Source organism: Triticum urartu, chromosome 1 (assembly GCF_003073215.2).
Source record: "Triticum urartu cultivar G1812 chromosome 1, Tu2.1, whole genome shotgun sequence".
NCBI lineage: Eukaryota > Viridiplantae > Streptophyta > Magnoliopsida > Poales > Poaceae > Triticum > Triticum urartu.
In genome coordinates, this window is record NC_053022.1 from 67140861 (window position 1) to 67212949 (window position 72089).

Below are 72089 nucleotides of genomic sequence, written 5' to 3' on the forward strand. Positions count from 1 at the left end.
TTAATCACATGGTAAATGTGAACTAGATTATTGACTCTAGTAAACTCTCTAGGTGTTAGTCACATGGGGATGTGACCTTGAGTGTTAATCACATATCGATGTGAACTAGATTATTGACTCTAGTGCAAGTGGGAGACTGTTGGAAATATGCCCTAGAGGCAATAATAAATTGATTATTATTATATTTCCTTGTTCATGATAATCGTTTATTATCCATGCTAGAATTGTATTGATAGGAAACTCAGATACATGTGTGGATACATACACAACACCATGTCCCTAGTAAGCCTCTAGTTGACTAGCTCGTTGATCAATAGATGGTTACGGTTTCCTGACCATGGACATTGGATGTCGTTGATAACGGGATCACATCATTAGGAGAATGATGTGATGGACAAGACCCAATCCTAAGCCTAGCACAAGATCGTGTAGTTCGTTTGCTAAAGCTTTTCTAATGTCAAGTATCATTTCCTTAGACCATGAGATTGTGCAACTCCCGGATACCGTAGGAGTGCTTTGGGTGTGCCAAACGTCACAACGTAACTGGGTGGCTATAAAGGTACACTACGGGTATCTCCGAAAGTGTCTGCTGGGTTGGCACGAATCGAGACTGGGATTTGTCACTCCGTGTGACGGAGAGGTATCTCTGGGCCCACTCGGTAGGACATCATCATAATGTGCACAATGTGATCAAGGAGTTGATCACGGGATGATGTGTTACGGAACGAGTAAAGAGACTTGCCGGAAACGAGATTGAACAAGGTATCGGGATACCGACGATCGAATCTCGGACAAGTGTCGTACCGATAGATAAAGGGAATTGTATACGGGATTGATTAAGTCCTTGACATCGTGGTTCATCCGATGAGATCATCGTGGAACATGTGGGAGCTAACATGGGTATCCAGATCCCGCTGTTGGTTATTGACCGGAGAACGTCTCGGTCATGTCTGCATGTCTCCCGAACCCGTAGGGTCTACACACTTAAGGTTCGGTGATGCTAGGGTTATAGAGATATTAGTATGCGTTAACCCGAAAGTTGTTTGGAGTCCCGGATGAGATCCCGGACGTCACGAGGAGTTCCGGAATGGTCCGGAGGTAAAGAATTATATATAGGAAGTGCTATTTCGGCCATCGGGACAAGTTTCGGGGTCATCGGTATTGTACTGGGACCACCGGAAGGGTCCCGGGGGTCCACCGGGTGGGGCCACCTGCCCCGAGGGCCACATGGGCTGTAGGGGGTGCGCTTGGCCTATATGGGCCAAGCGCACCAGCCCCAAGAGGCCCATGCGCCAAGAGAAGAGGGAAAGGAAGAGTCCTAAAGGGGGAATGCACCTCCGAGGTGCCTTGGGGAGGAGGGACTCCTCCCCTGGCCGCACCCTTCCTTGGAGGAAGGGCCAAGGCTGCGCCTCCCCCCTCTCCCTTGGCCCTATATATAGTGGGGGGAAGGGAGGGCAACCATACCTAAGCCCTGGCGCCTCCCTCTCCCTCCCATGACACATCTCCCTCCTCCCACAGCGCTTGGCGAAGCCCTGTTGGAATCCCGCTAGTTCCACCACCACGCCGTCGTGCTGTTGGATCTCCATCAACCTCTCCTCCCCCCTTGCTGGATCAAGAAGGAGGAGACGTCGCTGCTCCGTATGTGTGTTGAACGCGGAGGTGCCGTCCGTTCGGCGCTAGGATCATCGGTGATTTGGATCACGACGAGTACGACTCCATCAACCCCGTTCTCTTGAACGCTTCCGTGCGCGATCTACAAGGGTATGTAGATCCACTCCTCCCTCGTTGCTAGATGACTCCATAGATAGATCTTGGTGATGCGTAGGAAAATTTTGAATTTATGCTACGTTCCCCAACATCTTATACCATGGACTTAGAGGATTTCACTTCTGCTTGCAAACTTCCATCATGGGGTAGTGATAGGGATCCCCCTAAATCTGAATTTAGAAACTTTCTTGCTAGTATAACTATGGGGGAATCTAGAGATATAACGCAGGCTACCATAGGGAGCATTCACTTTCCTGCTATACATTATTTTGCTCTCTTCATCGGTAGATGCATAAATGCTAAGGATGAAGCATGTCACATGTGTGACCCTGATCTTAGCATTCTTAGGAGTGCTGTGTTAGGAGACCAATCTTATCATATGGGAGCCATTGTAGCTCGTAGGTTGCATCATAATAGACATAATGGAGATTTCTTTGGAGGAATTTATGCAACCCGCTTAGCTCATTTTCTTGATATAGACATTCGTGAGGGTGATACGGAGTTGCCTCCTGCATATTTAGATTATAACTCTATGGCTTCGCACCAGTTTGTCGAGAGGCCTGAATCACCTCTCTTATATCGTTTAATTTTTGATAGACGACGTGTTTTCCGTATTACTCTCCCTGCTCCTGCCTTCTTTGATTCACAGACAAAAGGTAGATATGTTATTACCAGAGAGGAGGCAGAAGAGTACGAGAGGAGAGCGGAGGCAGCTCGACTCCACGCTGCAGCTCAGCAGGCGATAACCGCTGCACATCAGTATGATCCTAACTATTCTTCGTCGCAGTACGACCCCAGCTACACCTACGGGTACCCGCCAGGCTATCCCTGGCAATAGACCAACTTAGGCCAAAAGCCTAAGCTTGGGGGAGTACGTATTTCTCACCGACATTACATTTATGCTCACACACACTCATTACTAGATGTCGGTGCTCATACTCTTTCACTGTAAAGTCCATGCTAGTTTATTTTCTTTTTCCTGCTTTCTCCTTGTGTGTTTGTTAAAAGTTAAGGAAAAAAATAGTAGTGGTTTACTTTTCTGCTGTAGTAGTAGTAATTAAAAAGAAAACCCAAAATATTTCCCGTTCTTCTTTTGCTTGTTGGGAGCTTTCCCGTGTAAATAGTTTTATTTTTTTTCTTTTCTTTGGGGGTCAGTAGGAGAAGACCATAATTAAATTGTTGAAGTGGCTCTTATATGCATTATTGTTGATTTAACCAAGAGCCCATATTGCCTTGTCTTCTCCTTTTTATTGAATGCTTGCAGATTCCAGCTTAGTCCAATGCACGTACACTCTTATTATTATTCACATTGTTCGGTCGTGCAAGTGAAAGGCAATTATGATGATGTATGATGGGCTGACTGAGATGAGAAAAGCTGGTATGAACTCGACCTCTTTTGTTTCTGTAAATATGATGAGTCCCTCATTCTTGATTCAGCTTATTATGAATAAACATGTTTGCAATGAAAATTTGAGATCATAGTTGCTTGTGCCATGCTTGATTAGCTATGAGTTATAATGATTTACCTTGTGTGCCAACATGCTATTGAGATGGTTATGATGTGGTATGATGGGGTGGTATCCTCCTTTGGATGATTTAAGTGAATTGACTTGGCACATGTTCACGCATGTAGTTGAAACAAAATCAACATATCCTTCACGATATTTATGTTCATGGTGGATTATATCCTACTCATGCTTGCATCCAATGTTTATTAATTTTAATGCATGCACATGGTTGTTGCCGCTCTCTAGTTGGTTGCTTCCCAGTCTTTTGCTAGCCTTCACCTGTACTAAGCGGGAATACTGATTGTGCATCCAATCCCTTAAACCCCAAAGTTATTCCAGATGAGTCCACTATACCTTCCTATATGCGGTATCTTCCTGCCGTTCCAAGTAAATTTGTATGTGCCAAACTCTAAACCTTCAAATAAACATTCTGTTTCGTATGCTCGAATAGCTCATGTATCAACCAAGGCTGTCCTTATCTTCCGTGTTAGGCGGGTTATTCTCAAGAGGAGTGGACTCCGCTCCTCACTCGAGAAAATGGCTGGTCACCGAGATGCCCAGTCCCATGCTTTATGCAAACTAAATCAAAATTAAATGCAAACAAAACTCCCCCTGGGACCTGATGTATGTTGGAGGCACTCGTTGTTTCGAGCAAGCCATGGATTGATGCTTGTTGGTGGAGGGGGAGTATAAACTTTACCATTCTGTTTGGGAACCACCTATAATGTGTTTAGCATGGAAGATATCGCCAACTCTTAGTTGGTACGTTGACAATGAAAGTGTACTGCTCAAAATACAATTTATCTCTATTTCAAAACCAAGCTCTGGCACCTCTACAAATCCCTGCTTCCCTCTGTGAAGGGCCTATCCATTTACTTTTATGTTGAGTCATCACCCTCTTATTAAAAAGCACTAGCTGGAGAGCACAGCTGTCATTTGCATTCATCACTATTAATCTATGTTGGGTGTGACTATGATTGGATCTCTTTTACCATGAATTACAATGTCTAATCAGTCCTTGATCTTTAAAGGTGCTCTGCATTTATGTTTTGCGGTCTCAGAAAGGGCTAGCGAGATACCATCTTGTTATATCATATTATGATTGTTTTGAGAAAGTGTTGTCATTCGAGATTAATTATTATGGCTTGCTAGTTGATTATGCTATCGATTTGAGTAATTATGAGACCTGAGAATTATTGCAAATGTGGTTAGTTATGATCTATGCTGAAAACTTGAATGCTGGCTTGACATAGTTACAACAACAAGAGCAAATAGAGTTTGTAAAAGTTTTTCTTTCTTTCTTTCAGTTTGTCAACTGAATTGCTTGAGGACAAGCAAGGGTTTAAGCTTGGGGGAGTTGATACGTCTCCGTCGTATCTACTTTTCCAAACACTTTTGCCCTTGTTTTGGACTCTAACTTGTATGATTTGAATGGAACTAACCCGGACTCACGCTGTTTTCCGCAGAATTGCCATGGTGTTGGTTTATGTGCAGAAAACAAATATTCTCGGAATGACTTGAAACTCCACGGAATATCTTAGAAAAAATAAAAAAAATCATCGCCAAAGATGAAGACCAAGGGCCCACACCCTGTTCACGAGGGTGCCCCCCCCCGAGGGCACGCCCCCTACCTCGTGAGCCCCCTGGATGCCCTCCGACGCCAACTCCAACTCTATATACTTGCTTTCAGAGAGAGAAAAATTAAAGAGAATAAATCATCGTGTTTTACAATACGGAGCTGCCGCCAAGCCTTAAAACCTCTCGGGAGGGCTAATCTGGAGTCCGTTCGGGGCTCCGGAGAGGGGGATTCATCGCCGTCGTCATCATCAACCATCCTCCATCACCAATTTCATGATGCTCACCGTCGTGCGTGAGTAATTCCATCATAGGCTTGCTGGACGGTGATGGGTTGGATGAGATTTATCATGGAATCAAGTTAGTTTTGTTAGGGTTTGATCCCTAGTATCCATTATGTTCTGAGATTGATGTTGCTATGACTTTGCTATGCTTAATGCTTGTCACTAGGGCCCGAGTGCCATGATTTCAGATCTGAACCTATTATGTTTTCATGAATATATGTGAGTTCTTGATCCTATCTTGCAAGTCTATAGTCACCTACTATGTGTTATGATCTGGCAACCCCGAAGTGACAATAATCGGGACCACTCCCGGTGATGACCATAGTTTGAGGAGTTCATGTATTCACTATGTGCTAATGTTTTGTTCCGGTTCTTTATTAAAAGGAGGCCTTAATATCTCTTGTTTCCAATAGGACCCCGCTGCCATGGGAGGGTAGGACAAAAGATGTCATGCAAGTTCTTTTCCATAAGCACGTATGACTATATACGGAATACATGCCTACATTACATTGATGAATTGGAGCTAGTTCTGTGTCACCCTATGTTATGACTGTTACATGATAAACCTCATTCGGCATAATTATCCATCACTGATCCGGTGCCTATGAGTTTTCCATATACTGGTTTACGCTTATTTACTTTCCCGCTGCTACTGTTACAATCACTACAAAATACCAGAAACATTACTTTTACTGTCTTTACTTTTGTTGCCGCTACCACCACTATCATATTACTTTGCTACTAAACACTTTGCTGCAGATACTAAGTTTCCATGTATGCTTGAATTGACAACTTAGCTGCTAATACTTGAGAATATTCTTTGGCTCCCCTTGTGTCGACTCAATAAATTTGGGTTGAATACTCTACCCTCGAAAGCTGTTGCGATCCCCTATACTTGTGGGTTATCAGCACTCGGGCCCTAGTGGCAAGCATTAAGCATAGCAAAGTCATAGCAGCATCAATCTCAGAACATAGTGGATACTAGGGATGAAACCCTAACAAAACTAACTCGATTACATGATAGATCCCATCCAACCCATCACTATCCAGCAAGCCTACGATGGAATTACTCACGCACGGCGGTGAGCAACATGAAATTGGTGATGGAGGATTGTTGATGATGACGATGGCGACGGATTCCCCTCTCCGGAGCCCCGAACGGACTCCAGATCAGCCATCCCGGGAGGTTTTAGGGCTTGGCGGCGGCTCCATATCGTAAAACGCGATGGTTTCTTCTCTCTGATTTTTTTCTCCCCGAAACTCAATATATGGAGTTGGAGTCGGAGAGGCAACAGGGGGCCACGAGGTAGGGGTGCGCCCTCGGGGGGCAGGCGTGCCCCCAACCCTCGTGGGCAGGTGGTGGGGCCCCTGGCCTTCATCTTTTGCCGGTATTTTTCATATTTTCTGAAAAGTTGCTCCGTGAAGTTGCAGGTCATTCCGAGAACGTTTGCTCTTGCACATAAATAACACCATGGTATTTCTGCTGAAAACAACGTCAGTCCGGGTTAGTTCCATTCAAACCATGCAAGTTAGAGTCCAAAACAAGGGCAAAAGTGTTTGGAAAAGTAGATACGTTGGAGACGTATCAGTAGGTTCCCATTCATCATGCAATTTTCTAGGAATTGAAATCTCTAATTCCAACTTTTCTTCTAAAGCTTTCATCATAACATAAACAATATGTTTAGTAAAATCTTTATTTTGTTCATAAGCATGGGGTAAATTTATCAAGGATTGCAACAAAGAAATACAATAAATCAAAGAGCAACTATCGTAATTAAAGTATTTGTAATCCAAAAGAGTGGGCACATCACTAGTTAAAGTTTTGATCTCTTCAAACCACTTTTATCAATTTTCTCAACAAGATTTTCACCCTCCGAATTATCGGGATGCCTTCTAGCTAAAGTTGACTCTTCTTCAGTCCCTTTATTATCAATCTTAATTTCACTAAACAAAGAATCAATAGAAAACACCAATCATTTTAAGATCTTCATCACTTTTATGAAAACAATCACTAGAAAATGCTTTTTCTAAAAATTCACTTCTAGCTCTAAGCATAGCGGTTCTTTTCTTGCTTTCATCCATAGAAACATAAAGAGCCTTAATTGATTCCTCAACCTTAGGCACACAAAATGTCATCTTGAGATTTTCTACATCATGAGAAATTCTATCAATACTTCTAGACATATCATCAATCGTATTCACCTTTTCTTCTATTGTAGCATTGAAAACTGTTTGAGTATTGATAGATTCTTTAATATTATTCTCAAGATCAGAGGTGTTCCTATTATTATTATAAGAAGGATTACGATAGGAATTACCATAACTATTAGAGAAATTACTAGAAAAAGGCCTAGGATTAAAATTACCTCTATAAGCATTGTTATTGAAATTGTTTCGCGAGATAAAATTCACATATATGGCATCACTATTTTGCTCAAACAAAGTAGACAAAGGCACATCATTAAAATCAATAGTAGCACTTTTATTAGCAACCAATTTCATAAGAGCATTAACTTTTTCACTCAAAGAAGAAATTTCTTTAACTGAATTAACTTTTTTACTAGTAGGAGCTCTTTCGGTATGCCATTGTTAATAATTTGCCATAATATTATCAAGCAATTTGGTGGCTTCACCCAAAGTAATTTCCATATAAGTACCACCCACGACGGAGTACAAAAGATTACGAGAAACAAAATTCAACCCCGCATAAATTTTTTGTATGATCATCCAAAGATTTAACCCATGAGTTGGGCAATTCCTTAGCATTAATTTCATCCTTTCCCAAGATTGTGCAACATGCTCATGTTCTAGTTGCTTGAAATTCATGATTTGCATCCTAAGGGAAATAATTTTCGCAGGCGGAAAATATTTAGTATAAAAGTATCTTTGCACTTATCCCAAACTATTGCGAGGCAAAGAAGAAAACAATTTTTTTGCAGATCTCGCAAGGAAAATGGAAATAATTTCAACTTCACACTATCATTGTCCATATCTTTTTTCTTTTGCATATCACGTAATTCCACGAATCTGTTAAGATGGGACGCGGTATCCTCATTAGGAGTACCGGAAAATTGATCTTTCATAACAAGATTCAACAAAGCGGCATTAATATCAAAAGACTCTGCACTAGTGCCGGGAGGAGCAATCGGAGTGCTATTAAAATCATTGTTGTTGGTATTAGAGATATCACACAACTTGGTGTTCTCTTGAGTTATCATGACAACACAACAAGATTGCACTCAAAAATAGATCTGACGAGAAAACGGTGAACGAAAAAGGGGGAAATAAAACGACAAATTTTTGCGAAGTGGGGGAGAGGAAAACGAGAGGCAAATAGAAAATAATGTAAATTGCAAGGAGATGAGATTTGTGATTAGGAACCTGGTATATGTTGATGATGTCTCCCCGGAAATGGCGCCAGAAATTCCTTTTGATGCGGATTGAACTACGACTGTATTTCCCCAAAGAGGAAGGGATGATGCATCACAACTACGGTAGGTATTTCCCTCAGTGATGATACCAAGGTTATCGAATCAGTAGGAGAACCACGCAACACCACATAAACACCTCCTGCACACAAAGAACAAATACTTGCAACCCGACGTAAGAGAGGGGTTGTCAATCCCTCATGGGTAAAAAGATAGGTAAAATTGTAGTAGATTGGATAAATAGATCTCGCGGGAACGCGAGATAAAATAAATAAATAAACATTGCAGCAAGGTATTTTTGTATTTTTGGATTAATAGATCTGAAAATAAAAGCAAATAAAAATAGATTGCGAAGGCAAATATAATAAAGAAGAGACCCAGGGACTGTAGATTTCACTAGTGGCTTCTCTCGAGAAAAATAACATACGGTGGGTAAACAAATTACCGATGGGCAATTGATAGAACTTCAAATAATCATGATGATATCCAGGCAATGATCATTATATAGGCATCATTTCCAAGATTAGTAGACCGACTCCAGCCTGCATTTACTACAATTACTCCACACATCAACCGCTATCCAGCATGCATCTAGTGTATTAAGTTCATGGGAAAATGGAGTAATGCAATAAGAACGATGACATGATGTAGACAAGATACGTTTATCTATATGGCGGTAGATATAGATCTCATCTTGTTATCCTTAATAGCAATGATACATACGTGTCGTTTCCCCTTCTGTCACTACGATCAAGCACCGTAAGATCGAACCCATCACAAAGCACCTCTTCCCATGGCAAGAAAAATCGATCTAGTTGGCCTAACTAAACGAAAGATTCAAAGAAGAAATACGAGGCTATAAGTAATCATGCATATAAGAGATCAGAAGACTCAAATAACTTTCATGGATAAAAACATAGATCTGATCATAAACTCAAAGTTCATCAGATCCCAACAAACACATCGCAAAAAGAGTTACATCAAATAGATCTCCAAGAGACCATTGTATTGAGAATCAAAAGAGAGAGAGAGGAAGCCATCTAGCTACTAACCAAAGACCCGTAGGTCTACAATGAACTACTCACGCATCATCGGAGAGACGCCAATGAGGATGATGAACTGCTCTGTCATGGTGTCTAGATTGGATCTGTGGTTTCTGGAACTTGTGGCGGCTGGAATTGATTTTCGTCGACTCCCCTAGGGTTTCTGGAATATTGGGGTATTTATAGAGCAAAGAGGTGACGCGGGAGGTCACCGAGGTGGGTACAACCCACCTGGGCGCGCCTGGGGCCCAGGCACGCCCTGGTGGGTTGTGCCCCCCTCGGGACACCCCCAGGTGCTTCTCTGGCCCATCTGGTGTCTTCTGGTCCAAAAAATTCACAAAAAATTTCGCTGCATTTGGACTCCGTTTGATATTGATTTCCCGTGATGTAAAAAACAAGCAGAAAACGGGAACTGGCACTTGGCACTATGTCAATAGGTTAGTCCCAAAAAATGATATAAAATGATTGTAAAACATCCAAGAATGATAATATAACAGCATGGAACAATCAAAAATTATAGATATGTTGGAGATAAATCACTTGCCACCGTCCATAGTGCCCACTCATGTTGGGTGCCTAACACCCGCTGATGGAGTCCTGGACTAGGGAGTACTCACCACATCATCTCCCAACCAGGTGGGTCGGGTAGAGGAACCCATGTTGGTTCACTAATGGGCCACTTTGGGCATCCCATGACATATACAAGGAGGTTTCTAGAAGACTTGACGCACAAGATGAGGACTCAAGGTTTCCTAGGCCTCCGGTACATTATATAAACCGAGGCCATGCCTAGTTAATAAATCATTACACAAATTAGATCAAAAATCTCGTGGTAGATACTTGTACTCTGTACTATACCCCACATCAATACAATCAAAAGCAAGACGTAGTGTATTATCTCTTCGAGAGAGCTCGAGCCTGTGTAAAATCCTGTAGCCATGTTACCATCGCTCTAAGATGCCTAACTTAAGACCCCTACCTTGAGATATGCTGGATTTAGCACCGACACCCGAGGTAGCTCAACATCGTCTTGCCTCCGATGCTGATCGCTCGCTCCCTCGATCATTGAGGGCGCCCCTATCATGGGCTAACCGAGCCGAGCTATGACGAGCCACGACGAGCCATTTACAAGAATTAAAAAACCAAGTTTCTCAATATTTCCAGCTGAGCCATGATGCCCAGATGTTTGAATTTCATTCCCATTTCTTGCATGGGACCTAGAAATTCACCCCAAGGACACACACATGATTTTTCAACCAACTTTGGTGTGCTGGAGCATGTGCTTGTAGTTCAAATTTGAAATATGCACATTAAATGACCAGAAACTCAATTAATGTATAAAAGTCCAAACGAACCCGGAATAATTCCGAAATGTAACATGGCACTCATATAATTCTATGTTGCCTCTTTAAAAAATCAAGGGGGGGAGGCAGCGTATATCGTTTCGCACACAAAGGTGACACGTTCCCTCTCGGAACCACGAGTCTTGTTGAGAGAAGCTCCTTTTTGCAAGAAGCTTATACCAAATCTTGTCCCAATTTGGCCAATTTTTTTACCACAACATGTTGGTGCCATGAAATGACACCATGCCAAGTTTCATGATTTTCAGGCAAGTTTTGAATTTACAGGAATTTAAAAAACCAAGTTTCTCAATATTACCAGCCAAGCCACGACGCCTAGATGTTTGAATTTCATTCCCATTTCTTGCACGGGACCTAGAAATTCACCCAACGACACACATGTGATTTTTCAACCAACCTTTGGTGCACTGGAGCATGTGCTTGTAGTTTAAATTTGAATTATTCACATTAAATGCCTAGAAACTCAATTAATGAATAAAAAGGGCCAAACAAACCCGGAATAATTCCAAATTTTAACACGACACTCATATAGTTCTATGCTTGCTCTGTAAAAAAATTAAGAGGGGTGGGGCAGCGTATGTCCTTTCGCACACAAGGCTGACACGTTCCCTCTCGAAAACACACGCCTTCTTGAGAGAAGCTCCAATTTGCAAGAAGCTTATACCAATAATTGTCCCAATTCGGCCAATTTTTTTACCACAATATGTTGGTACCATGAAATGACACCATGCCAAGTTTCATGATTTTCAGGAAAGTTTGGGAATTACATGAATTTTAAAACCAAGTTTCTCAATGTTTCCGGCGAGCCACCACGCCCAGATGTTTGAATTTCATTCCCATTCTTGCATGGGACCTATAAATTCACCCAAAGACATACATGTGATTTTTCAACAAACTTTGGTGCACTTGAGCATGCGCTTGTAGTTCAAATTTGAATTATGCACATTAAATGCCTAAAGACTCAATTAATGCATAAAAAGGCTAAACGAACCCAGAATAATTCCGAATTTTAACACGACACTCATATAGTTCCATTTTCACTATACATAAATGTTCTAGCAATTCAAACACCATCCTTTCCATCGGTAATGCCACTTTGTCTTTCAAAACAGAATGAAAAAAATCAGGTATACCACAAACAGATTACTAGCAAGAATCGTGTGGGATGCGATATAAAACATCTAGGTGCACCGTCTTGTCTGACTTACGCAGGAAGCTTCACTATCTACAGTCCACCGCCCGTGCTTGAACCACACTCGTGCGCTAGTTTCTCGCCACACTAAGCGAAATTTTCTACCACCGCGGAAATATCTATCTCCCCACCCCCTTCCACCAAAAGCCACATTTTCACTGTCCCTCCTTTCTTTCCAAGTTCAAACCTTCATTGCTGCTTACTAGCAGGTCAGCCTCCTCGCTGGCGACCCTTCTTCTTGCAGCGTCGCCTCCTCCCCAGTGACCCTTCTTCTTGCTGGCGGCCTCCTCGCCGGTGACCCTTCTTCTTGCTCTGCGGCCTCTTTGATATGGTCAGGTAATCCACACCCCACCCACACCATCCTCCTCCTTCCTCATCGCACATGCCCTGAACAATGCCGCGACACCTTCTACCGAAATCACTGGCCCCGTCCTCCAATTAAGCGCCACCCACAGCCATTTCGCACGCAGTATAATGTGGAGCTCAGTAGCAACTGGCAGCGGAGAAGCAAATCACAGCCGCACACACGGATGAGGTCGCTATGGCTGCCATGCGTGTTGACCGCCAGATCTTGGAACAGCACCTCGTCTTCGAGGCCACCGTCGACAATACCACATGGTTGTCTACTTTAAAATACTGTTCGTGTTGTTTTCTCGAGGCCACCGCCAGTGCCTTCTAGTGATTTGTCCTCTGTAATATCAATATGCAATCTGATATTCTGAAATGTAATGTTCAGTTAATAGTTTGGTGCAACAATTGCTACATTTCGTAGTACTGTTCTCAAGCATTCTTGGTTTCGTTAACCGTTTTATCTTCTAGTACATGTTCTATTCAGCAATGTCGTGCTCAGTTAACCGTTTTGGTTCATTTGGTCTGCTATCCATTTAACTGTTTGGTTCAATTCTGCAATTGGATTTTCATTTGTTGTGGGTACAATTTTGTATTGTTATGCATCTGAGAAATAAATCGAATTTGGATATACTCAATACATATTCTAATAATAGTATGGCAACTCTCAGTTAAACTAATCAAGATATTCCTTATATGTGTTGCAGGGAAACAATGGGAGACACTGCGGTTTACCATCAAGGTTTGCTCATGCATGGTCCTTTCGCTAATAGCACAATATTGTGCAGTTACAGGAATTATTCTAATATTTAGGTTTCTTACAGTTTGGTCTTGCACATGTAGGTCCTGTTGTCATAGGCTTAGACCCACTGTTCGACCCATTTTGCATATGGGGAAATGAGATGTCCATGAATATCAGTCAAGTCAACAAACTCAGAAAGATTGTTAGGATAAGGAAACTTAAAATGAATAACATCAAGATCTTTGTTTGCACAATGAAGAAGACATCATTCAATTATAGGATGGTACTAACTCTTTTGTCTTTGTTTTACCCTTGCGCCATTTCAAAATTTATAACAACGATTTATGCATATCTTTGTTTTTAGTACTTTCCAAAGCAGTTCGCCGATGATTACCTCTCAAACCACCTGCATGGTCAAGAGGCGAGGAAGGTATTCATTCAACACCCATGGTACAATATTGAAGTCTTCCTGAAGAGGAGGAAGGTTGGGCGGCCAATTATCCATAGCCACTGCCTAAAGTTGCAAGGACATTCAACATCACTGAAGGCTCAATATTCGCCTTCTGCTTCTGCAGTTTCCCAGATGAGATTCATCTGTCTATTTACCATGTATGATGCTAATTTTCCAAAGGTTTTTGATGTTGCATGTGAAACTTGGTGCTGTTGTGTAATGGCATAGCTAGCTATATCCCTCTTTGGTGTAATTGAGTGCTGAAGCTATCTGATGTAATTCGATTGTGAAATCCTGGTTGCTATTATATATAAGGATATGAAATATCTAGTGTGTTTTATAAGAATGGTCAATTTGATTAATACATGGATTATCAATAATATGCTAATTACCCTGCTTATTGGGGTTTTCTGTTATAGACGGTTACTCAGACAACACTGTGGGCGATGAACTCAAACAACCCACGCAGTTTCTAGAAAGTAGGCATGTTGGATCAACTAACAATCACACACGGCTTCCGAGAGACAACTTTTTGCGTTAGGCCACCTTGCACAAACGTTTCCACACAAAAAACTGTGTGTGATATACATACGAACAGAAACGTTTTTCTGGGATTCACTGTGTGGGATGTACATACGAACGGAAATGATTAGGTTTCGATGCCTCACTCGATCACACACGAGCTCATTTTGCTCCCGCCCGTGTGGCCGGAGGGCCTATCCCCAACGGTTTCTGGGTCGTGTGGGAAGGACCCCCCTATCGCACACACTCACTTGGGGATGATTCAAAATGCCGTTGTGGAAAGGGGTTAAAAATGTTTGTATAGTACGTCTCTGTACCAGTGAGAGTCGGTATTTGTAGGGTTAGATAAATATTTGCCTTTGGCATTAAAACATGGTGGTGTTGAGAGATCTGAGGAGGAGTTAAAAGTGTTGGGAAATATTGCATGGAAAACAAAAAAAATCTACGCACACCCAAGATCTATTAAGGAGATGCATAGCAACGAGAGGGGAGAGTGTGTCTATGTACCCTTGTAGACCGTAAGCGGAAGCGTTAGTTAAGGCGGTTGATGTAGTCGAACTTCTTCGTGCTCCAACCGACCAAGTACCGAACATACGACACCTCCGCGTTCAGCACACGTTCAACTCGATGACCTCCACGCCTTCTTGATCCAGCAAGACGGTGACGTAGTGGATGAGTTCCGGCAGCACGACGACGTGGTGACGGTGATGGTGATGCTATCTCCGCAGGACTTCGCCTAAGCACTACAAAAATATGAATGGGGGTGTAAACGGTGGAGGGAGGTGCCGCACACAGATAAGCAATTGTCGTGGTTATGTGGCACCCCTCCCACATATATATAGGTGGGAGGAGGGGGAATAGGCCAAGGGATGCCCCAAGTAGGGTCGAATCCTACTTGGGGTCTTTCCCAAGTGGCGCCCCCCTTACCATATTTGCCGGAGGGTGGAAGGAAAGGGGAAGAGGAAAGGAAGGGGGAAGCCGACTCCCCCCTTTCCTTCTCTCCCCAAGGGCTGCGTCCTAGGAGGGGTGTGCCAGCCCCTTGTGGGCTTGTTCTCTCCCCCCTTTGGCCCATATAGCCCATTAACCTCCCGGGGGTGCCCGGAACCCCTTCCGGTGACCTGATTTCTACCCGGTACATCCCGAAACCCTTCAGGTGTCCAAATATCATCGTCCTATATATCAAACTTTAGCTCCGGACCATTACGGAGATCCTCGTCATGTCGTGATCTCATCCGGTACTCCGAACAACATTCGGTCACCAAATCATATAACTCATATAACACTATATCATCAACGAACGTTAGGCGTGCGGACCCTACGAGTTCGAGAACTATGTAGACATGACCGAGACACCTTTCCGGTCAATTAACAATAGTGGAACCTGGATGCCCATATAGGCTCCTACATATTCTACGAAGATCTTTATCGATCGAACCTTATGACAACATACGTAATTCCCTTTGTCCATCGGTATGTTACTTGCCTGAGATTCGATCGTCGGTATCTTCATACCTAGTTCAATCTCGTTACTGGCAAGTCTTTTTACTCATTCCATAATACATCATCTTGCAACTAACTCGGTAGTCACTTTGCTTGCAAGGCTTCTTATGATGTGTATTACCGAGAGGGCCTAGAGATACCTCTTTGATACTCGGAGTGACAAATCCTAATCTCAATATATGCCAACTCAACAAACACCTTTGGAGATACCTATAGAGCATCTTTATGATCACCCAGTTACGTTGTGATGTTTGAAAGCACACAAGGTATTCCTGCGGTATCCGGGAGTTGCATAATCTCATACTCGAAGGAATATGTATTTGACATTAAGAAAGCAACAACAATAGACTAAACGATCAATATGCTAAGCTAACGGATGGGTCTTGTACATCACATCATTCTCCTAATGATGTGATCCCGTTATCAAATGACAACACATGCCTATGGTTAGGAAACCTTAACCATCTTTGATCAACGAGCTAGTCTAGTATAGGCTTACTAGGGACACAGTATTTGTTTATGTATTCACACATGTATTTAAGTTTCCGATCAATACAATTCTAGCATGAATAATAAACCTTCATCATGAATAAGGAAATATAAAATAACAACTTTATTATTGCCTCTAGGGCATATTTCCTTCAAAAAGTGGCATCTATACTTTCTGAGCCTGAAGAGGGATTGGAGGTGGCATCTGAAGTGCAGTCCCGAATCTCAATTTCCTCATCAACTGTGGTGCTATGATCATCCTCTCTTCCTATAGCATTCAGATATTCAGATGGTGTTGCAATTTGAATGATAGGATACACTCCCTTAGCTAGATTTATTTTAAAGAGATATCCTTCTTCCTCATCATTTTCCTCTTCTAAAAAATGAGCATCTATCAGCAAGGGAAATTGATGATGAGCTTGGTTGCTGAAAATAATATTTGGTGAAGGTGCCAGTGGCAAATCCTGGTTGAGATTAATTCCTGTCAAGTTCACTTGCTGAGCTGGAGGCAGAAGGTTGAAGAAGCCAATTGGCTTAGCATGAGCAGGTGGTGCAAGTAAGTCCTGATTGAGCTCCTGCTGGTGGGCTTGGATGGGCCCCAAAGCCAAGTTGAGGGCAAGTATGGCCTCCTGGACCTGGCCCATGATGCTTAAAATGCCATTTCCCTCCTCCACCTGGTTTGCATCATCCACTTCAATTCCTACCTCAACTCCATTTGACCCCCCCCCACACACACACACACACAGAGATAGATTTCACTGTGTGGGTCCATCTCAGGGAGATTAACCTGCATATGTTGCTCCTCCAAGGGTTGGAGAAGGTCAGCTAATTCCATGAACTCCCCATCTTCTAGCTCTTGGACAATGAATTCATCTTCTTCTGCTGGCATTGCCCAGTGCCCCCATCCTGGTCGATCTTCATCATCATCTGGCTCTGCTTCTTCCTCAGCTTGCTGCATAGTTTGTTGGTGAAATTTTTATTGATTTCCATCCATGAGATCTTGAGCTTGATGCTATTGAACAGGCCAATGAAATGATTTAACTAGTTGGGGTGGTGAAAGTTGTTTGCTGGTTGTGGGTTGGGATTTCCATCTACAAGCACTGGATCCTCATTTGGTGGCCCACCTCCCAGAAGTTCTTGCTGAAAAATTACCACTAGCATTGTCCAGGATTCAGAATTAGGATCATCAGACTCCCCAACCATAATGCTAATAGGTAGATCTCTCATTTCTTCTACTCTGATTTTGACCATAAGGGCAGCCTGTGTGCTCCTAGCTCTGTCCCACAGTAACATCTTTCCAAAGCTTCTGACTGCATTTCTAAGCTCATGAATTTCTCTCTTATCAAAAGGAAATCCAATCAACAGTGCCCAAATATCTCTATTAAGTGCAAGGTTTCTCCAGTTTAAACCTTGGTTGTGCCTTTGGAAAATGATGTGAACATATCCAAACGAATGGGGGCTTTGAAGGATAAGAGAATCTCTATCAAAAGGTGATCTTAATCTGACATAAGCTTGACCGAAGGGGCATGGATAGATTTCTTGAAAACTTAGGTGCTTGACTTGCGTGAGAAACTCTCCAATGATCTGCCTCACATTTGGGAAATGTACCTGTTGATTTAGCATGGGCACTATGGTGACAATTGCCCAATCTTCATACCGCGACGTGGCTGGATCGGTGGTGACCCGCACCCTGGTTTTAGGGCATGTCTCTATCTAAGTAGTTTTGGTGATTGATGGCAATGCTTTTGCGGACTAATAGTGTGCGTTGAGTATTCTAGAGATTCATTCATTAGCACAAGACGATTCTTTCCCCTTTAAGCTTTAAGTGAAGACGGTGTAGTCTCTTTTGTTTAGGTTTTGGTGGACTTGAGTCGTAGGAGACAACGTACTATCAAGAGGGGGTCCGCAATGGAAAGGCTAGGGTGGAATCAACACGTACACGTCATTTTTGCACCCCCAGCTCGTTTCCTTTCCTCTCCTTGGAGTTTTTTGTTTCAACGGAAGTGGAGACTGTGAGGAGATAGCGGTAGTACCACAGCTAGCGCGGTAGTACCGCCCATGGTCCTCAAGCGGAAGTACCGCTTGGGTGCATCGGCGGCAGTACCGTCCTTGTTCAACACCGATACCGCCTTGATTCGAGGAGGTCTTTTCTCGTGTCGGGTTGTGCGACAGTAATAGCGGCAGTACCGCCCGTGAGCGGTAGGACCACGGCTACTACCGCTACTAATGCCTCCCATACCCTCTTTCTCTCTCCCATTCTCCCTCTGTTTCTTCCGCTCTCAGTCTCTACGGGAGTACCGCTGGTGGTCGCGGTAGTACCGCTGCTACTAGCAGTAGTACCGCTCTACTGAGCGGTAGTACCGCTCAATGTGGGCTGAAGAGGGGGTAATGGTTGGATTGGTTCCCCCACTATAAAAGGAGGTCTTCTCCAAGTTGACCTACCTCTTTTCCCGCAAGCTCCATTGTTTCTCCAAAGCTCATTTTCGCCTGATCTCTCTCCCTAGCCTATCAAACTTGTTGATTTTCTAGGGATTGGTTGAGAAGGCCCAGATATACACTTCCACCAAGAGAAATTTGATTCCCCCCACTAATCCCTTGTGGATCTTGTTACTCTTGGCTGTTTGAGCACACTAGACGGTTGAGGTCACCTCAGAGCCACATTCCATTGTGGTGAAGCTCCGCGGTATCGTTGGTGAAAGGATCGATATGGTTGACTAGAGGGTGGGTGAATAGGCAACTACCAATTTTTAACTTTTCTTTATCAAATTAAACTTTGCATCAAAGTAGGTTGTCTAGATGTGCAACTAGGTGAGCAACCTATATGATGCAATACCAGCAAGCAAACAAGCAAGCAAGAGAAGTAACGCTAAAGAGCTTGCACAAGTAAAGGTAAGAGATAACCAAGAGTGGATCCGGTGAAGACGAGGATGTGTTACAGAAGTTCCTTCCCTTTGAGGGGAAGTACGTCTCTGTTGGAGCAGTGTGGAGGCACGATGCTCCCCAAGAAGCCACTAGGGACACCGTATTCTCCTCACGCCCTCACACAATGCGAGATGCCGTGATTCCACTATTGGTGCTCTTGAAGGCGGCGACCGAACCTTTACAAACAAGGTTGGGGCAATCTCCACAACTTAATCGGAGGCTCCCAACAAAACCACGAAGCTTCACCACAATGGACTATGGCTCTGTGGTGACCTCAACCGTCTAGGGTGCTCAAACACCCAAGAGTAACAAGATCCGCTAGGGATGAGTGGGGGAATCGAAAATCCCTTGGTGGAAGTGTAGATCGGGGCCTTCTCAACCACTCCCGAGCAAATCAACAAGTTTGATTGACTAGAGAGATAGATTGGGCGAAAATGGAGCTTGGAGCATTTAATGGAGCTTGAGCAATAAATGGAGCTTGGAGGAGGAAGAGGTAGGTCAAAGAGAAGAAGGGGACTCCCTTTTATAGTGGGGGCAACAATCCAACCGTTGCCCCCCACCAACCAGCCCCGCACAGGGCGGTACTACCACTAAGAGGGGGCGGTACTACCGCTAGGTAAGCGGTACTGCCGCACCAGCCAGCGGCACTGCCCCGCAGAGGAGACTAGTAGGGAATAGGACCCAACGCGGTACTACCGCGGTGGTAGGGGTGGTACTACCGCTCCTGAAACGGTACTACCGCCTCTACAACCGCAACTAGTGTCGCAAAACCCGACACGAGAAAAAGACCCCTCGAGTCGAGGTGGTAGGAGCCAGACAGCCCAGCGGTACTACCGCTATGGAGCGGTACTGCCGCTTGTGACCCTTCGGCCGTACTACCGCTGGTAGTGCGGTACTACCGCTGGGACACTGAAGAGAGAGAGAGAGAGAGAGAGAATCTCTCCAATGAGGCTGAGGACGAGGCGGTGGTGCCAGGCACCCCAGCGGTACTACTGCTGTGGAGACAAGGGCGGTACTACCGCTGTGGAGCGGTACTGCCGCTTGTGTCTCCTCAGCGGTACTACGGCTGGGTTGCGCGGTACTACCATTGGGACCCAGACAGGACAAGGAAAAGTGGAGAGACCTCTTCAAAGGAATGGACAAGCTCGGAGGGTGAGAAGCTGATGTGTACGTGTTGATTCCACCCATGCAAAACCCCAGCGGACCCCCTCTTGATAGTACAGTGCCCTCTACACAACTAGTCCACCGAGAGAGAAACCAAAGAGCTACACCGTCTTGAAGGACACTCCGAAGGGAAGGAAACGTCTCGTGCCAGGGGTGAATCTGTGAACTATTCAAAGCACATGATTAGTCCGCAAACATGTTGTCATCAATCACCAAAACTACCTTGAGAGAGATATGCCGTAACAATCTCCCCCGTTTTGGTGGATTGATGACAACTAGGGATTTGCGCAAGGAAAAGAAATAAATGAAAGAAAACTAAGAACTACTCCCTCCGTCACGGTTTAGAAGGCGCGCTTGAAAATTCTCTGGGACCTAGGTGGTTATCTATTGGTTGTGGGATGTGCTAAAAAATAGCATTCACACTACACATGCATATAGAAATAGTATATTAGAGTACTAATTAGCTACTAGAAATAAATGCAATGCGCCATAAACCTTGTCTATTATGGAAACGCACGCAAATTTAACTGTGCCTTCTAAACTGTGACGGAGGGAGTACAAAATATAGACGGGCTCCCCCGGAATGTGTGCACCTGGTTAGAGGAGCATTTGGAAAGCAAGACACACACATCCGGATCAACACTCCCCCTATATTTTATAGTCTAACAATTCTAAGCACAATTCTAAGCACAAGATATATGAGAGAAGAGAATATAACAGGACAAGCATGCAACTCATAATAAACTACAATACTGAATAGACATAAGTAATAAGGTAGCGATAGGGAGCATATGTCTCACACCATATGTCTAGAACTTAGGTCTCACGGGCACCAAACCAAACCAAACAAAGACACCGAGAGAACACACAAGAAAACACTAGACGACAAACACAAAGCACGACACAAATCCCTACACTCTGTCCCCCTTTGGCAGCGAGACACCAAAAAGGGAAAAGAGCGACGCTACAACCCCAGGTGATGGCAAGATGAGGATCTCGAAACATCAAATCTCAGCGTGATCGTCTGCATCTCCGTCGTTGGTTGAAAACTACTCGGCGTCGGAGTCGGTCCAAGGGCAGTGCTGATGAATCCACTCCTCTTCTTCAGTGGTCTTACCCTCAGAACCACTGGCAACTGTCGCTCCCAACTAACGCATGAGCTCCTTGTGGCGCATCCTGGCATGCTTCTCCGCCACATGAGTCATGTACTGACCATGAGACTCCATGCAGAAAAGCTACTTCAACTTGTTTTTAAGCTTCTTCGTCCATGAGGGTTCAGCATTAGAGGGGCCAATATCCTCCTCGTGATCATCAGTGGCTGCCCCACCCTCGGTCTCCATGGCAGCAGTAGCAGCAGCAGACGGACCCCCTGTTTGAGGCGCTGGGGTGACCCAATTGTCCTTCTTCCTCAGACGCTTGACCTCATGAGAAACCAAGTCTCCAGTCTCTAGCAACCCTCTGGGATAGGTCTGTGCCCAGGCCCTCTCAATGAGCCTCATGATGAATGGACCATATATCGGGCACTTGCGCTCAGACGGCAGAGAGAAGTTCAGATCACATGACATGAGAAATATCCAGGCTCTCTCCAGTGCTTGCTTCCTTCTCATGCTGACAGAAAAGGAGCATGTCCACGAGGTAAGAGTAGATCATATCCAGATTCCCTATCCGAGGGAAGAGAGTCTCACGGAAGATGCGATGAAGAATGTCCAGATACGGAGACAGCTCATAGGTCTTCTTCTCAGTTACTGGGTGAACTTTCACAGTGCAGTAGGGCCAAAGGGCTTGCTTGTGGGTGGACGTAGCATTGCGGTGAGGGCGGAAACCGATAGGAGTCTCAAGCCCGTGATCCACCACATCAAGTAACTCCATGAAAGCCTTCCACTTGACGGAAAGCAGCTTGCCATGGGTCATCCATGTCAGAGTCCTGTCGACATCCGTCCCAAGATGGACGGTGGCATAGAATTGAGCCACCAAATCCGCATCGAAATCCTTGTTGAATTGCATGATCCTGAGAATGTTCAGCTGAGTGCACATATGAAGCGCTTCGCCAAAGTACTCCGGGTCCTTCTCCATAGCATCAGTGTCAATGGAGCGAACATCAACAAAGAGATTCTTCTTGGCCTTGATCACATCAAAGTAGATGACAAACTGAAAACGGTTCCAGAATAGGCGGTTGACCAAAGTGGGTTCTTGGTCCACCGCATAGGGGTTGCGGCGACGCTTCTCCCAAAACTCCTTGTTGGTCATCTCAGTCACAGTCTTCCCTTTTGGCTTGTTGGCGGATCTCTTCGATTGCTGAGGAGGTGGAGGAACACTTGCGGATGCACTTGCTGGAGGCGGTTGGGTGCTCGAGGAGCCACCGGCTGGCTCAGAGGTGCGGTAGCATTTTGATGTTGCACGCCCGGGGTTGATACGGCGAGCTTGATGCTCAGAATGGTCATCACCTGGAGCCAAACACAAGAACACGCAAAACAACCAGAAAGAACGAGCATAAGCCAACAAACACAAAAAAAAGAATCAAGGTAAGGCAGGAATATGATGGAATTTGGCATGCAGCGGTAGTACCGTGACATGTCCGCGGTAGTACCGCCCCAAGGAGGGCGGTAGTACCGCTCGAGATTAAGCGGTAGTACCGCTCCAACGAGAGCGGTAGTACCGCTCCAACGAGAGCGGTAGTACTGCTCGAGGCGGAGAAACAGCAGTTTCCTATAGCCCGAGGCGAAGAAACAGCGGTTTCCTACTACTGTGGTCAGATCCGGCACTACCGTCCTGCCAAATTCAAAAATATTCCTACCAAACTCTAATCGAGATAGTCTAGTTGCCTTCTCCAACCAACTCAAGCCTAGATTTAGCCAAAAATCTAGAGATGCTACCACCATTGCCCCTAAGAAACAAGATCTGAAAACGAGACAAAAGGAGACAAGGAACGGGGGCAATACCGGCATCCATGGCAAGAGAACGGGGTGGGGATCGACTCCACCAAAGGAAATGGAGAGGGACGCCCCAGAGACGAAGATCCGCCGGAGCCCTCCCGCGGCAAGTTGAGGCTGGAGAGAGGAAGAGGAAAGAGGGGGCGAAGCGAATGGGTATGGCGGAGAAGAAACCTCCCCCTGCCCCGATATAACCCCCTGGTCCCGTCCCTCAGCGGTAGTACCGTGCTGGGGGCGGTAGTACCGCTTATGAGCGGTAGTACCGCGCACCACCAGCTGTAGTACCGCCCAGCACGCTGCGGCAACCAAACAACATGGCTTTTGCTCGAAGGAAAGACAAGAACGGCAAGAAAAGAGAGCACACCAGCAAACGACCAAGACACACCTCTTCAAAAGAGGGCGGTGGCCGAGGCCACCTATGTATGAGTCAAGAGGTATGACGCCGCGAAGATTTTAACCTTGGGCCCATGACCAAAACTCGTCTTTGAAACACAAGTACCATCAACAATGGATAAAGCGAAAGACTTGATCAATTTATGCATAATGGGGGGAGGGAGAGTTCATTGAGAGAACAACACTCCCCCTATGTCCATGCCTACACCTAAACTAGACAGCAAATTGAGCATGGTGGGGTGTGCAAGGGTTCAAGCCACATTGCTCGAATCAATGATATTTAGCTCATGCCTTAACTCGCAAAATCTTGCTTCATCCAAGGGCTTCGTGAAAATATCTGCAAGGTTGTCATGAGTGTTGCATAGTTGAGCTCGATCTCTCCTCGCCTAATGTGATCCCGGATGAAGTGATACCGAATCTCAATATGCTTCGTCTTGAAGTGTTGCACCGGGTTGAGAGAGATCTTGATGGCACTTTCATTGTCACACCAAAGAGGCACTTTTTCACAAGTGACACCATAATCCTTTAAAGTTTGCCTCATCCATAGGAGTTGTGCAAAATAACTACCGGCGGCAACATACTCCGCCTCAGTGGACGAGAGAGACACACAACTTTGCTTTTTGGAAGACCAACTCACCAAAGAGCAACCAAGGAATTGGCACCCTCCGGAAGTGGACTTCCTATCCACTTTGTCTCCCGCCCAATCGGAGTCCGAGTACCCTACAAGCTTGAAGTTTGATCCTCTTGGGTACCATAAGCCAAAGTTTGGGGTATGAGCCAAATATCGAAAGATTCGTTTGACCGCCACATAGTGACTTTCCTTCGGTGCGTCTTGAAACCATGCACAAATTCCCACACTCAACATGATGTCCAGTCTAGATGCACAAAGGTAAAGCAAGGATCCAATCATGGAGCGATATACCTTTTGATCCACTACTTTACCATTGGGATCTAAGTCAAGTTGGCACTTGGTGGGCATTGGAGTGGAAGCCGGCTTGACGTCACTTAGCTTGAATCTCTTGAGCATGTCTTGAGTGTATTTGGATTGATTGATGAAGGTTCCTTCTCTTCTTTGCTTCACTTCGAACCCTAGAAAGAACTTCAACTCTCCCATGGAGGACATCTCGAACTTTGAGGTCATGAGAGCGGCAAATTCCTCATTGAAAGCTTTGTTAGGAGAACCAAAGATAATATCATCAACATATAATTGGCACACAAACAACTCCCCTTTGACCTTCTTAGTAAAAAGAGTGGGGTCGATTAGCCCAACTTCAAAACCACGGTCTTGTAACAACTCGGTAAGGTGGTCATACCACGCACGTGGGGCTTGTTTAAGGCCATAGAGTGCCTTATCGAGTTGATACACATGATCGGGAAAGTAGGGATCCTCGAACCCGAGGGGTTGCTTGACGTAAACCAATTCATTAATAGGACCATTAAGAAAAGCACTCTTCACATCCATTTGTTGTAACTTAAAGTTATGATGAGAAGCATATGCAATCAACATGCGAATGGATTCAAGACGAGCAACGGGAGCAAAGGTTTCACCGTAGTCGATACCCTCGACTTGGGAGTAGCCTTGTGCTACCAAACGAGCCTTGTTGCGAATGATAATCCCATGGGCATCTTGCTTGTTCTTAAATATCCACTTTGTTCCTATGACATTGTGATTCCCGGTTGGTCTTGGCACCAATCTCCACACTTTGTTGCGCTCGAAGTTGTTGAGTTCTTCATGCATGGCATTGAGCCAATCCGGATCTTCTAGCGCTTCATAGACCTTGTGGGGTTCCACACAAGAGACAAATGCGTGATGCTCACAATAATTTGCTAATTGTCTACGAGTGCTTACCCCCTTTCTTAAGCTTCCAAGCACATTCGTCATGATATGATCCTTGGTGGAGAGCTTGGAAGCAACCTTGGCGGCACGACGCTCTAATTCCTCCTCGGGGCTGAGACGAGGAGTGGTCACTTGATCATCTTGAGCGTCGTCTTGGGCTTGTTCTTGTTCTTGAACTTGCTCGGAGGAGAGAACTTGACCTTGGGCATCACTTGATGTGTCAACACCGTCTTGAGCGTGATCTTGCCCTTGGTCATGTTCTTGAAGATGAGGGCCTTCATGTTGAACTTCGGAAGCGTGTGGTCCTTGGGTTGGTGATGTCTCCACTTGAGTGGAGCTTTGTCCTTCTCCTTCGGCCAAAAGGGGTTCCTCAATGGGTAGGATAAAGCCAACACCCATTCTTCTTATAGCTTGGGGAGGAATTTCATCACCTACATTACAAGTGCCACTTTTCTCCACTTGGGAGCCGTAATTCTCATCAAACATCACATTACACGTCTCCTCAATAAGTCTCGTGGATTTATTGAGGACACGGTAAGCATGAGAGTTTGTAGCATAGCCAACAAGTATGCCCTCATAAGCTCTAGCCTCAAATTTAGACAACCGAACACCTTTCTTGAGAATGAAACACTTACACCCGAATACCCGGAAGTACTTGAGGTTGGGCTTGTTACCGGTGAGTATCTCGTATGGAGTCTTGTTCAAGCCCTTGCGGAGGTAGAGCCGGTTGGATGCATGACACGCGGTGTTGATGGCTTCGGCCCAAAAGTTGTACGGAGACTTGAACTCCGCCATCATGGTCCTTGCCGCATCCATCAACGTCCGGTTCTTCCTCTCTGCAACACCGTTTTGTTGAGGGGTGTAGGGTGCGGAATATTGATGCTTGATTCCCTCATCACTAAGAAACTCATCCAAGGTGTAGTTCTTGAACTCGGTGTCGTTGTCACTTCTTATTGTCAAGATCTTTGCATTGTGTTGACGTTGTGTTTCATTTGCAAAGTCAATGACGGTTTCTTGGGTCTCGCTCTTCCTCTTGAAGAAATACACCCACGTGTACCTTGAGTAGTCATCCACAATCACCAAGCAATACTTCCTACCTCCAAGACTATTGAAGGATGGAGGCCCAAAGAGATCCATGTGAAGGAGCTCCAAAGGCCTCTTTGAATAAATGATAGTCATGGGAGGGTGAGCCTTCTCATGTAGCTTTCCTTCGATACAGGCACTGCAAGCACGATCTTCAGCAAAACTAACATTCGTTAGTCCACAGACATGGTCCCCCTTGAGGAGACTTTGCAAAGATCTCATATTGACATGGGCTAAACGGCCATGCCAAAGCCATCCCACATCAAATTTAGCCATTAGGCATGTCGCGGTCTTAGTGGGTCGCTCCGAAAAGTTAATCACATATAGACCGTTCTCGACATGCCCAAGAAAAGCTACTTTAAGAGTCTTGCTCCACAAGAGGGCCACGGTATCGATATCAAAGAAAGTGGCAAAGCCCATGATTGCAAGTTGACGAACAGAAAGTAAATTGTATGCAAGGGACTCAACAAGCATGACCTTCTTGATCGTGAGATCATGAGAGATGACCACCTTGACAAGTCCCAATACCTTAGAAGATGAGGCGTCACCCCACTCGACATTGGTGGGCATAGATGGAACCTTGTGCACGTCCACCACCAAGTCCTTGCTTCCGGTCATATGATTTGTAGCTCCGCTATCGAGCAACCATGATCCCCCACCGGAAGCAAACACCTACAAGAGATCAATGCTTGGTTTTAGGTACCCATTTTGTAATGGGTCCTTTGATGTTAGTAACAAGGGTTTTTGGAACCCAAATAGACCATTCAATGTATTCATGAGGAGAACCAACAAATTTGGCATAAACATGCCCATCACTAGCACGACATAACACATAAGAAGGATTAAAATCGCCGGCTTTGTTGGGAGGGGTGACATTGCCCTTCTTGACATTGTTCTTCTTCTTCTCCTCGGAGGCACTCTCTCCCTCCTTCACAAAGGTTTGCATGAGAGGAGGAGGTCGTTTGGTCTTGTCATTCTTCTTCTTGTTCTTGAAGTCGGGCACGTACCCAACCCCTTCCTTGGCCACAACTCCCTTTTGGTTGATCAAGAGATCGTTGAGGTTCTTCTTGCCTTGTATGCAAGTCGCAAGACCTCTCTCAAGTTGACCCTTTAGCTTAGCATTCTCCTCAACGAGATGCACATGCTCACAACACGGGTTAGTAGCATTTGCATTATCAATTAACATCATACGAGGGAAAGTGGCTTTTTCCTTGGTTAGCTTTACTTGAAGTTGATCATGAGACTCTTTGAGGCTAGCATGAGCACCCTTCAAGACCTTGTGAGCCTTGTCAAGTAGATCAAACTCCTCTTTGAGTCTAGCAAGATCAACCTCAAGTTCGGCCTTCTCGGAGTTTAGCACATGAGAAACTATGAGGACATGATCATAATCTTTCTTTAACTTAGCATGATCAACGTTGTGTGACTCCTCAAGAGCCAAACGAAGACCACGCTCTTCCTCAAGAGCATTGGAAAGATCCAAAATCTCATCGGCATAGTCACGACTATGCCCTTCCATCTTAGTGATGGTGTCTTCGTGAGCCTCGATCATGTCATTGGCTTCACCAAGTTGTTCCAAGAGAGCAACAAAGTGCTTCTTGGATTTTCCCTTGAGTTTGCCCATAAAGGCCTCAAACTCGTTAGCCTCCACATTAGCTCCCTCAAGTTCATTAATGCTATCCTTCGGAGAAGGATGATTAATGATGGTAGTTTTGATATTGGGGGTTACCTTGTTTGTGGCTTTAGCCATGAGGCACTTGGCGGTGATGCTCTCATTGGGTGAGTCAAAGAGAGACACCCATGAAGTCGTCGCAATGGCAACAGAGGCCATGGCAACCGACTCATCATCTTCATCATCATCATCCTCATTGTACTCTTCTTGTACAACCAATGCCTTAGGAGGAGTCTTCTTGGTGAACTTGTTCTTGTTAGGGAATGACTTGGCCTTATCCTTTCGGATGAGCTTGCCACCATTCTCTTCCCTCTTCTCATACGGGCATTCCGCAACAAAATGACTCATGTTGCCGCAATTGTAGCAAGTCCTTACACGTTGCTTGCCCCTCGTGCCACTCGAGTTGTTTTTGCTAAAGTTTGGCCTCGAGGTTTTTTTGCTCCAAAATTGCCTTGAAGCAAGTGCCATGTGTTCATGATATGCATACTTCATATCTTCGGGGTTGCTCTCCTCTTCTTCCTCTTCTTCTTCAACGGTGAGCTTGGCCTTCAATGCAAGGTTAGGCTTCTTTGCCCGTTGAGAATGGAGCACCGCATTGTCGGCGGTCTTGTCCAAAATGTTCATGGCCACAAACTCATCCAACACTTCGCTTGAGGTCAAAGTGTGGAAGTCCGGTCTTTGAGGAATGACGGAGGACATGGCCTTGTGGTAGGGCATCATTGCCTTGAGGAATTTGCGCTTGATCCAATTGTCATCCGTGTCCTTGCTCCCGTGATCTCGTAGTGAGACCGCGAGTTTGGTTACTCTCCGATAAAGCTCACGAGGTTCTTCATCTTCTTTCATAGCAAACTCATCGGCCTCATCTTGCACCACTTCATAGTTGGAGCGTTGAATGCTTGCGCTTCCCCAGTAGAGAGAGACAACACAATGCCATGCATCTTTGGCCAAGGCGAAGGGACGAAGATGAGGTAGGTCTTCGGGTGGAATTGCATCTTGAATGATGAAGAGAGCATTATCATTGAATTGATTATCCGCGGCTTCTCTAGGAGTGAAGTTGCTTGGATCATGTGGATAAAAACCTTCTTCAATGATTCTCCAAAGGTTAGTGTTCACATGATTTAAATGACGTTTAAAGCGGTAAACCCAAGAATCAAAGTCCTCATTTTTCACAATCTTAGGGGGAGGACCTGCATGATTCAAATGAGTAGAAGGAACCGGTCCACCATAAACAAGTGGTGGTTCCACATGAGCAAAGATGTCGGTGCCATTTTTACCACTAGAAGATGGAGCCTTTTCACTTCTAGCTTCCCCCTTGTCGGGGATAACAGCCGTCCCCTTGTTGGTGGGATCACCACTTTCAATGGTGCGGTGGAAAGTTTAAGCCCCTCAAGAAATTTAGTAAACATGCTTTCAACCTCGGTCGTCATGGAGGTCTTCAATGTCTCTAAGGACACATTGAATTCCTCACGAGAGACCGAGGTTCCCCCATCGCCCGTGGACGAGATCGGATTCACACCGGAGTGTTCCTCCACACCGTCTACGGTATCAACCATACTCTTTGGACGGTAAAGTCCTTAATAAAGAGACGAGGCTCTGATACCAATTGAAAGGATCGATATGGTTGACTAGAGGGGGGGTGAATAGGCAACTACCAATTTTTAACTTTTCTTTATCAAATTAAACTTTGCATCAAAGTAGGTTGTCTAGATGTGCAACTAGGTGAGCAACCTATATGATGCAATACCAGCAAGCAAACAAGCAAGCAAGAGAAGTAACACTAAAGAGCTTGCACAAGTAAAGGTAAGAGATAACCAAGAGTGGATCCGGTGAAGACGAGGATGTGTTACAAAAGTTCCTTCCCTTTGAGGGGAAGTACGTCTCCGTTGGAGCGGTGTGGAGGCACGATGCTCCCCAAGAAGCCACTAGGGACACCGTATTCTCCTCACGCCCTCACACAATGCGAGATGTCGTGATTCCACTATTGGTGCCCTTGAAGGCGGCGACCGAACCTTTACAAACAAGGTTGGGGCAATCTCCACAACTTAATCGGAGGCTCCCAACAAAACCACGAAGCTTCACCACAATGGACTATGGCTCCGTGGTGACCTCAACCGTCTAGGGTGCTCAAACACCCAAGAGTAACAAGATCCGCTAGGGATGAGTGGGGGAATCGAAAATCCCTTGGTGGAAGTGTAGATCGGGGCCTTCTCAACCACTCCCGAGCAAATCAACAAGTTTGATTGGCTAGAGAGATAGATCGGGCGAAAATGGAGCTTGGAGCATTTAATGGAGCTTGAGCAATAAATGGAGCTTGGGGGAGGAAGAGGTAGGTCAAAGAGAAGAAGGGGACTCCCTTTTATAGTGGGGGCAACAATCCAACCGTTGCCCCCCACCAACCAGCCCCGCACAGGGCGGTACTACCACTAAGAGGGGGCGGTACTACCGCTAGGTAAGCGGTACTGCCGCACCAGCCAGCGGCACTGCCCCGCAGAGGAGACTAGTAGGGAATAGGACCCAACGCGGTACTACCGCGGTGGTAGGGGCGGTACTACCGCTCCTGAAACGGTACTACCGCCTCTACAACCGCAACTAGTGTCGCAAAACCCGACACGAGAAGAAGACCCCTCGAGTCGAGGCGGTAGGAGCCAGACAGCCCAGCGGTACTACGGCAGCGGGGTCATGGGCGGTACTACCGCTGTGGAGCGGTACTGCCGCTTGTGACCCTTCGGCCGTACTACCGCTGGTAGTGCGGTACTACCGCTGGGACACTGAAGAGAGAGAGAATCTCTCCAATGAGGCTGAGGACGAAGCGGTGGTTCCAGGCACCCCAGCGGTACTACTGCTGTGGAGACAAGGGCGGTACTACCGCTGTGGAGCGGTACTGTCGCTTGTGTCTCCTCAGCGGTACTACGGCTGGGTTGCGCGGTACTACCGCTGGGACCCAGACAGGACAAGGAAAAGTGGAGAGACCTCTTCAAAGGAATGGACAAGCTCGGAGGGTGAGAAGTTGATGTGTACATTTTGATTCCACCCATGCAAAACCCCAGCGGACCCCCTCTTGATAGTACGGTGCCCTCTACGCAACTAGTCCACCGAGAGAGAAACGAAAGAGCTACACCGTCTTGAAGGACACTCCGAAGGGAAGGAAACGTCTCGTGCTAGGGGTGAATCTGTGAACTATTCAAAGCACATGATTAGTCCGCAAACATGTTGTCATCAATCACCAAAACTACCTTGAGAGAGATATGCCGTAACAGTTGGGAGCCTCCAATTAAGTTGTGGAGATAGCCCCAACCTTGTTTGTAAAGGTTCGGTCGCCGCCTTCAAGGGCACCAATAGTGGAATCACGACATCTCGCATTGTGTGAGGGCGTGAGGAGAATACGGTGGCCCTACTGGATTCTTGGGGAGCATTGTGCCTCCGCACTGCTCCAATGGAGACGTACTTCCTCTCAAAGGGAAGGAACTTCGGTAACACATCCTCATCTCCACCGACTCCACTCTTGGTTATCTCTTACCTTTACTTGTGCAAGCTTATAATGTGTTGTATCCCTTGCTTGCTTGTGTGCTAGTTGTTGTTGCATCATATAGGTTGCTCACCTAGTTGCATATCTAGACAACCTATTTTGATGATAAGTTTAATTTGGTAAAGAAAAGCTAAAATTTGTTAGTTGCCTATTCACCCCCTCTAGTCAACCATATCGATCCTATCAATTAGTATCAGAGCCTTGTCTCTTTATTAAGGACTTTGCCGTCCGAAGAGTATGGTTGACACCTCAGACGAGGTGGAGGAGCACTCCAGTGCGAGTCCCCCTTTGCCTGCGGCTGATGGGGGATCCTCGGTCTCTTGTGAGGAGTTCAATGTGGCCTTGGACACATTGAGAACCTCCATGATGTCCGAAGTCAAAGGCATGCTTAACAATTTTCTTGATGGTCTTAAAGTTTCCACAGCACTATTGGAAGTGGTCGATCCCACTAAAAAGGTGACGGATGCTAACTCCAACAAGGGTGAAGCTACTAGTGATCAAAGTTCCTTTGACTAGGTGTAGAAGTGGAAATGGCATCTTTACCCATGTTGAACCTCCAATTACTTCTGGAGGACCAGTTCCCTCCACGCATATGAATCATGTTGGTCCTCCTCCCAAGCTTGTGAAAAATGAGGATTTTGCCGCTTGGGTCTATCGCTTTAAACGTCATTTAAATCATAGTTCTACTAATCTTTGGAGAATTGTTGAGCACGGTTTCTACCTGCACGACCCAAGCAACTTCACTCCTAGAGAAGCCGCGGATCATCAATTCAACGAGTCCGCTCTCTTCATTCTCCAAGAAGCAATTCCACCCGAAGATATTGCGCATCTCCGTCCTTTTACCGAGGCCAAGGAAGCATGGCAACATGTTGTTTCCATTTACAAGGGAAGCACAAACATTCAACTCTCAAACTTTGAAGTGGTGCAAGATGAAGCCGATGAGTTTGCAATGAATGAAGATGAAGAACCTCGAGAGCTTTACCGGAGATTAACCACTCTCTTGGTCTCACTGCGAGATCATGGGAGCAAGGATATGGATGACAATTGGATCAAGCGCAAGTTTCTCAAGGCCATGATGCCTTACCATAAGGCCATGTACTCCGTCATCCGTTGAAGGCCGTACTTTCACGCCTTGTCCTCAAGTGAAGTGTTGGATGAGTTTGTTGCAATGAGGATCTTGGACAAGACGGCCGACAATGCGGGGTTGCATTCTCAATGAGCAAAGAAGTCCAACCTTGCTTTGAAGTCCAAGGCTAGTGTGGAATAAGGGGGTGAAGTGGAAGAAGAGGAGTGTTACCCCAAAGACATAAAATATGCTTATCATGAGCACATGGCTCTTACTTCACGACAATTTTGGAGCAAGAAGAACTCAAGGCCCAACTTCAACAAGAACAATTCAAGTGGTGCTAAGGGCAATCAACGTGTGAGGACATTCTATAATTGTGGCAATTTGAGCCACTTTGTTGTGGAGTGCCCATACGAGAAGGAAGACAATGGTGGCAAGCTTATCCGAAAATACAAGGCCAAGTACTTCCTCAACAAGAACAACTTCCCAAAGAAGACTCCTCCCAAGGGGTTGGTAGCACAAGAAGAATACAATGAGGATGATGATGATGATGATGAAGACGGTGAGACAGTTGCCATGGCCTTCATTGCCATTGCAACAATTCCACAGTTGTCCCTCTTCGATTCACCCAACGAGAACATCACTGCCAAGTGCCTCATGACTAAAGCCACCAACAAGGTAACTGCCAACATCAAAACTACCATCATTACTAATCCTTCCTTGATGGATTGCATTGATGAAAGTGAGGGGTGAAGGAGGAGGAAAATGAGTTTGAGTCTTTTATGAGTAAGCTCAAGGGTAAATCCAAGAAGCACTTTGTTGCTCTCTTGGAACAACTTGGTGAAGCCAATGACATGACCGAGGCTCACGAAGAAACCATCTCTAAGATGGAACGGCATAGTCATGACTATGTGGATGAGATATCGGATCTCTCTAATGCGCTTGAGGAAGAGCATGGTCATCATTTGGCTCTTGAGGAGTCACACAACGATGACCACGCTAAATTAAAGAAAGATCTTGATCATGATCTTGTTGTGTATCGTGTGCTCAATTTCGAGAAGGCTAAGCTTCAGGTTGACCATGCTAGACTCAAGGAGGAGTTTGATATACTTGAAAAGGCTCACAAGGCCTTGAAGGGTGCTCATGCTAGCCTCAAAAAGTCTCAGGATCAACTCCAAGTGAAGCTAACCAAGGATAAAGCCACATTTACTCATATGGTTTTAATTGATAATGCAAATGCTACTAACCCGTGTTGTGAGCATGTGCATCTTGTGGAGGAGAATGCCAAGTTGAAGGAGCAACTTGAGAAAGGCCTTGTGTCATGCATACAAGGTGAGAAGAACCTCAACGACCTTTTGAGAAATCAAAAGGAAGTTGTGGGCAAGGAGGGAATTGGGTTTGCACCCAGATCTAAGAACAAGAAGAAGAATGACAAGGACAAAAAAACTCCTCCTCTCAGGCAAACTTTTGTGAAGGAGGGAGAGGGTGTTTCTAAGGAGAAGAAGAACAATGTGAAGGGTGGTGGTGTCAAGAAGGGCAATGCCACCCCTTCCAACAAAGCCGGAGACTTTAACCCTTTCTTATGTGTTATGCCATGCTAGTGATGGGCATGTTTATGCCAAATTTGTTGGTTCTCCTTATGAGTACATTGAATGGTCTATTTGGGTTCCTAAGACCCTTGTTATAACATCAAAGGATCCATTACAAAATGGGTACCTAAAACCAAGCATTGATCTCTTGTAGGTGTTTGCTTCCGATGGGCGATCGTGGTTGCACGATAGTGGAGCCACAAATCATATGACCGAAACCAAGGACTTGGTGGTGGACATGCACAAGATTTCATCTATGCCCACCAATGTCGAGTGGGGTGATGCGTCATCTTCTAAGGTATTGGGTCTTGGCAAGGTTGTCATTTCTCATGATCGTGAAAGTCATGCTTGTTGAGTCCCTTGCATAGAATTTACTTTTCGTTCGTCAGCTTACACTCATGAGCTTTGCCACTTTCTTTGATATTGATACCATGACCCTTTTGTGGAGCAAGACTCTTAAAGTAGCCTTTATTGGGCATGTCAAGAACGGTCTTTATGTGATTAACTTTTTGGAGCGACCCACTAAGACCGCGACGTGCCTAATGGCTAAAGTTGACGTGGGATGGCTTTGGCATTGCCATTTAGCCCACATCAATATGAGATCTTTGCAAAGTCTTCTTAAGACGGACCATGTCCGTGGACTAACAAATGTTAGTTTTGCCAAAGATCGTGCTTGCAGTGCGTGTATCAAAGGAAAGCTACATGAGAAGGCTCACCCACCCATGACTATCATCTACTCGAAGAGGCCCTTGGAGCTCCTTCACATGGATCTCTTTAGGCCTCCATCCTTTGATAGTCTTGAGGGTAGAAAGTATTGCTTGGTGATTGTGGATGATTATTCAAGATACACTTGGGTATATTTCTTCAAGAGGAAGAGTGAGACCCAAAAAACCATCATCGACTTTGCAAATGAAGCTCAATGTCAACAGAATGCAAAGATCTTGACAATAAGAAGTGACAACGGCTCCGAGTTCAAGAACTACACCTTGGATGAGTTTCTTATGAAGGAAATATGCCCTAGAGGCAATAATAAAGTTATTATTTATTTCCTTATTTCATGATAAATATTTATTATTCATGCTAGAATTGTATTAACCGGAAACATAATACATGTGTGAATACATAGACAAACAGAGTGTCACTAGTATGCCTCTACGTGACTAGCTCGTTGATCAAAGATGGTTATGTTTCCTAACCATAGACATGAGTTGTCATTTGATAAACATGGTCACATCATTAGGAGAATGATGTGATTGACTTGACCCATTCCGTTAGCTTAGCACTTGATCGTTTTAGTTTACTGCTATTGCTTTCTTCATGACTTATACATGTTCCTATGACTATGAGATTATGCAACTCCCGATTATCGGAGGAACACTTTGTGTGCTACCAAACGTCACAATGTAACTGGGTGATTATAAAGGTTCTCTATAGGTGTCTACGATGGTACTTGTTGAGTTGGCATAGATCGAGATTAGGATTTTTCACTCCGATTGTCAGAGAGGTATCTCTGGGCCCTCTCGGTAATGCACACCACTATAAGCCTTGCAAGCAATGCAACTAATGAGTTAGTTGTGGGATACTGCATTACGGAACGAGTAAAGAGACTTGCCGGTAACGAGTTTGAACTAGGTATTGAGATACCGACGATCGAATCTCGGGCAAGTAACATACCGATGACAAAGGGAACAACGTATGTTGTTATGCATTTTGACCGATAAAGATCTTCGTAGAATATGTAGGAGCCAATATGAACATCCACGTTCTGCTATTGGTTATTGACTGGAGACGTGTCTCGGTCATGTCTACATAGTTCTCGAACCCGTAGGGTCCGCACGCTTAACGTTCGGTGACAATCGGTATTATGAGTTTACGTGATTTGATGTACCAAAGGTAGTTAGGAGTCCCGGATGAGATCGGGAACATGACGAGCAGTCTCGAAATGGTCGAGACATAAAGATCGATATATTGGATGACTATATTCGGACATCGGAAAGGTTCTGAGTGATTCAGGTATTTTTCGGAGTACCGGCGAGTTATGGGAATACGGGGAAGAAGTATTGGGCCTCATGGGCCAAGTGGTGGAAGAGAGGAGGCAGGGCGCGCGGCCCCCCTAGCCCAAACCGAATTGGACTAGGGGGCGGCCCCCCTTTCCTCCCTCTCCTTCCTTCTCCCCTTCCCCTTCCTTTCCTCCTCCTAGTAGGAGTAGGAATGGGGAGTCCTACTCCTACTAGGAGGAGGACTCCTCCTCCTGGCGCGCCCTACAGGGGCCAGCCGGCCTCCTCCCTTGCTCCTTTATATACGGGGGCACGGGGCACCCCAGAACACACAAGTTGATCATTGATCCCTTAGCCGTGTGCGGTGCCCCCCTCCACCATAATCCACCTCGATCATATCGTAGCGGTGCTTAGGTGAAGCCCTGCGTCGGTAGCAACATCATCACCATCATCACACCGTCGTGCTGACGGAACTCTCCCGTGAAGCTCTGCTGGATCGGAGTTCGTGGGACGTCATCGAGCTGAACGTGTGCTGAACTTGGAGGTGTCGTGCGTTCGGTACTTGGATCGGTCGGATCATGAAGATGTTCGACTACATCAACCGCATTCTCATAACGCTTCCGCTTACGGTCTACGAGGGTACGTGGACGATACTCTTCCCTCTCGTTGTTATGCATCACCATGATCTTGCATGTGCGTAGGAATTTTTTTTAAATTACTACATTCCCCAACAGTGGCATCCGAGCCAGGTTTATGCGTAGATGTTATATGCACGAGTAGAACACAAGTGAGTTGTGGGCGATAAAAGTCATACTGCTTACCAGCATGTCATACTTTGGTTTGGCGGTATAGTTGGATGAAGCGTCCCGGACCGACATTACGTGTACGCTTACGCGATACTGGTTCTACCGATGTGCTTCGCACACAGGTAGCTGGCGGGTGTCAGTTTCTCCAACTTTAGTTGAACTGAGTGTGACTATGCCCGGTCCTTGTTGAAGGTTAAAACAACACTAACTTGACGAAATATCATTGTGGTTTTGATGCGTAGGTAAGAACGGTTCTTGCTCAGCCCGTAGCAGCCACGTAAAACTTGCAACAACAAAGTAGAGGACGTCTAACTTGTTTTCGCAGGGCATCTTGTGATGTGATATGGTCAAGACATGATGCTAAGTTTTATTGTATGGGATGATCATTTTTTGTAACACAGTTATTGGCAACTGCCAGGAGCCATATGGTTGTCACTTTATTGTATGAAATTCAATCGCCATGTAAATGCTTTACTTTATCACTAAGCGGTAGCGATAGTCGTGGAGGCAATAATTGGCGTGATGACAACGATGCTTCGATGGAGATCAAGGTGTCAAGCCGGTGACAATGGTGATCATGACGATGCTTTGGAGATGGAGATCACAGGCACAAGATGATGATGGCCATATCATATCACTTATATTGATTGCATGTGATGTTTATCCTTTATGCATCTTATTCTGCTTGATTGATGGTAGCATTATAAGATGATCTCTCACTAAATTTCAAGGTACAAGTGTTCTCCCTCAGTATGCACCGTTGCCAAAGTTCGTCGTGCTGAGACACCACGTGATGATCGGGTGTGATAAGCTCTACATTCACATACAATGGGTGCAGGCCAGTTTTGCACACGCAGAAATACTCGGGTTAAACTTGACGAGCCTAGCATATGCAGATATGGCCTCGGGACGCTGAGACCGAAAGGTCGAGCGTGAATCATATAGTATATATGATCAACATAGTGATGTTCATCATTGAAAACTACTCCATTTGACGTGATGATCGGTCATGGTTTAGTTGATTTGGATCACGTGAACACTTAGATGATTAGAGGGATGTCTATCTAAGTGGGAGTTCTTAAATATGATTAATTGAACTTTAATTTATCATGAACTTAGTACCTGATAATATTTTTCTTGTCTATGTTGTTGTAGATAGATGGCCCGTGATGTTGTTCCATTAAATTTTAATGCGTTCCTTGAGAAAGCAAAGTTGAAAGATGATGGTAGAAATTACACGGACTGGGTCTGTAACTTGAGGATTATCCTCATTGCTGCACAGAAGAATTACGTCCTGGAAGCACCGCTAGGTGTACCACCCGCGCCGGCAACTGCACACATTGTGAATGCCTGGTAGTCGCGTGTCGATGACTACTCGATAGTTTAGTGTGCCATGCTTTACGGCTTAGAACCGGGACTTCAACGATGTTTTGAACGTCATGGAGCATATGAGACGTTCTAGGAGTTGAAGTTAATATTTCAAGCAAATTCCTGGATTGAGAGATATGAAGTCTCCAATAAGTTCTACAGCTGCAAGATGGAGGAGAATAGTTCTGTCGGTGAACACATACTTAGAATGTCTGGGTACCACAACCACTTGACTCAACTAGGAGTTAATCTTCCTGATGATAGTGTCATTGACAGAGTTCTTCAATCACTGCCACCAAGCTACAAGAGCTTCCTGATGAACTATAATATGCAAGGGATGGATACGACAATTCCCGAGCTCTTCGCAATGCTAAAGGCTGCGTAGGTAGAAATCAAGAAGGATCATCAAGTGTTGATGGTCAATAAGACCACCAGTTTCAAGAAAAAGGGTAAAGGAAAGAAGAAAGGGAACTTCAAAAAGAACGGCAAACAAGTTGCTGCTCAAGATAAGAAACCCAAGTCTGGACCTAAGCCTGAGACTGAGTGCTTCTACTGCAAAGGGACTGGTCACTGGAAGCGGAACTGCCCCAAGTATTTGGCGGATAAGAAGGATGGCAAGGTGAACAAAGGTATATGTGATATACATGTTATTGATGTGTACCTTACTAAAGCTCGCAGTAGCACCTATGTATTTGATACATGTTCTATTGCTAATATTTGCAACTCGAAACAGGGACTATGAATTAAGCGAAGATTGGCTAAGGACGAGGTGACGATGCGCGTGGGAAATGGTTCCAAAGTTGATGTGATCATCGTCGGCACGCTACATCTACATCTACCTTCGGGATTAGTTTTAGACCTGAATAATTGTTATTTGGTGCCAGCGTTGAGCATGAACATTATATCTGGATCTTGTTTGATGCGAGACGGTTATTCATTTAAATTAGAGAATAATCGTTGTTCTATTTATATGAGTAATATCTTTTATGGTCATGCACCCTTGAAGAGTGGTCTATTTTTGATGAATCTCGATAGTAGTGATAAACATATTCATAATGTTTAAGCCAAAAGATGCAAAGTTGATAATGATAGTGCAACTTATTTGTGGCACTGCCGTTTAGGTCATATTGGTGTAAAGCGCATGAGGAAACTCCATTTTGATGGACTTTTGGAATCACTTGATTATGAATCACTTGGTACTTGCGAACCATGCCTCATGGGCAAGATGACTAAAACGCCATTCTCCGGAACTATGGAGCGAGCAAAAAATTTGTTGGAAATCATACATACTGATGTATGTGGTCCGATGAATATTGAGGCTCGTGGCAGGTATCATTATTTTCTCACCTTCACAAATGATTTGAGCAGATATGGGTATATCTACTTGATGAAAAATTAGTTTGAAACATTTGAAAAGTTCAAAGAATTTCAAAGTGAAGTGAAAAATCATCGTAACAAGAAAATAAAGTTTCTACGATCTGATCATGGAGGAGAATATTTAAGTTACGAGTTTGGTCTTCATTTGAAACAATGCGGAATAGTTTCACATCTCACACCACCCGAAACACCACAGCGTAATGGTGTGTCCGAACGTCGTAATCATACTTTACTAGATATGGTGCGATCTATGATGTCTCTTACTGATTTATCGCTATCATTTTGGGGTTATGCTTTAGAGACAACTGCATTCAAATTAAATAGGGCACCATCTAAATCCATTGAGATGACGCCTTATAAACTATGGTTTGGCAAGAAACCAAAGTTGTCGTTTCTTAAAGTTTGGGGCTGCGATGCTTATGTGAAAAAGCTTCAACCTGATAAGCTCGAACCCAAATCGGAGAAATGTGTCTTCATAGGATACCCAAAGGAGACTGTTAGGTACACCTTGTATCACAGTCCCGAAGGCAAGACAATTGTTGTTAAGAATGGATCCTTTCTAGAGAGGGAGTTTCTCTCAAAAGAAGTGAGTGGGAGGAAAGTAGAACGTGATGAGGTAACTATACCTGCTCCCTTATTGGAAAGTAGTCCGTCACAGAAATCAGTTCCCGTGACACCTACACCAATTAGTGAGGGCCAATGATGATGATCATGAAACTTCAGATCAAGTTACTACCGAACCTCATAGGTCAACCAGAGTAAGATCTGCACCAGAGTGGTACGGTAATCATGTTCTGGAGGTCATGTTACTTGACCACGACAAACCTACAAACTATGAGGAAGCGATGATGAGCCAAGATTCCGCAAAATGGCTTGAGGCCATGAAATCTGAGATGGGATCCATGTATGAGAACAAAGTGTGGACTTTGGTTGACTTGCACGATGATCGGCAAGCCATCGAGAATAAATGGATCTTCAAGAAGAAGACTGACGCTGACGGTAACGTTACTGTCTACAAATATCGACTTGTTGTGAAAGGTTTTCGACAAGTTCAAGGAGTTGACTACGATGAGACCTTCTCACCCGTAGCGATGCTTAAGTCCGTCCGAATCATGTTAGCAATTGCCGCATTTTATGGCTATGAAATTTGGCAAATGGATGTAAAGACTGCATTCCTGAATGGATTTCTGGAAGAAGAGTTGTATATGATGCAACCTGAAGGTTTTATCGATCCAAAGGGTGCTAACAAACTGTGCAAGCTCTAGCGATCCATTTATGGACTCGTGCAAGCCTCTCGGAGTTGGAATAAACGCTTTGATAGTGTGATCAAAGCATATGGTTTTATACAGACTTTTGGAGAAGCCTGTATGTACAAGAAAGTGAGTGCGAGCTCTGTAACATTTCTAATATTATATGTGGATGACATACTGTTGATTGAAAATGATATAGAATTTCTGGATAGCATAAAAGGATACTTGAATAAGAGTTTTTCAATGAAAGACCTCGGTGAAGCTGCTTATATATTGGGCATCAAGATCTATAGAGATAGATCAAGACGCTTAATTGGACTGGTGCCATTGCCATGGCAAAGGAATCCAGATTTCACAAGAGAACCAAACACATCAAGAGATGCTTCAATTCCATCCGCCATCAAGTCCAGGTGGGAGACATAGAGATTTGCAAGATACATACGGATCTGAATGTTGTAGACCCATTGACTAAGCCTCTCTCACGAGCAAAACACGATCAGCACCAAGGCTCCATGGGTGTTAGAATCATTACTGTGTAATCTAGATTATTGACTCTAGTGCAAATGGGAGACTGAAGGAAATATTCCCTAGAGGCAATAATAAAGTTATTATCTATTTCATTATTTCATGATAAATGTTTATTATTCATGCTAGAATTGTATTAACCAGAAACGTAATACATGTGTGAATACATAGACAAACAGAGTGTCACTAGTATGCCTCTACTTGACTAGCTCATTGATCAAAGATGGTTATGTTTCCTAACCATATACATGAGTTGTCATTTGATAAACGGGATCACATCATTAGGAGAATGATGTGATTGACTTGACCCATTCCGTTAGCTTAGCACTTGATCGTTTTAGTTTACTGCTATTGGTTTCTTCATGACTTATACATGTTCCTATGACTATGAGATTATGCAACTCTTGATTACCGGAGGAACACTTTGTGTGCTACCAAATGTAACAGGGTGATTATAAAGGCGCTCTACAGGTGTCTCCGATGGTACTTGTTGAGTTGGCATAGATCGAGATTAGGATTTGTCACTCCGATTGTCGGAGAGGTATCTCTGGGCCCTCTCGATAATGCACATCACTATAAGCCTTGCAAGCAATGCAACTAATGAGTTAGTTGCGGGATAGTGCATTACGGAACGAGTAAAGAGACTTGCCGGTAACGAGATTGAACTAGGTATTGAGATACCAACAATCGAATCTCGGGCAAGTAACATACCGATGACAAAGGGAACAACGTATGTTGTTATGCAGTTTGACCAATAAAGATCTTTGTAGAATATGTAGGAGCCAATATGAACATCCAGGTTCCACTATTGGTTATTGACTGGAGACGTGTCTCGGTCATGTCTACATAGTTCTCGAACCCGTAGGGTCCACACGCTTAACGTTCGGTGACGATAGGTATTATGAGTTTATGTGATTTGATGTATCGAAGGTAGTTAGGAGTCACGGATGATTTCGGGGACATGATGAGGAGTCTCGAAATGGACAAGACGTAAAGATCGATATATTGGACTACTATATTCAGACATCGGAAAGGTTCCGAGTGATTCGGGTATTTTTCGGAGTACCGGGGAGTTACGGGAATACGGGAAAGAAGTATTCGGCCTCATGGACCAAGTGGTGGAAGAGAGGAGGCAGGGCGCGCGGCCCCCCTAGCCCGAACCGAATTGGACTAGGGTCCGGCCCCCTTTCCTCCTTTCCTCCCTCTCCTTCCTTCTCCCCTTCCCCTTCCTTTCCTCCTCCTAGTAGGAGTAGGAAAGGGGAGTCCTACTCCTACTAGGAGGAGGAATCCTCCTCCTGGTGCGCCCTACAGGGGCCGGCCGGCCTCCTCCCTTGCTCCTTTATATACTGGGGCAAGGGGCACCCTAGAACACACAAGTTGATCATTGATCCCTTAGCCGTGTGCGGTGCCCCCCTCCACCATTATCCACCTCGATCATATCGTAGCGGTGCTTAGGTGAAGCCCTGCGTCGGTAGCAACATCATCACCGTCATCATGCCGTCGTGCTAACGGAACTCTCCCATGAAGCTCTGCTGGATCGGAGTTCATGGGACGTCATCGAGCTGAACGTGTGCTGAACTCGGAGGTGCCATGCGTTCGGTACTTGGATCGGTCGGATCGTGAAGACGTTCGACTACATCAACTGCGTTCTCATAACGCTTCCGCTTAAGGTCTACGAGGGTACGTGGACGATACTCTTCCCTCTCGTTGCTATGCATCACCATGATCTTGCGTGTGCGTAGGAATTTTTTTAAAATTACTACGTTCCCCAACATCTTAGTGATGAGGGGATCAAGCATCAATATTCTGCACCTTACACCCCTCAACAAAATGGTGTTGCGGAGAGGAAGAACCGGACGTTGATGGACGCGGCAAGGACCATGATGGCGGAGTTCAAGTCTCTGTACAACTTTTGGGCCGAAGCCATCAACACCGCTTGTCATGCATCCAATCGGCTCTATCTCCTGAAAGGCTTAAACAAGACTCCATATGATATACTTACCAGCAACAAGCCCAACCTCAAGTACTTCCGGGTGTTTGGATGTAAGTGTTTCATTCTCAAGAAAGGTGTTTGTTTGTCTAAATTGAGGCTAGAGCTCATGCGGGCATATTTGTTGGTTATGCTACAAACTCTCATGCTTACCGTGTCCTCAGCAAGTCCACCGGACTCATTGAGGAGACGTGTAACGTGGAGTTTGATGAGAATAATGGCTCCCAAGTGGAGAAAAGTGGTACTTGTGATGTAGGAGATGGAATTCTTCCCCAAGCCATAAGAAGAATGGGTGTTGGCTATATCCTACCCATTGAGGAACCCATTATGGCCGAAGGAGAAGGACAATGTTCCACTCAAGTGGAACCATCACCAACCCAAGACATACACGCTTCCGAAGAACAAAGTGAAGGCCCTCAGCCAAATGAACAAGATCAAGGGCCAGATCAAGCTCAAGATGGTAGTGAACCACCAAGTGATGCCCAAGGTCAAGTTCTTACCACCGAGCAAGTTGAAGATCAAGAGCAAGCTCAAGATCAAGAACAAGCTCAAGACGACGCTCAAGATGTTCAAGTTACAGCTCCTCAACTCTCTCTTGAGGAGGAATTGGAGCGTCGTGCTGCCAAAATTGCATCCAAGCTCACTACCAAAGATCATCTCATGAAGAATGTGCTTGGAAGCTTAAGAAAGGGGGTAAGCACTCATAGAAAATTAGCAAACTATTGTGAACATCACGCGTTTGTCTCTTGTGTTGAACCCCAAAAGGTCTATGAGGTGCTCGAGGATCCGGATTGGCTTAATGCCATGCATGAAGAACTCAACAACTTTGAGCACAACAAGGTGTGGAGATTGGTGCCAAGGCCAAAGGAGAACCATAATGTCATTGGAACCAAGTGGATATTCAAGAACAAGCAAGATGCTCATAGGATTATCATTTGCAACAAGGCTCGTTTTGTAGACAAGGCTACTCCCAACTCGAGGGTATCGACTACGGCGAAACCTTTGCTCCTGTTGCTCGCCTTGAATCCATTCATTTGTTGATTGCTTATGCTTCTCATCATAACTTCAAGTTGCAACAAATGGATGTGAAGAGTGCTTTTCTTAATGGTCCTATTAATGAGTTGGTGTATGTCAAACAACCCCCAGGGTTTGAGGATCCCAAGTTCCCCAATCATGTGTACCAACTCGATAAGGCACTCTATGGCCTTAAACAAGCCCCATGTGCGTGGTATGAGCACCTTACCAAGTTGTTGCAAGATCGTGGGTTTGAAATTGGGAAAATCGACCCCACTCTTTTTACTAAGAAGGTCAAAGGGGAATTGTTTGTATGCCAACTATATGTTGATGATATTATTTTTGGTTCTCCTAACAAAGCTTTCAATGAGGAGTTTGCCGCTCTCATGACCTAGAAGTTCAAGATGTCCATGATGGGAGAGTTGAAGTTCTTTCTCGGGTTCGAAATCAAACAAAGAAGAGAAGGAACCTTTATCAACCAAGCCAGATACACTCAAGACATGCTCAAGAGATTCAAGCTAAGTGATTTCAAGCCGGCTTCCACTCCTATGCCCATCAAATGCCAACTTGACATAGATCCCAATGGTAAAGCGGTGGATGATACGTCTCCAACGTATCTATAATTTTTTATTGTTCCATGCTGTTTTATTATCAATCTTGGATGTTTTATAGTCATTTTATATCATTTTTGGTACTAACCTATTAACATAGTGCCCAGTGCCAGTTCCTGTTTTTTTTCATGTTTTTACATCGCAGGAAATCAATATCAAATGGAGTCCAAATGACATGAAACTTTATGATGATTTTTTATGGGCCAAAAGGAAGCAGATGGGACCTGGTTGCACCTGGGGGAATCCCGAGGAGGGGACAACCCACCAGGGCGCGCCAGGAGGCCCTCGCGCGCCCTGGTGGATTGTGCCCACCTCGGGTACCCCCTGGACCGCCTCTTTGCTCTATAAATACCCCAAAAATCCCAAAACCCTAGGGGAGTCGACGAAATATTCATCCAGCCGCCGCAGAGTCGAGAAACACTAGATCCAATCTAGACACCATCACGGCAGGGTTCACCACTTCCATTGGTGCCTCTCTGATGATCTGTGAGTAGTTCTTTGTAGACCTTCGGGTCCATAGTGTAACACCCACAATGCGGCTATATCTCCCATGTGTCGGGGAACGACTTAGAGGCATAGCCGCATGGTAGGCATGTCGCAAGAGGGGTAATCTTTACACATCCCATGTACTGAATAAGAAAGGGATAAAGAGTCGGCTTACAATCGCCACTTCACACAATACATAAATAATCCATACATCATCCAAGGTACAAACAAAGGTCCGACTACGGAACCAAAATAAAGAAAGACAACCCCAAATGCTAGATCCCCGATCGTCCCAACTAGGCTCCTCTACTGATCATCCGGAAAAGAAACATAGTAACGGCCCGAATCCTCGTCGAACACCCACTTGAGTTCGGTCGCGTCCCCTGTACTGGCATCATCAGCAGCTCATCTGTTTGGAAGTATATGTGAGTCACGGGGACTCAGCAATCTCACACCCTCGCGATCAAGACTATTTAAGCTTAAAGGTAGGAAAGGGGTAGTGAGGTGGAGCTGCAGCAAAGCACTAAGCATATATGGTGGCTAACTTACGCAAATGACAGCGAGAAGAGAAGCAAAGCATGGTCGAGAAGCTAATAGTGATCAAGAAGTGATCCTGAAGCTACTTACGTTCAAGCATAACACGAGACCGTGTTCTCTTCCCGGACTCCGCCGAAAAGAGACTATCACAGCTACACACGCGGTTGATTCATTTTAATTAAGTTAAGTGTCAAGTTCTCTACAACCGCATATTAACAAATTCCCATCTGCCCATAACCGCGGGCACGACTTTCAAAAGTTCAAAACCCTGCAGGGGTGTCCCAACTTATCCCATCACAAGCTCTCGCGGTCAATGAAGGATATTCCTTCTCGCAGAAAGACCCGATCAGTCTCGGAATCCCGGTTACAAGACATTTCGACAATGGTAAAACAAGACCAGCAAAGCCACCCGATGTGCCGACAAATCCTAATAGGATTCGCACGTATCTCGTGTCAGGGCACACCGGATGGGCAAGACATCGGGTTGGCATAGACCCTGGTTGCCCAGGGGGCGCCGGACATTGCCCAGTTTGGACCAACACTCAGAGGAGCACTGGCCCGGGGGTTTAAAATAAAGATGACCCTTGAGTCCGCGGAACCCAGGGGAAATGGCTTAGGTGGAAAAAGGTAAAACCAAGGTTGGGCCTTGCTGGAGGAGTTTTATTCAAGGCGAACTGTCCAGGGGTTCCCATAACACCCAACCGCGCAAGGAACGCAAAATCAAGCAACATAACACTGGTATGACGGAAACTAGGGTGGCAAGAGTGGAACAAAACACCAGACATAAGGCCGAGCCTTCCACCCTTTACCAAGTATATAGATGCATTAAAGTAAATAAGAGATAATAATGATATCCCAACAATATCCATGTTCCAACATGGAACAAACTTCAACTTCACCTGCAACTAGCAACGCTATAAGAGGGGCTGAGCAAAAGCGGTAACATAGCCAAACAATGGTTTGCTAGGAAAGGTGGGTTAGAGGCTTGACATGGAAATATGGGAGGCATGATATAGCAAGTGGTAGGTAACGCAGCATAGCAATAGAGCGATCAACTAGCAAGCAAAGATAGAAGTGATTTTGAGGGTATGGTCATCTTGCCTGCAAAGTTCTCAGAGTTGATGAAAGCTTGATCCTCGTTAGCGTACTCAACAGGTTCCTCAATCACGTACTAGTCTCCTGGCTCTACCCAAAGCAAGAACACAAGCAAAGGACCAACAATCAATCACGATGCAATGCGCAAACAACATGATGCAAAACATGGCATGATATGCAAGATGTGATATGCAATGCATATGCGTGCTCCGGAAGGAAAAGAATGATCAAGGCATCAACTTGGCAAACCAAGTGTGCCGCTGGAAAGATGAGATGATTTCGGTCGAAATCGATATAAAGATCACCGAAATCGGATGCACGATTTGCAAATGGCAAGCAAAACAAGAATGGCACAATTCTGTGATTAACAGCACGATGCCATCTAGAATGCAACAAGAAACTAAGCTACTGCACTCCAACATATCAACAAGGCATATGGCAGTGATGTACACAAGATGCTTGACAAAACATAAACATTGAGCTATGGCTAAATCACACAAGAGCAGGTTCAAACAAGCATGGCAAAAGCGCAAAAGATATCAGCTTCATAGACTTAGTGAAAATACTAACATGCCAGAAAATAACATCAGGAAGCAATGTTTAGAGCAAGCAAACAATATGCTATAGGAACATATCATAGCAAACAAAGGCATGGCATAATCCTACTAAAAGCATAGAACAAAAGTCCCTTACTGACCATGATCCAAAAAGGCACAGAAGATATGATGGAACTCATGTAAACATAGCAAGTTTTATTAACAGTTTCAGACTTAGCAGAAAACAAAGCATGGCATAAACAGAATTATGAAGGCATCTTTGCGAGCTCAATTCACTCACCACAAGGCATTTCATGACAAGATAAGCATAGCATCAGCAAGATGACATTTTAATGAAGCAAACCATGGCAAGAGCAAGTTCATATCATGCATGGATCACTAACAACAACCATGGCAAAATTGATTAACATGTAAACAATCTGCCATGAACATTTTATAGCAAAAGTAGAGCAAGATTAAGACATGCTAGGGCACTCCATAATTGCCAACAGGGGCATGGATGGATAGAGCATAACCATATGTTCAAAACACCCTTACTGAAGCAACTCAAAACAAGCATGGATCTCACTGTAGCATCATGTTTACATGGCATAAAAACAACAGCAGACAAAAGACTTAGCAAAATCCTAAGACCCTGAAATCAGCAATATCACGAAGGCTACTTTGCATGCTTGTGCTAGTCACCACAATGATCACAAAAATACATGGCAAGCACCTCTGTAAATATGGCATGGCATAATTCAAAACACATGTAGAGATCATGCCCATATGAAGCACACATCAAATGTGGCAAAAAAGACAAAACATCATAATCTACTAAGTAACAGGAGTAAACATTTTATAGCACTCTTGCATCAATGATTAGGTCACCAATATGGACACAAACAAGCATGCCACAATGGAATGAAATGAAGAGAATCTGACAATGAACATTTTGATATCTCATGCGCATGAAACGGAGCTATGGTCATGGAGTTATGGCATGAAGAACAAGGCATAAAATCAACACACAAAAAGACTTAGTGGGAAAACGGGGTCAACCTCCTCCCAGATCTAGGGTTTGCATGGATCCCGAGGTTGGCCGGAGATGCGCCGGGGACGGATAAGGAGACGGAACGGCGGCCGGAGTGGAGGTGGAGAGCGACGGAGCGGTGCGGATCTGGCCTTGGGGCGCCGGATCCGTCGGCGGGAGGCGCCGCAGAGGCGGGCGACGGCGGGCGGCGATCACCGGGGCCGCAAGGCGACGTCGAGCGGAGGAAGACGACGCAGAAGGACGACGGCGACGCGGTGGCGCAGGGAGACGAGGCCGGTGAGGCGCAGTCACCGGTGATGGGCGCAAGCGGCGGAAGGACGCGCAGGCGCGGGGCGGCGCCGGATGGGCTCGGTGGGCCCGCTCCGGGCCCCGCGGGCCGTGGTGGAGGGAGGAGCCGGCGGGCCACGTGTGGCGGCTTGTCGTTGGCTCCAGGCGGCGGCGAGCTGGCGTGGCACCGCATGATTGGTCGCGGTGGCGTGGCCGGCGGACGTGTCCGGCACGGATGGACGCGTCCGACGGCGCGGGGAGGAGTGGATCTAGGGTTTCGTCCGCAAAAAATTTGGAGGGGATCACATATTTATAGATAGAAGGAGGTAGGAGTGTCCAAATGAGGTGCGGTTTTCGCCCACATGATCGTGATCCGACGACGGAGGACATGGGAGTGGTTTAGATGGGCTATTGGGCCGCTTTGGAGGGGTGTTGGGCCGCAACACACAAGAGGCCTTTCTAGTTAACCGTTGGAGCATCAAACGGACTCCAAATGACACGAAATTTGACAGGCGGTGTACCGGTGGTGTCCCAAGGCCACTTGGAAAATCTCGGCCATTCAGAGAACGTTTAACACCCGCTCGTGAAAAGAGGCAAGAGAGGCACGCCGGTGCACGTAGGAGTGTCGGATTGCAAAACGGACAACGAGGAAAATGCTCGGATGCATGAGACGAACACGTATGCAAACGAGATGCACATGATGACATGATATGAAATGCATGACATGAACAAAATGCAAAATGAAGACAAAAACCCAACCACGAAGGGAATCTCATAACTTAAAGCCGAAAAAGGCAAGAGTTGGAGTTACAAATATGTCAAGTTACATCCGGGGTGTTACACGTAGTTAGTAGCTAGATGGCTTCACCTCTCTCTCTCTGTCTTGATTCTCAATACAATGGTCTCTTGGAGATCCATATGATGTAACTCTTTTGCGGTGTGTTTGTTGGGATCGATGAACTTCGAGTTTATGATCAGATCTATGTTTTTATATCCATGAAAGTATTTGAGTTTCTTTGATCTCTTTTATGCATGATCTCTTATAGCCTCGTATTTCTTCTCTGATATTTGGGTTTTGTCTGGCCAACTCAATCTATTTATCTTGCAATGGGAAGAGGTGCCCGGTAGTGGGTTCGATCTTACGGTGCTTGATCCCAGTGACAGAAAGGGAACTGGCACGTATGTATCGTTGCTACTAAGGATAAAAAGACGAGATCTATATCTACCGCCATATAGATAAATGTATCTTGTCTACATCATGTCATCGTTCTTATTGCATTACTCTGTTTTCCCATGAACTTAATACACTAGATGCATGTTGGATAGTGGTCGATGTGTGGATTAGTTGTAGTAGATGCAGGCAGGAGTCGGCTACTAATCTTGGACGTGATGCCTATGTAATGATCATTGCCTGGATATCGTCATAATTATTTGAAGTTCTATCAGTTGCCCAACAATAATTTTTTTACCCATCGTTTGCTATTTTTCTTGAGAGAAGCCACTAGTGAAACCTACGGCCCCCGGGTCTTATTTCTCATATATTTGCCTTTGCAATCTACTTTTTCCTTACTTTTATTTTCAGATCTATTAAACCAAAAATACAAAAATACTTTGCTGCACTTTATTTTATTTGCGATCTATTTTTCCAATCTATTACAACCTTTTTATCGTCACGCATCAATTTCTGGCGCCGTTACCCGAAAGGGATTGACAACCCCTTTAACACGTCTGGTTGCAAGGTGTTGTTATTTGTGTACATGGGTTGTTTACATTGTGTTGCTTGGTTCTCCTACTGGTTCGACAACATTGGTTTCATAACTGAGGGAAATACCTACGCCGCTGTGCTGAATCACTCCCTCTCCGGGGAAATACCGACGTAGTCCCAGCTGCCATTAGTGGATCAAAAGGTATATCGTTCCATGATTGGCTCCTTGCTTTACCTTTGTGCATCTAGACCGGATATCGTGTTGAGTGTGGGAATTTGTGCACGGTTTCAAGCCGCACCTAAGGAAAGCCACTATGTGGTGGTCAAGCGAATCTTTCGATATTTAGCTCATACCCCAAACTTTGGCTTATGGTACCCAAGAGGAGCTAACTTCAACCTTGTGCACTTTTCGGACTCGGATTGGGCGGGAGACAAAGTGGATAGGAAGTCAACTTCCGGAGGGTACCAATTTCTTGGTTGCTCTTTGGTGAGTTGGTCTTCTAAGAAGCAAAGTTTTGTGTCTCTCTCATCCACCGGAGCGGAGTATGTGGCCGCCGGTAATTGTTGTGCTCAACCTCTATGGATGAGGCAAACTTTAAAGGATTACAGTGTCATTTGTGACAAAGTGCCTCTTTGGTGTGACTATGAAAGTGCCATCAAGATTTCTCTCAACCCGGTGCAACACTTCAAGACGAAGCATATTGAGATTCGGTATCACTTCATCTGGGATCACATTAGGCCAGGGGAGATCAAGCTCAACTATGTCAACACTCATGATAACCTTGCAGATATTTTCACGAAGCCCTTGGATGAAGCAAGATTTCGCGAGTTAAGGCATGAGCTAAATATCATTGATTTGAGCAATGTGGCTTGAACCTTTGCACGCCCCACCATACTCATCTTGATATCTTGTTTAGGGGAGTATTATTCTCTCAATGAACTCTTCCTACCCCCATTATGCATAAATTGATCACGTCTTTCACATTAGCCATTTTTATGGTACTTGTGCTTCAAATATGAGTTTTGGTCATGGTCCCAAGGTTAAAATCTTCACGGTCCCATACCACTTGACTCAAACATAGGTGGCCTCGGCCACCGCCCTCTCTTTGAAAGTTGTGTGTGTTTTTGTTTCTTGTCCTCTCGTGGGTGTTTTTCTGCCTTTGTGTTTGCTCCCTCACCTCTTCATGTTTTTTTGTTGCTTGAGCTAAGCATTTTTTCTGTCATGTCTTCAAGTTTTTTGGCTAGGCAGTACTACCGCTCGAGGCGCGCGGTACTACCACTGATGTACATCAAGCGGCACTACCGTCCACCCGAGCGGGACTACCGCTGCGGGGCGGGACTAGGGGGTTAATTATGTCGGGGCAGGGGAGTTTCTTTCTCCCCCACACCCATTCACTCGACCCTCTAGTCCTCTTCGTGCGCCAGCGACGAACTCGCCGCGGGAGGGTGCTGGTGGGCCGCCTCCTCCAAGACGTCTTTCACCTTTTCCTCCAGTGGGATCAATCCCCAACCCTTCCTCTAGCCATGGATGCTGGTATTGCCCCCGATCCCTTTCTCTTTGCTTCTACGTTTCAGATCTAGTCTTTAGGGGCAATAGGCTTTGCATTCATCGATTTTTGGCCAAATCGAAGCTTGAGTGGGATGGTGAAGGCTTCTAAAGTGTTTGTATTGATATTTGGTAGGTTTATTTTTTAATTTGGCCGCGGTAGTAGGGAAACCGTAGTCCCCCCCCCCCCCGCCTGGAGCGGTACTACCGCTCGGGCGGTACTACCACTTCCAGATCATGGTACTACCATTGGATGCGAACTTCCACCTAACCCTTACCAACTATTGATCCTTGTTGCTTTTTCTGGTGGCTTATGCTCGTTCTTTCGTGTTGTTTCTTGTGTCCGTGTGTTTAGTTCCAGGTGATGGCCCTTCAGAGCAACATGTCCGTCGTGTCAACCACGGGCGTACTAGCTCAAAGCGCTATCACACTTCTGAGTCAGGGGCTGCTTACTCAAGCGTTCCTCCTCCCTCTCAGCCCAAGAAGACTATTGCGAACAAGCCCAAGCCTAGGGCCAAGTCTGTGACAGAGATGACTGCAAAGGAATTCTGGGAAAAGCACCGGCGCAACCCATATGCGGAAGATCAAGAACCAACTTTGGTCAACCACCCTTTTTGGAACAGGTTTCAGTGGGCAATCTATTTTGATGTGATCAAAGCGAAGAAGAATCTTTATGTTGATGTCCGCTCCATCAACATTGCCTATATGGAGAAGGATCCTACCTACTTTGGCGAAGCTCTACAGATGTGTACTCAGCTGAATATTCTCAGGATCACGGAGTTCAACAAGGACTTTCATGCGGATTTGGTGGCTCTGTTTTATGCCATGGTTTGTCTGGGCACTAATGTGGAAAGGAGCTTGACTTGGATGACTAATGGAAAAAATTCTATCTGTCAAATGGAAGGCGTTCATGGAATTGTTTGGGATTGAAGATCAAGGGCTTGAGAACCCGGTTGGCTTTCATCCTCACCAGAAGATAACTTCTACTCACAAGCAAGCTCTCTGGTCGTTCTGCACTATGAAGATTAACCCCGAGACGCAGAAGGAGACGTATGAGCTGCCTACCTACCTGGACATCCTTCATCACATCTTCAGGGGGACTCTTTTCCCATGCATTGGGAACTTGGATATGGTTCACTCGTTTCTCGTGGACATGTTACTTTTCTGTCAGCATGAGAAGGAAGAGAACACTGGCGAGTCCTTGGATATCTCTCATGTCATGTGGTCTGAGCTTCTCTCCGCTATCTCTGAGCGCAAGTGCCCCATCTATGGGCCTTTTCTCATGTTGCCTATTGAGAAGGCTTGGGAGCACACTTTTCCTGGTGTCGTGCTGGAGACTGGCGAGATGATCCCTCATGAGATCAAGCGTCTGAGGAAGAAGGTGTTGGAAATATGCCCTAGAGGCAATAATAAATTAGTTATTATTATTATATTTCATTGTTCATGATAATCGTTTATTATCCATGCTAGAATTGTATTGATAGGAAACTCAGATACATGTGTGGATACATAGACAACACCATGTCCCTAGTAAGCCTCTAGTTGACTAGCTCGTTGATCAATAGATGGTTACGGTTTCCTGACCATGGACATTGGATGTCGTTGATAACGGGATCACATCATTAGGAGAATGATGTGATGGACAAGACCCAATCCTAAGCCTAGCACAAGATCGTGTAGTTCGTTTGCTAAAGCTTTTCTAATGTCAAGTATCATTTCCTTAGACCATGAGATTGTGCAACTCCCGGATACCGTAGGAGTGCTTTGGGTGTGCCAAACGTCACAACGTAACTGGGTGGCTATAAAGGTACACTACAGGTATCTCCGAAAGTGTCTGTTGGGTTGGCACGAATCGAGACTGCGATTTGCCACTCCGTGTAAACGGAGAGGTATCTCTGGGCCCACTCGGTAGGACATCATCATAATGTGCACAATGTGACCAAGGAGTTGATCACGGGATGATGTGTTACGGAACGAGTAAAAAGACTTGCCGGTAACGAGATTGAACAAGGTATCGGGATACCGACGATCGAATCTCGGGCAAGTATCGTACCGATGGACAAAGGGAATTGTATACGGGATTGATTGAATCCTTGACATCGTGGTTCATCTGATGAGATCATCATGGAGCATGTGGGAGCCAACATGGGTATCCAGATCCCGCTGTTGGTTATTGACCGGAGAGTTGTCTCGGCCATGTCTGCATGACTCCCGAGCCCGTAGGGTCTACACACTCAAGGTTCGATGACGCTAGGGTTATAGGGAATAGATGTACGTGGTTACCGAATGTTGTTCGGAGTCCCGGATGAGATCCCGGACGTCACGAGGAGTTCCGGAATGGTCTGGAGGTAAAGATTTATATATGGGAAGTCATCATACGGTCGCCGGAATAATTCGGGGGTTACCGGTATTGTACTGGGACCACCGGAGGGGTTCTGGGGGTCCACCGGAGGGGTTCCGGGGGTCCACCTGGAGGGTCCACCTACCCCGGAGGGCCCTATGGGCTGTATGTGGAGAGGGACCAGCCCCTTAGTGGGCTGGGCGCCTCCCCCCCTAGGGCCCATGCGCCTAGGGTTTGGGGGAACCCTAAAGGGGGGGCGCCCCCCTTGCCTTGGGGGGCAAGGCAACCCCCCTTGGCCGCCGCCCCCTCCTCAGATTGGATCTGAGGGGGCCGGCCCCCCTCTCCCTTGCCCCTATATATATGTGGGGGTTGGGAGGGCAGCCGCACCCCAAAAGTTCTGGTGCAGCCCTCCCCCTCTCCCAAGTCCTCCTCTTCTCCCGCGGTGCTTGGCGAAGCCCTGCAGGATTACCACGCTCCTCCTTCACCACCATGCCGTCGTGCTGCTGCTGGATGGAGTCTTCCCCAACCTCTCCTTCTCCCCTTGCTGGATCAAGTCGTAGGAGACGTCACCGGGCTAGATCGGAATCAACCGCGATCTGAATCGCTGCGAGTACGACTCCTTTATCCGCGTTCTTGCAACGCTTCGGCTTAGCGATCTACAAGGGTATGTAGATGCACTCCCCTTCCCCTCGTTTCTAGATTACTCCATAGATTGATCTTGGTGATGCGTAGAAAATTTTAAATTTCTGCTACGATTCCCAACAGTGGCATCATGAGCTAGGTCTATGCGTAGTTTCTATGCACGAGTAGAACACAAAGCAGTTCTAGGCGTCGATTTTGTCAATTTACTTGTCGTTACTAGTCTTATCTTGATTCGGCGGCATCGTGGGATGAAGCGGCCCGGACCGACCTTACACGTACGCTTACGTGAAACTGGTTCCACTGACTGACATGCACTAGTTGCATAAGGTGGCTAGCGGGTGTCTGTCTCTCCCACTTTAGTCGGATCGGATTCGATGAAAAGGGTCCTTATGAAGGGTAAATAGAAATTGGCATATCACGTTGTGGTTTTCGTGTAGGTAAGAAATGTTCTTGCTAGAAACCTATAGCAGCCACGTAAAAACTTGCAACAACAATTAGAGGACGTCTAACTTGTTTTTGCAGCATATGCCTTGTGATGTGATATGGCCAAAAGGATGTGATGAATGATATATGTGATGTATGAGATTGATCATGTTCTTGTAATAGGAATCACGACTTGCATGTCGATGAGTATGACAACCGGCAGGAGCCATAGGAGTTGTCTTAATTTATTTATGACCTGGGTGTCAACATAAATGCCATGTAATTACTTTACTTTATTGCTAAAGCGTTAGCCATAGTAGTAGAAGTAATAGATGACGAGACAACTTCAAGAAGACACGATGATGGAGATCATGGTGTCATGCCGGTGACAACGATGAGCATGGAGCCCCAAAGATGGAGATCAAAAGGAGCAAAATGATATTGGCCATATCATGTCACTATTTGATTGCATGTGATGTTTATCATGTTTTACATCTTATTTGGTTAGAACGACGGTAGCTTAAATAAGATGATCCCTCGCAATAATTTCAAGAAAGTGTTCCCCCTAACTGTGCACCGTTGTGAAGGTTCATCGTTTCGAAGCACCACATGATGATCGGGTGTGATAGATTCTAATGTTCGAATACAACGGGTGTAAGCCAGATTTACACACGCAATACACTTAGGTTGACTTGATGAGCCTAGCATGTACAGACATGGCCTCGGAACACAGAAGACCGAAAGGTCGAACATGAGTCGTATAGAAGATACGATCAACATGAAGATGTTCAGCGATGTTGACTAGTCCGTCTGTCACACCCTAGCTAGTTCAAGCATTAGAGTGTGCATCATGTTTAAATTTCTCTTAAATTTGAAATGGGGAAAGCAGAAACCCCCAACACCCCCCTGGAAACAACTAGGGTTTACTAAAATTATTTTCAATGAACCTGAAATGCCCTTCTAAAAAGTTCACCCTCTTTGTCTTAGGTTAGAACCTCTGGCAAAATTGGTGCACAATTTTCTAGGTCAAAGAAGGTCATTGAATTAAATCATAAGTATTTGAATTTGGGCATTTAAATGCTATAAAATAATTTAAATGCTCAAATAATTCTGGAAATAAATGTTTGCTGTTGGAAATAATCTAAACAGAGCCCACAATTATTTTCAGGATTTTTGGAAACGTTTTAGTATTTTAATTAAAGCCAAACAGCTGCAGTTAATTAGAAAAACACAAACAAATAAAGAGAGAGAGAGAGAGAGAGGGAAGCCCACCCGGGCCTTACCTGTGCTGGCCCAGCCCACCTGGCTCGGCCCAGCCTACTGGCTCTGCCAGTCGTCGTCCTCCTCGCGCCAGAAGGACGCGGAGCGCGTGGCCGGCGCCCGCGGCCACACGCCGGCCACCTCCTGCTTCCGCCGACGCCTGGAGACGCCTAGGGGTGCCACGCGACCCCCACGTCCCCCTCTCATCCTCGCTCACTCTCCCCCCTCGTCTCCCTCACTCTCTCCCGCGATGCCCGAGCGCATTCCTCGCCGCCGTTCGCCGTAGACGACGCCAGAGCCACCCCTTCGCCCCTCCGACAAGCCAAATCGCTCCGCCACGACGCCCTCGCCCTCCCCACCGAGCCACGCTTCACCGGAGGCCCTGCATCGCCGCTATCGCGTCGTCTTCAACCTCGGTACCCGTCAGACGCCGTTCATCGATTCGCCTCGCTCCGGTCGTGCCCGAGCCCACTGAGCTGCTCATCGACCTCCCTGTGAGCTCCGCCGCCTTTCCCCTCTTCTTTTCCACGCGTTTGCACCCTCTAGGCCATAGTTCCACCATGGCCGAAGCTCGTCTCCGCTCGAGCTCGTCGCCAGCGTCGCTCCGGCGACCATTTGGTCCTCCCGTGATGTCCAACGTGCTTGCCGCATCGCGTAGTGCCTCGCTAGCGCTTCAGTTTCTGTGTTTGCACGCCGCAGCCCACTCCCCGCACATGGCCGAACTCCGGCCACCGCCTTGGAGCTCGCCGTCGTCGTCTCCGGCCACCGTAGGCCCGGCCACCACCACCACTAGATGCGCGACTGCAAGAGCTCTCCAACGAGCCCAAGAACGGCCTCGCCCGTGCCCTGTGGGCGTTTTCCGAGCTGCGCCACCGTCTCGGGCCTCGCCGGCGTCGAGTCGCCGGCGAGTTTGACCCAGTTTGACTCCTGGGTGGGCCCAGGTAGACCCCCTGAGTCTATGACATGTGGGGCCGGTCTGCTAACTAATTTAGGATTAGTTTTAATTAATTTTAATTAAATCAGTCACTGACATGTGGGCCCAGGCCCCACTGACAGCTAATTAGTGTTAATCTAATCCTGTTAATTAGCTGAGAGGCTGACAGAAGGGGCCCACCAGTCAGGTTTGACCTGGGCTGGCGCCTTTGACCTGCTGAGGTCAGCATGACGCAATGCTGACGCAGTAATGCATTTTCTGGATTTATTTTTACTCAGGAAATTCTAGAAAATAGTTAAAACTTCTAAAAAATCATAGAAAATCAACCATAGCTCCAAATGCAAAGATTTATATATGAAAAATGATCAGAAAAATTCAATCTATCCATCTGTAATGGTTTCATGCATGACAAAACAAGTTTACCTTGCTGTTTAAGCAGAATAAGGGAATGCACTATTAAGGCCATGTTTAATGAGCTAATATTTGAATCTTTGATTCAAATGAGTTCATTCCTTTCTGTTATAGCTTGCATTAGGCCAAGACACATTCATATTGCCATGTCATAGCATGCATCATATTGTTGCATATCGTCATGTGTTGATTGTGTTCCGATGTGTTCTTCGTGGTAGGTTCTGCCTCCAAGGATATTCACGAGTATCCACTGAAGGGCAGTATCCCACTACCACTCCATCAGGCAAGCAACCATTGATCATTCCGATGCAACCCATGTTCTCGCTTCTGCTCTTGTTTACTGCATTAAGACAACGCGTTTCAATCTGCTGTGTGCTACAGTAGTTGAACCCTTATCCTCTGCATGACCTGTCATTGCCACAGTAACTAGATGAAACCCACTAGCATGTGTAGGAGTTAATTGAGCCATGTATGTGATTCCTACCTTGCTATGCCTGCTATGCTTAGAGTTGTGTCAGGTCTGGTTCATCTGGGTGATGGGCTAGAGTGAAATGCTTATGTAGGTAATGTGAGGGATGTGTTGAACATGTTTTGGTAAAGGTATCGATGAGAGGCCATGTAGGAGTACATGGTGGGTTGTTTCATTGAGGCCGTCCCTAAGAACTGAGATCTGTATGTGTGATTTAAGATTCAGCTACTACCATGCATTGGGATCCTTAATTGACCCTCTCGGCTTCTTAACCACCCTAGTACTTTGTCCAGGAGTTGCAAATAGTTTCTGGTGTTTGTAGGTTATGTGTTGGCGGCCGTGCGTAGCGCTGACCCTAGGGTGGGCTATGTTGCGGTAGATACACCATGGCCGGGTATGCCGGGCGCCCGTTTGGCGTCTCGGGACCCTGTTCACATCGTTCGGGGCCGTATGTGGAAACCTCGGCCGGACTCCCTGTGGATGGAACCTGGATAGGCGATAAACCTGGACTAAAGACTTAAGTGTTAGGTAGGCCGTGGTCGACACCCTCGCTGGGCTTCCGCTTGAAGGTTGCCGAGTACATGTCGTGTAAACGGTGGTAAGTGGTGAAAGCGTGTATGACGAAGTACACCCCTGCAGGGTATAAAACTATTCGAATAGCCGCGTCCGCGGTAAAGGACTACTTGGTTGCCTATACAGTTCATAGACAAGTTAATGGATACTAATAAAAGACTCAAGATAAGTGTGAGTACCGAAGATGGCCCTCTCGTAGGATGACGAGGAAGGATCCACGGTGGAGTATTGTGTTGGTGAGTAGTGGACTCGTGGGCGAAAACTATTTTACTGGTGAAGTTCCATAGGATAGCTTAGCCAAGAGTCAAAGCTGGCTTGCTGCATTAACCCCACCACCTTCTTGAGAATAAGCATGTATAGTACGTTCTGATGTAAGACTTGATGAGTACCTTTGTACTCATGTTTGCTTAATTACTGTTTTCAGACGACAACACTGCCCCCTCCGATGGGTTTTATGTAGACCTTGACGTCGACGAGTGACTAGCCACCCAGGTGGTGATCCTGGCCATGGAGGGCCCTATGTAGATAGACAGGCTTCGAGAAGCCTTCTTTCTTTCTAGAGTCTGTACTCAGACTAGTTGCTTCCGCATGTGCTTGTATGATTGTATGACTTGAGTGTCGGGTCATGTGACCCCTATCTGTATGAACATGTTATGTATGGCTCCCTGGAGCCTTTAAATAAAGTACTTGAGTTGTAGAGTTTTGTTGTGATGCCATGTTGTATGTACTCATATCGGGCATATTGTGTGTATGATTGAAATGCTTGGTATGAGTGGGATTCGACAATCTAGTTGTTTATCCTTGGCAGCCTTTCTTATGGGGAAATGTAGTCTAGTGTTCCTCGAGCCATAGTAGTCCGCTACAGCCCGGTTCACCGGAGTCCTGCTAGCCTAGCACTACTGTTCAGGACACTTGACTGGCCGGCATGTGTTTCACTTCGTTCCTATGTCTGTCCCTTCGGGGAAATGTCACGTTGTGACTTCCGGAGTCCTCCCTAGCCTGCTACAGCCCGGGTTCCCCGAAGTCCTGTTAGCCCAGTGCTACAGCCCGGAATCAATCGCTGATGACCGACATGCTCGATGTGATTCATGTATGCCTGTCTCCATAGGTCTGTGCCACTTTGGGTTCATGACTAGCCATGTCGGCCTAGGTTCTCTGTCATATGGATGCTAGCGACACTATCATATACGTGAGCCAAAAGGCGCAAACGGTCCCGGGCCATGGTAAGGCGACACCCGTGGGAATACCGTGCGTGAGGCCACAAAGTGATATGAGGTGTTACCGGCTAGATCGATGTGACTTGGAATCGGGGTCCTGACACCGTCTCACGTGATGATCGGACACGGCCTAGTTGACTCGGATCATGTTTCACTTAGATGACTAGAGGGATGTCTATCTGAGTGGGAGTTCATTAAATAATTTGATTAGATGAACTCAATTATCATGAACATAGTCTAAATTGTCTTTGCAAATATGTTGTAGATAAATAGCTCACGTTGTAGCTCCCTGTTTCAATACGTTCCTAGAGAAAGATTAAGTTGAAAGATATTGTAAGCAATGATGCGGACTAGGTCCGTAGTTCGAGGAGTGTCCTCACTGCTACACAGAAGGCTTATGTCTTTGATGCACCGCTCGATGTGCAAACCCCTACAATGTCGTCTGTGGATGTTGTGAACACCTGACAGACACATCCTGATGACTACTTGATAGTTTAGTGCACCATACTTTACGGCTTAGAATCGGGATTTCAATGACGTTTTGAACGCCATAAGACATATGAGATGTTCCAAGAGCTGAAATTGGGATTTCAGGCTCATGCCCGTTTTGAGAGGTGTGAGACCTCTGACAAGTTCTTTAGCCAACAAGATGGAGGAGAATAGCTCAGCTAGTGAGCATGTGCTCAGAATGTCTGGGTGCTACAATCACTTAAATCAAGTGGGAGTTAAACTTCCAGATAAGATAGTGATTGATAGAGTTCTCTAGCCACTATCACTAAGCTACTAGATCTTCGTGATGAACTATGACATGCAAGGGATGGAGTTGATCCCGGAGCTGTTCGCGGTGCTTAAGACCGTAAAAGGTAGAAATCAAGAAGGAGCATCAAGTGTTGATGGTTTAACAAGACCACTGGTTTCAAGAAGGGCAAGGGCTAGAATAGAAACTTCATGGATGGCAAACCAGTTGCCGCTCCAGTGAAGGAACCCAAGGTTGAACCCAAACCCGAGACTAAGTGCTTCTATTGTAAGGGGAACGGTCACTGGTAGCGGAATTACCCCAAATGCATGGTAGATAAGAAGGCTAGCAACTTCAACAAAGTATATACGTGTTATTAATGTGTACCTCGCTAGTACTCCTGGTAGCACCTGGGTATTGGATACCGGTTCAGTTGCTATTACTGGTGACTTGAAGCAAAAGCTACGGACTAAACGGAGACTGGCTAAGGGCGAGGTGACGATGTGTGTTGGAAGTGTTTCCAAAGTTGATGAGATCACCATCGCACGCTCCATCTGCCTTCGGGATTAGTATTGAACCTAGATAAATGTTATCAGGTGTCTACGTTGAGCATGAATATGATTAGATCATGTTCATTGCAATACGGTCATTCATTTAAGTTAGAGAATAATGGTTATTCTGTTTACATGAATGATACCTTTCATGGTCATGCACCCTATGTGAATGGTTCATTGAATCTCGGTCGTGGTAATACACATGTTCACGCCAAAAGATGTAGAGTTAATAATGATAGTACCACTTTCTCGTGGCATTGCCGCTTAGGTCATATTGGCGTAAGATGCATGAAGAAACCCCATGTCGATGGATGTTTGGAGTCACTTGATTTTGAATCGCTTGACACATGCGAGCCATGCCTCATGGGCAGGATGACTAAGACCCCGCTTTCAGGTACAATGAAATGGGCAAGTGACTTGTTGGAAATCATACATGCTGATGCGTGTGATCCAATGAGAATTGAAGCGTGCGGTGGATATCGCTATTTTCTCATCTTCACTGACGATTTGAGTAGATATAGGTATATTTACTTAATGAAGCACAAGTCTGAAACGTTTGAAAAGTTCAAGCGATTTCAGAGTGAAGTTAAGAATCATCATAACAAGAAGATCAAATTCCTACGATCTGATCAATGAGAATATCTGAGTTATGAGTTTGGCAATCACTTAAGACATTGTGGAATTGTTTCATAGTTGAAGCCACCTGGAACACCACTGGGTTATGATGTGTACGGACATCGTAATCGAACCTTATGAGATATGGTGTGATCTATGATGTCTCTTATCAATCTACCGTTTTCATTTTGAGGTTATGCATTAGAGACAGCTGCATTCACTTTAGATAGAACACCATCTAAGTCCGTTGAGACGGTGTCGTATGAACATTGGTTTGGCAAGAAACCAAAGCTGTATTTTTCGATTATGAAATCTGACAGATGGATGCCAAAACAAGTTTTCTTACCAGTTTCCGTAAGAAAAGTTTGTATGTGATACAATAAAAGGTTTTGTCGATCCTAAGGATGCTAAAAGGTATGCTTGCTCCAGCAATCCTTCTATGGACTAGAGCAAGCATCTCGGAGTCAGAATACATGCTTTGATGGAGTGATCAAAGCTTTTAGGTTTATACAATGTTTGCTAGAAACTTGTATTTACAAGAAAGTGAGTGGGAGCACTACAACATTTCTGATAAGTATATGTGGATGACATATTGTAAGATCCGAAATAATGTAGAATTTCTGGAAAGCATAAACGGTTGTTTGAAGAGTGTTTTTCAAAGGAAGACCTGGATAAATCTGCTTACAAATTGGGCATCAAGATCTATAGAGATAGATCAAGACGCCTGATGATACTTTCAAAGAACGCACACCTTGACATGTTTTTGAAGGAGTTCAAAATAGATCAGTCAAAGAAGGGGTTCTTACCTGAGTTGTATGGTGTGAAGTTGAGTAAGACTCAAAGATTGACCACGGCAGAAGAAAGAGGAAGGATGAAGGTCGTCCCCTATGCTCTTGTCATAGGCTCTATACGGTATGCCATGCTGAGTACCGCACCTGATGTGTGCCTTGCCACATGTCTGGCAAGAAGGTACAAAGGTGATCTAGGACTGGATCACTAGATAGCAGTCAAAATTATCCTTAAAGGAATAAGGAAATGTTTCTTGGTTATGGAGGTGATAAAGAGTTCGACATAAAGAGTTACGTCGATGCAAGCTTAACACCTATCCGGATAGCTCTGAATAGAGATACCGGATACGTATAATGGAGCAATAATTTGGAATGGCTCCAAGTGGAACGTGGTAGCAGCATCTACAATATAAAGTTTTGTGAAATACATAGGGATCTGAATATGGCAAGACCCGTTGACTACAACCTCTCTCACAAGCATAACATGATCAAACCCAGAACTCTTTGAGTGTTTATCACATAGTGATGTGAACTAGATCATTGAGTCCAGTAGACTCTTGGATGTTGGTCACATGGCGATGTGACCTGTGAGTGTTAATCACATGGTGATGTGAACTAGATTATTGACTCTAGTGCAAGTGGGAGACTGTTGGAAATATGCCCTAGAGGCAATAATAAATTAGTTATTATTATTATATTTCATTGTTCATGATAATCGTTTATTATCCATGCTAGAATTGTATTGATAGGAAACTCAGATACATGTGTGGATACATAGACAACACCATGTCCCTAGTAAGCCTCTAGTTGACTAGCTCGTTGATCATTAGATGGTTACGGTTTCCTGACCATGGACATTGGATGTCATTGATAACGGGATCACATCATTAGGAGAATGATGTGATGGACAAGACCCAATCCTAAGCCTAGCACAAGATCGTGTAGTTCGTTTGCTAAAGCTTTTCTAATGTCAAGTATCATTTCCTTAGACCATGAGATTGTGCAACTCCCGGATACCGTAGGAGTGCTTTGGGTGTGCCAAACGTCACAACGTAACTGGGTGGCTATAAAGGTACACTACAGGTATCTCCGAAAGTGTCTGTTGGGTTGGCACAAATCGAGACTGGGATTTGTCACTCCGTGTAAACGGAGAGGTATCTCTGGGCCCACTCGGTAGGACATCATCATAATGTGCATAATGTGACCAAGGAGTTGATCACGGGATGATGTGTTACGGAACGAGTAAAGAGACTTGCCGGTAACGAGATTGAACAAGGTGTCGGGATACCGACGATCGAATCTCAGGCAAGTATCGTACCGATGGACAAAGGGAATTGTATACGGGATTGATTGAATCCTTGACATCGTGGTTCATCCGATGAGATCATCGTGGAGCATGTGGGAGCCAACATGGGTATCCAGATCCCGATGTTGGTTATTGACCGGAGAGTTGTCTCGGCCATGTCTGCATGACTCCCGAGCCCGTAGGGTCTACACACTTAAGGTTCGATGACGCTAGGGTTATAGGGAATAGATGTACGTGGTTACCGAATGTTGTTCGGAGTCCCGGATGAGATCCCGGACATCACGAGGAGTTCCGGAATGGTCCAGAGGTAAATATTTATATATGGGAAGTCATCATACGGTCACCGGAATAATTCGGGGGTTACCGGTATTGTACCGGGACCACCGGAGGGGTTCTAGGGGTCCACCGGGAGGGTCCACCTGCCCCGGAGGGCCCTATGAGCTGTATGTGGAGAGGGACCAGCCCCTTAGTGGGCTGGGCGCCTCCCCCCCTAGGGCCCATGCGCCTAGGGTTTGGGGGAACCCTAAAGGGGGGGCGCCCCCCTTGCCTTGGGGGGCAAGGCAACCCCCCTTGGCCGCCGCCCCCTCCTCAGATTGGATCTGAGGGGGCCGGCCCCCCTCTCCCTTGACCCTATATATATGGGGGGGTTGGGAGGGCAGCCGCACCCCAAAAGTTCTGGCGCAGCCCTCCCCCTCTCCCAAGTCCTCCTCTTCTCCCACGGTGCTTGGCGAAGCCCTGCAGGATTACCACGCTCCTCCTTCACCACCATGCCATCGTGCTACTGCTGGATGGAGTCTTCCCCAACCTCTCCTTCTCCCCTTGCTGGATCAAGGCGTACGAGACGTCACCGGGCTGTACGTGTGTTGAACGCGGAGGCGCCGTCCGTTCGGCGCTAGATTGGAATCAACCGCGATCTGAATCGCTGCGAGTACGACTCCTTCATACGCGTTCTTGCAACGCTTCGGCTTAGCGATCTACAAGGGTATGTAGATGCACTCCCCTTCCCCTCGTTGCTAGATTACTCCATAGATTGATCTTGGTGATGTGTAGAAAATTTTAAATTTCTGCTACGATCCCCAACAGAAGGAGAACTGGGGCACTTTGGTTCCGAAGTCTAGGATTCCGTCTGGAGCTGACGAGGTCGAGGCAGAAGCTGATTCTGATGATGAGGAGGATTATGAGCCCTCTGGAGCGAGCCCTCATGGGTAAAGAAGCTCAGCGCAAGATGAAGAAACTTTTCTGCATGGAGTCTCATGGACAGTATGTGGCTCAGTGTCTGAGAAGGAGGCCAGGAGCCGTCACAAGGAGCTCATGCGTCAGTTGAGTTACAAAAGTTGCCAGCGGATCTGAGGGCAAGATTTCCGATGAGGAGGAGTGGGTTCAGCAGCACTGCCCATGGACAGACTCAGATACCGAGCAGCCCCCTGCCGATGACGGGGGAGCGGCCGATCACGCGGGGATGTGATGATGGAGATCGTCTGTTATGCTATCACATGTGGCCGTAGCAGCACTCTTTGCCCTTTTGGTGTCTCGTTGCCAAAGGGTGAGAGAGTTTAGGGATTTGTCATTGTCGAGTTGCGAGTGTGTTCTCATTTGCCTTGTTTTTCTCTCTCGCGAACTCTTTTCTCATCATTTGCTTTTGGTTTGGTTTGTGCTCGTGAGACCTGGTACCCTATCATATGGTGTGAGACATATGCTATCCTACCCTATTATTATCTATGTATGTCGAGTACTTTAGTAGTTTGTGATTTCATGCTTATCTCATATGTTTACTTTGCTTACTTGCTACTCTATTGCATCCTAGCTCATATATGTCTCATCTTTGATGCAAATGTTGTTAGACTATAAAATATAGGGGGAGTGTTGATCCTAATGTGTGTACTTTGCAATCCAAAGGCGCTTCTAATTAAGTGCACACATTTAGGGGGAGCCCGTCTATATTTTGTAGTCTCTGGGATTCGCTTATTCTCTTGTCATTCCTTTGTGCAGATCCCGTGTTGTCACCAATCCACCAAAAAGGGGGAGATTGTTAGGGCATGTCTCTCTCTCTAAGTAGTTTTGGTGATTAATGACAATGTTTTTGCGGACTAATCGTGTGCGTTGAGTATTTCAGAGATTCATTCATTGGCACAAGACGATTCTTTCCCCTCGGAGCTTTAAGTGAAGACGGTGTAGTGTCTTTCGTTTAGGTTTCGGTGGACTTGAGTCGTAGGAGACACCGTACTATCAAGAGGGAGTCCGCAATGGAAAGGCTAGGGTGGAATCAACACGTAAACGTCATTTTCGCACCCCCGGCTCCTTTCCTCTCCTTGGAGTTTGTTGTTTCAATGGAAGTGGAGATTGTGAGGAGAAGCGCGGTAGTACCGCCGCCAGCGCGGTAGTACTGCCGCCAGCGCGGTAGTACCGCCCATGGTCCTCAAGCGGCAGTACCGCTGTCCTACAGCGGTAGTACCGCTTGGGTGCATCGGCGGCAGTACCGTCCTGGTTCGGCACCGCTACCGCCTCGATTCGAGGAGGTTTTTTCTCGTGTCAGGTTGTGCACCAGTAGTAGCGGCAGTAGCAGCGGTAGTACCGCGGCTACCACCGCTACTAGTGCCGCCCATACCCTCTTTTTCTTTCCCGTTCTCCCTCTGTTTCTTCTGCTCTCAGTCTCTGCGGTAGTACCGCTAGTGGTCGCAGTAGTACCGCTGCTACCAGCAGTAGTACCGCTCTACTGAGCGGTAGTATCGCTCTGTGCGGGCTAAAGAGGGGGGTAACAGTTGGATTGGTTCCCCCACTATAAAAGGAGGTCTTCTTCTCCAAGCTGACCTACCTTTTTCCCCCAAGCTCCATTGTTGCTCCAAAGCTCATTTTTGCCCAATCACTCTCCCTATCCAATCAAACTTGTTGATTTTCTAGGGATTGGTTGAGAAGGCCCGGATCTACACTTCCACCAAGAGAAATTTGATTTTCCCCACTAATCCCTTGCGGATCTTGTTACTCTTGGGTGTTTAAGCACCCTAGACGGTTGAGGTCACCTCAGAGCCACATTCCATTGTGGTGAAGCTCCGTGGTATCGTTGGGAGCCTCCAATTAAGTTGTGAAGATAGCCCCAACCTTGTTTGTAAAGGTTCGGTCGCCGCCTTCAAGGGCACCAATAGTGGAATCACGACATCTCGCATTGTGTGAGGGCGTGAGGAGAATACGTGGCCCTAGTGGCTTCTTGGGGAGCATTGTGCCTCCACGCCGCTCCAATGAAGACGTACTTCCTCTCAAAGTGAAGGAACTTCGGTAACACATCCTCGCCTCCACTGGCTCCACTCTTGGTTATCTCTTACCTTTACTTGTGCAAGCTTATATTGTGTTGTATCCCTTGCTTGCTTGTGTGCTAGTTGTTGTTGCATCATATATGTTGCTCACCTAGTTGCATATCTAGACAACCTATTTTGATGTTAAGTTTAATTTGGTAAAGAAAAGCTAAAAATTGTTAGTTGCCTATTCACCCCCCACCCTCTAGTCAACCATATCGATCCTATCACCTGGCCGGCCTACCCTCCACCTGGATCGCCTGATGATGAGGTGGGAGAAACGGCAAAGGATCAAAAGGAAAGTTTGCCATTGCTCGAGGAACAAGCTGTCCTCTCAACTCAGTAGATTGGAGGAGCCTGCTAACTGCAAATGGAGGCGGAGGTGGAAGAGAGGTCGAGCTAGATGTCTGGGGCGCTGGAGCATCAAGATTATTAGGCAGGGGAGTAACTCTTGGTACTTGATTGCCGGTGGTCTCGATAGCATTCCTCGAATAAGGCACCACAATCGCACCATTATCGGGGGTTGCTGTAGCAAGAGCAGATATTGAGGCAGTCAGATGATTTGACAAGGCGAGCAAGCGGAAGACCGAGCGGCAGTCACTGGCAACTTGGCCCCACTCCTTGCAATTTCGACAACAGATTTTATTTGTGCATTCCGGCCTCTCATGGTCTGTTAGCAAACATCGAACACGGAAGGCTTTGGAACGGGTCATTGCAGGCCTTGGGTCAACAGAGTTACCTAAGATTACTCCTGGACCATTTTGAATAGGCTGAATTCCCGCTTCATTATTGGCCACGAGCGAAAACTGAAGTATGTCAAAAACCGTAGTAACTGCCACCGTTGATCGAGCTCAGCGATTTCTTTGATTTTGAGGATAATTTGAAGCTTGATTGTAATACCTTGGGGCACGAACAACATCTGCATAGGAATTAGCATTTCTTGAACGAGAAACCACTGTCCATCCATCATCTTGTTCTGGATCTGGCAAAGAGCGATGCTTTGGCCCATTTGGTCCCCAATGGAGGAATCCAAGATTGAATTCAGGCAATGATACATTTCCTCCGTTGTAAATAGCAACACCAAGATCGATGGAAGAAACCGAGAACTTGAAAAGAGAATCACACAGTTTCTGAACTTTGAACAAAGAAGCTCTTCCTCCGAAGCACGAGAGAAGAATTGTACCTACTGATTCCTCCGTGAGACGGATCTTGGATCTTGTAAACTCGGCCAACCGTGAAGTTGATCGGTTTCAGGGAATGCCAGATGCGGTCTTCAAAGGCATGGCCTCTCTCAAAGCAGAGATCTGATAAAGACATCGCTTACCCAGGTTAAGAGAGGGGGGTGTGGTGGTCGCCGTAGCTGGAGTGGCTTGCGGCATGAGCGGCGATGGTCGCCATGGCCGAAGTTGCCAACGGTGGGGCTAGGAGGAGCGGAGTGATGCGATATTGGAGTTGAAATGGAGTTTATATGAACATATATAGAATAAACACATGAGGTCAAATTATTAAGGCTGTAGTTTTCGGGAACCTTAGTTTGCCCACTTGCTTTGTAGACTTTTAAAAATATATAAAGAGGGTCGAAAACAAGTTTTAAAGTCAACGAATTTAGGGAATCTGCTGCCAGAGTTGCTCTTAATAGATCGAAGTATTTTTGAGGACCTTAATAAATGGCTTCTCGACCTACTACAACTTGTTTGAGTTTGTTTATATGTTTTTTTTGGAACCGCCGAGTTCGTTTATGTACTTCAAACATGAATGGGGTATCCACTATTGTAAGTAAATGGATTGATTCTTGAGTTAATACCACTATTGGTACATAAACTTGTAGGGGTGGGAACAGTTTCATACACAAACTAAAAAACCCCACAAAACTAGTCCTCCAACTTGACTGCTGTAACAAATTCATACAAAGCCAGCCCGAACTGCACACGTGGCGCGCCGGGTAGGCTTTGTCGGGCCTGATGCATGTTTTTACAAAAAAAACCTCGCGCTTTAGCAATTTCGCAGAGCAGTCCATACCATACCTCCGACAGAAAACCCCCTGGTCGTCGGGCCCGATGCAAACCCCTTCCAAAACCTTTCCCTTCTCTTTCGCCCGTCCCCTGTTCCTCGTCATCTGCTCCTGCTCCTACGAGGCGACGCCGCCGTCGGCCTCATCGGCGCCATGGAGCCGCGGCGTAGGGAACCCGGCGAGTGGCCTCCTGAATACGGTAAGCACTCCTCTGCCTCCTCTGCCTTCTCCTCTGCTTCCCCTGTTCCTGCCGGCGGAGTGGTTAGGTTTTTTAGGCCGATCATGCCGATGTAGTGTGAATTCTGGGTCGATCTGCTCACTAGGGTTGGTTGTGTGCATCCCCAGGGTTCGTAGGGGAAGTACTTTCCATGAGCTTGTCTAGGGTTTCTTGATGCTGATTTGGGGAATTCAGGGGGGTCAATCAAGGGCAATGTGAGGGGATTTGACCTAGGGTTTTGGGTAGCATACAGGGAAAGGGGGGTCCTTTAGGTCAGAGAGGAAAGGGGTCATGTGTTCATGTGATTTTATTGTTCAGATATTCAGAGATTATATGCTATTGTTGCACTGAACTGTAAATGCACTGTAAAGTGTGATGAAAGGGTGGTCTTTCAGTCGATATTTCAGTGAAAAAATGCTTACTTTCTCTGTTTGGCAAAAGTACAAGCTTTTTTGAGATGAAAGTCAGCATTTTTACTATTGTTTTGTGATGAAAGGTGGTCTTTTAGTTGATATTCAGTACATATTTCTGTTTGAAAATCATGTACAGATTCAGTTAGAGTTTGAGCACTGTACTTTGTCAGTTGAAACTATGATTCAGTTATAGTTGAATGTGTTGTGCACTGAAAATTTAATGTGTCAATTATTGCAGTGACAAATGGAGAAGCTAGCCAGTTTTTCTCAGTGGAGTTTGAGCACAATGGGATTTTGTTGGGGGAATGCATAGGAAGAGAAATGAAGTTCTCTTACATTGGGTGCAGTCATCAAGCTTTTGACTACTGTCATTCAGACACATGGTCACTGGGGATGATCAAGTATTGCTTGGCAAGGATGGAGTATGACCCTACAGACCCTCAAATCAAGGTGTATTGGATTTTGCCAGATAAAGACTATGGTGATGGCCTGCTTTGTGTGGACAATCCAGATGTTATAGCTGCTATGGTGAGGTCCAGCAGAGAAGCGAAGACATTGGATTTGTTAGTTGATGAGGAGAACAAGATTCAGACCTTATATCCTGAAATCATACTAAAAGGATGCCCAACTGCAGATGGAAATGAGGATGAAGAAGAAGGAGAGGATGCAGGTCATGATGCAGAGAATGCAGAGGAAGGAGAGGATGCAGAGGCAGATCATGATGCAGAGAATGCAATGGAAGGAGAGGATGCAGATGCAGACAATGCAGATAATGCACTTGAAAACAATGATGGAGAAGAAGAGTTGAATGAAACTGACTCAGACTTTTATGATAGTGACTATGATTGTGAAGATGGAGATGATGATTTGTTTGCTCAGAATGTGGACAAATCATTGAATGACAACAATGAAAAAGAGGAAGAGATATTTGAGGAGGAAGATCCACTGGATGATGATGAGCTCAACCTGTCAAAAGATGAGTTGGAGAAGTTGAAATATACATCCAGAACATTCAATGCAGAAATGGATATGAGCAACCCAATCTTCAGGGTTGGGCAAGTATTTGGAGAAATGAAAGAGCTAAGGGAAGCAGTCACTGCCTGCACAGTCAAAAACAGAGTGAAAATCATTAAAGCTAGAAATGAGGCAGAGAGATTCATTGGTGTGTGTCAACCTGATTGCCCTTGGAGGTTGAAAGCATCTAGAGACAATAGAACAGGAAGCATTGTCATTAGAGAGTACAATGGAGAGCACACCTGTCAGAAAACATGGGATTCCAAGTGCTTGACAGTGAAGTACCTGACTGAGATATTTATGGATGAGTTCAGAGACAACAAGA